General features: G+C 51.8%; 4 protein-coding genes and 1 pseudogene across 7 annotated transcripts in view; 2 read left to right on the top strand and 3 right to left on the bottom strand.

Moving 5' to 3' along the window:
* Positions 1–2651: 2651 nt before the first annotated feature.
* Positions 2652–11523, bottom strand: Ung (uracil DNA glycosylase). Of its 2 annotated transcripts, XM_021186987.2 has the most exons (7): positions 11383–11523; positions 10480–10674; positions 9798–9893; positions 6084–6181; positions 5653–5741; positions 4551–4729; positions 2681–3702 (listed from the first exon to the last, which is right to left on the bottom strand). In XM_021186987.2, the coding sequence occupies exons 1-7, from the start codon at positions 11503–11505 to the stop codon at positions 3562–3564; spliced, it is 921 nt and encodes a 306-aa protein (XP_021042646.1). In that variant the 5' UTR covers positions 11506–11523; the 3' UTR covers positions 2681–3561. The 2 variants fall into 2 exon arrangements, with proteins under 2 accessions (XP_021042647.1, XP_021042646.1); XM_021186988.2 differs by lacking the exon at positions 11383–11523 and having other exon boundaries at positions 2652–3702; positions 10480–10803.
* Positions 11524–13597: 2074 nt separating this feature from the next.
* Alkbh2 (alkB homolog 2, alpha-ketoglutarate dependent dioxygenase) lies at positions 13598–18125 on the top strand. Its single transcript, XM_021187212.2, has 4 exons — positions 13598–13732; positions 14033–14276; positions 16373–16571; positions 17795–18125. The coding sequence occupies exons 2-4, from the start codon at positions 14063–14065 to the stop codon at positions 18099–18101; spliced, it is 720 nt and encodes a 239-aa protein (XP_021042871.1). The 5' UTR covers positions 13598–13732; positions 14033–14062; the 3' UTR covers positions 18102–18125.
* Positions 18126–18485: 360 nt separating this feature from the next.
* Positions 18486–42515, bottom strand: Usp30 (ubiquitin specific peptidase 30). Of its 3 annotated transcripts, none has more exons than XM_021186808.2 (13): positions 42341–42515; positions 39959–40068; positions 38613–38795; positions 36677–36780; positions 31220–31318; positions 30412–30457; positions 29294–29388; positions 23812–23871; positions 23090–23176; positions 21980–22060; positions 21653–21869; positions 20885–21005; positions 18486–20476 (listed from the first exon to the last, which is right to left on the bottom strand). In XM_021186808.2, the coding sequence occupies exons 1-13, from the start codon at positions 42421–42423 to the stop codon at positions 20212–20214; spliced, it is 1551 nt and encodes a 516-aa protein (XP_021042467.1). In that variant the 5' UTR covers positions 42424–42515; the 3' UTR covers positions 18486–20211. The 3 variants fall into 3 exon arrangements, with proteins under 3 accessions (XP_021042467.1, XP_029389663.1, XP_029389662.1); XM_029533803.1 differs by having other exon boundaries at positions 21653–21839; XM_029533802.1 differs by having other exon boundaries at positions 30412–30454.
* On the bottom strand, positions 32452–36574 carry LOC110313107 (annotated as a pseudogene).
* An 8097-nt stretch (positions 42516–50612) lies between the features above and the next one.
* Positions 50613–62435, top strand: part of Svop (SV2 related protein) — a 59917-nt gene continuing 48094 nt past the window's right edge. Inside the window, exon 1 of the mRNA XM_021222704.2 lies at positions 50613–50855. Within this exon, the coding sequence (XP_021078363.1) occupies positions 50821–50855 (35 nt within the window). The 5' untranslated portion in view covers positions 50613–50820. The remainder of the gene's footprint in view (positions 50856–62435) is intronic.

The following is a 62435-nucleotide window of genomic DNA, read 5'->3' as shown; positions in this document are numbered from 1 at the left end:
AAAAAAAAAAAAAAAAATTCAATCAAGCATGGTGGCTCACATCTATAATTCCTAAACTTGGAAAGCTGAGGCTAGATTGCCATGAGTTCAAAGCCAGTGTGGTCTCTAAAGCATTATTTTCACATCTTTACATTGACTTTTTAACTTCTGAGACAGTCCTGCTATGGAGACCACGCCAGCCTCAAACTCCCTATCTTCAGGTTTCGGCTGCAAAGTGGTGGGAGTGACATGACAGGTGTTGTGCCACACCAGTTTGAACTTGCTTGGTTTGCTTTGCAAATGATACTGGGTTTGTGTGTGTGTGTGTAGCCATGACTGTCCTAGAACTCTCTAGACCAGACTGGGCAAACTGCCTGCCTCCTGAGTGCTAGGGCGTATACAACCACATCTGACTTCACCTTGGTTTTGTTGAGACAGGGTTTCTCTATGTAGCCAGCCCTGGCTGTCCTGGAACTTAGTGTGTAGACCAGGCTGACCTCAAACTCACATCTGTAGGCCCCTGCCTCCCAAGTGATGAGATAAAGGCATTCATCACCACACCCTTATAAACTTAACTCATTTTGTGGTGGTGTAGTTGCAGTTGTGTGCACATGCCACAGCACACACGGAGGCCTGAGGGGCTCAGTAGTCTTCCTACCTTAAGGGTCCAATGCCTGGAACTCAGGTCAGGCCTGGCAGGAACCTTCTACCTACCTGCTGGTCTCCAGTCCGTCCATCTTTTCTTGGCACTGCATTCATGGCCAGTCCCCCGCCCCCAACAAACCCATTTCACTTTAACTATTATTCTAAGCTGTGCGTGGGTGCTTGTGTCCACACAAGACAGGTGAATCCAGGTGTTGTCTTCTCTGGCACGACATATAGCTGTGAACCACACGCTATGGATGCTGGGATGGAACCCAGGTCCTCTTTCGCCGAGTCCTCTCCAGCCACTTCCATATGAACCATCTACTTTATGTGTGCACTTGTAAGACAACACACTAGTTCTGTTTCCATTATGCGGATTTGGAGACCAACTCAAGTCCTCAGCACCCCCTCAGTGAGCCATCCACCCACCAGTCCTTCAGTGTTCTTGTGTGTGCCTGAACACAGGTACCATCTCCCCGGGAGCTCGAGTGTGAGCGGTTACGAGTCACCTGACCTGAGTGCTGGGAACTGAGTCCCTGAAGATCAGCAGGCGCTTTGAAACCACTGAACCACCTCTCCTGTTTGTCCATGGGTGCGCTGGCTAGCTTTTATTTCACATCAACCTGCCAGCATCAAGGGTCACCTGTGAGGAAAACTTCACCTGAGAAAGGCTTCCACAAGATCAGGCTGCAGGCAAGCCTGTTGTCCACACATTTTCTGATTGCTGTGGGAGGCTCTGCCTGCAAGGGGCAAGTTCCTGCCTCCCGGTTCCTGTCCCCACTTCCTGAAGTGTCAGATGACAGGACACTTTTCTCCCAAGTTGCTTCTGGCAGTTATCACAGCTTGGAAATCCAAAGGCTGGGTGCTTTGCCTGTATGGGTATCTGTGCACCACAGGTGTAGCTGGTACCCAAGGAGGTCAGAGACAGGCAGTCAGTGGATCCCCTGGAACTGGAGTTGCAGATGGTGATGTGACACCAGGTAGGTGCTGGGAATGGAGCCCAAGGGCAGTCAGTGTGTTCATCACTGAGCCGCAGCCCTTCAGGGGTTGCTCCATTCCTTGTGTCTTTTAGGGGGGCTCTCCTCTGTAGACAGGGTAGCTGGGAAGGAAGCAGTCTGAGTCAAACCCTGGTGTGTACATAGCTGCTCTGCACAACCTGGTGGCCTGCTGGTGTGTACACATCGCACCGAGCCACACCCTGCCCCTTGGTGCACTTTGCTCTTTTCACCAAACACCAGGAGATGCAGTGTTGAGGGTCTGTCTTAGTGTCTATTGTAATGTTCAGTATGGTCCCCAAGACCTGGAGTCTGCGCTTAGCCCCTGGGACCCTGTCCCCCCAAGCTAATTCTGACTGGTGAATGAAGATGCCTACAGGACCATAAACGCTCCTGACTCAACCCATGGAAGCTTCTCCCCCCCCCCCCCAAGCCCGTGAAACCTGAGTTTCTTCTGTTCAGCGTGCACGGCCCTGGGGGCTGGCCAATTGGAGTTAAGAGCAGCCCAGATGAAACATAGTAAGTAATAACTTAGGGTTATTGGTAGGAAAGTAGAGCCTCACAGCACAGAGGGTAGGCAGCTGCCCAGCTCTTGTGCTGCTTAAGGTTCAATAAAAATGTAAAAGTCGCGTGTGTTTTCTATGCAGGAACTCAGCAACCCGGGGCCTAGATTTTAATAATTCTTTAACACTCACTGTTAACAAAGTCGCACTTGAACCCCATATTCCCAGGAAGAATCTGGAAGCTCACAGGACAGCAGAGGTTGGCAAGGATGGATGGGAAAGCCAACACCCCCAAAGATGTTACTTTCCCCGCCAGGAAGCTGTCCCTTTGGGTCCCAGCAGACCTCCTACTCTGGCCAACCAGCCCTTGGCAACAGTGCAGCAAGCTGCTGGCAGGCAGTGGGTGGAGCCTCGGAGAGCTACAAGCAGGGCGCAAGGACAGGGTTGCCCTTCCTGCAATCAGTGGTAGCCATGGTGACAGCAGAAGCACGGGCTTGTGAAACAAACACTGAAGAATAGTCAAACCGCCAAGTGTCAACCAACTTTTATTATCCTAGTCAGGCAGGCCACAGCTCTAACCGGCTGGACCCACGGAATCCAGCTTGTAAACTCAGTGAAGATTGTTTTTCAAAAATAAAAAAAATAGAAAAAATAACTGTACCTGCCTACCTTGTAAAATAATAATATTCTCCAGTGTTGCAAAAAACAATCTGTGTGAACTCAGCCCGTAAGAAACAGCACCTTCTAGTTGTATCCCCAGTACCACACACACCACGTGCGCCAGTCTGCTGTCTGCAGCGAGGAGGCAACAAGAGCTCCACGGGCACAGGAAAACCCACCCACCCTCACGTAAAAACAAATCAAACCCATTCCTGCTTCGCTCAACTTCAGAGCCTGCCAATGCGAAGGCAAGACACAGGATGGAGAGTGGCCACTGTGAGAACCCACGCCCTTTGTGACCAGGAAGCACATTCAATTGTAAGCCAGATTTCTCAGGACTCACCAAACACCCAAGGGTTCCTTTCGAGACAAAAGGGCCTTTTGAAGCACACACACGGACACTGTAATCTCTAACTCTAAAGGATAAAGCAGGCAGCAGCAGGCACCAAACTGCTGAGCAAAAGGTGAAGATCTCTCCTCCCACCCCAGCGCGGCCCACCGGATGAGGGTGTGTCCCCTGGTCTCTGAGAAGTAGGCGTGTTGACAGTCACCTGGCCGGTCCTGGAGAACTCAAACCTAGTGCCAGGCAAGAGGTTCTGCCTGACAGAGCTGCAGTTTCTGTGTCCTGGTTGGCTCATGATGGTTCTATAGAGATCCGTTTCATTTCTCCACTCACACAAGGAACTTAGAACTTAACTGGCAAAAGCTTCGGCAGCAGCAGTTGAAAGCACCGCCGCGGACAGACAGACAGACACTGCCCCTTGGGCAGGTGGGTGGGGTCACAGCTCCTTCCAGTCGATGGGCTTCTTGCCAGACTTCTGGAGCAGTTCATTGGCTTTAGAAAAATGTCTACATCCAAAGAACCCTCTGTACACTGACAGTGGGGAAGGGTGAGCCGTCTGCAGAACGTGGTGACGCTTCTGTAGAAGGACAGAGGGCAAAGTAGGCGGTCACCGCACCTCCAGTCAGCTGTGCATTCCCCGCCCTGCCCACCTAAGGTGTGTTTATGCCCAGTATTCACAAAATCCAGTGCTCACATTACACTGAGGGAGTGTTCTCATCCTCAAAGCCAGAGACGTGTGTGGCACACCAGGTTCAGTCTCACTGCATGGCTCTCAGGAGCCTGGGCCCTGGAAGCCCTTTCTTTAACTGGGAGTCTTCCCTTCCCCTCTCCTTCCCACACCCATGCTCCCACCTCTGCCCTGTCTACACCCACCCACGGTCATCACTACAGACAAATGCTGGCGGCCAGCCCGGGAATGAGGGCAGTCTCTCTGGAGTCAGGACATTTTCAGCCACGCGGCTGGCTCGGGTCCTCACTTCAGTGACAGGCTTTGTCAGTGAGTGCCCATTGTGAAGCAGAGCCAGGGAGAAGATGAAGTGCTCTGCCCTAAGGGTTCCCTGCCTATGCAATCGGGGGAAACTGTATCCAAGTTTCTCAGAAGCAGGACACTGGACTCACAAACAAGGGGTGCCAGGGACGTGGTACCCCCACTGCAGGGCAGGCCGACACTTCTGTTGCTGACTGCTAACCACACTGAGCATCCGTCCCCGCTGAGTCTGAACTCAGTCAGCCGTCAGTGAAAACCCAACTGTGACTATAATGGACGGTGCACGCACGGTCTCATTCCATAGCCCAGGCTTGCCCACGGGGCACTTCCCCACCACACCCTCCTAGGTCCTGGGATCACATGAGCCACAGGTAGACTCTATGCTGTGCACATGAGCGGGCACCCCGGGCTCTCTGTAAAGGAGCTAGAAGACACACCCTGTCGATGGCACTGCCCTTCTTCTGAGCATAAGAGCCCCAGAGGAGGAAGACGAGGCCGCTCAGGTTCTGATTCAGCCAGGACACGACCGCATCCGTGAACTGCTCCCAGCCCCTCTCCTTATGGGAATTGGCTTGGTGGGCGCGGACAGTGAGGACGGCATTGAGGAGGAGGACACCTGTGAGCACAGTGGGGAGGAAGGTTAGAGACGGCTCAGCCAAACAGACCGTCGGTTACAGACGACCACAGTACTCACAACAGACCCAGGGCAGAACTGAACTCAGGCCACACACACACACACACACACACACACACACACACACACACACACTGTTCCAACAGGAGCAGCATGGAGGGACCTGTGAGCAGCACCCAGGGTGTTATGTTCCATGGCATCTTCCAGTTTGGGGTATTAAAAAACAAAGTGTTCGCCGGGTGTGGTGGTGCACACCTTTAATCCCAGCACTCGGGAGGCAGAGGCAGGCGGATTTCTGAGTTCGAGGCCAGCCTGGTCTACAGAGTGAGTTCCAGGACAGCCAGGGCTACACAGAGAAACCCTGTCTCGAAAAACCAAATAATAAAAAAAACAAAAAACAAAGTGTTCAAAAAATACAAATCCTAATTGACATTAAAGAACCAGAAGAGAATGGATCCCAAATAGTTGATGGCAACAAAATCCATCTGTTAGATGCTAAGAATAGCCGGCCAGGAGCAGCTGAGGACAACAGGTGTAACAGGCCTCCCGGGCCTCATCAGAGCCCCCCCCCCCCCCCGCAGTGTGGCCATCATTTACAAGTAAGCAACGGGGCACGGAGGTGGCTGAGCAGTTGAGCACACTCTTGTAATCACAGAGGACCGGAGGTCAATCCCCAGCACCCACGATGGATACTGGATACACCGCCTGGAACCTCAGCTCCAGGGAAAGCGCTGTCTCTGCCTCCCTTCCACCAAAACCAGCACTCGTGCACACACACCCGTGCGCACACACGCCCGTGAGCACACACGCCCGTGAGCACGCACACGCGCGCACACACACACACACCCCAGGGCAGGGTGGGAGGCCAGCATTGTTCTCAGACAAGCCCAGCCAGGGTTGGTTACCTTGACGGGCCCACCCTGACAGATCCCCATGGCCAGGATGAACAAAACCATCGATGTCTGTAGACAGCTCTTTAAAAATGTTTTCCAAACTGAAAATGAGACCGAGAAAAGCACAGTCAACCAGAATCCCCAGCAGTTTGTAAATCTGAGTTTCCAAGATGGGCTTGAAAAGGTTAGTGACATAACGCCAGCCTGGGAGGGACCAGCAACCGTAGCATTGGCTAATACTGCCCTGTCAGGTCACCCGGTCACAGACCTCCACCCACATGCAGGCTGGAAACCAGGTGAGCCCTGCAGTCACAACCCACTTCCTAAGTGTACATACAAAAGCCCAGAGCAGTGCCAGTCCTCAGTGACCCAGTCCATACCAACAATGCCACCTAGGGCCTGCCAGAACAGCCTGCCGGAAGCCATCTGCAGTGGGGGTGTACCTGGGCGGGGGTGGAACTGGTCTTTGGACGCTGAAGCAGAGCCCATGAGCTTGATTAGGTCCATGATAGGGATCCTGTCCCAGAATGACAACCTTCACCTGTGAATGCGATCAGACAATACCAGGTTCAGTTCAAAGCAGCACATGGCAGAAACACAGACACCGTAGCCCTGCAGCTGCTCGGCAGAGGACTTAAAACGGAGCAGCGGGGGTCACACCAGCACCCCCAGTGACAACCCCGCCCCTCGACCCTCATCCGGCCTCTGTGCAGTGTGGTGTTTCTCTTCACTTCCCACACAACAAAACCCGTAACAAGTGGTACCCCTAGGAAACACATCCTAGCCCACGCCACCTCTCGGGGTGGGGTGGGGAGAGGCAGTGCTGTAAGCTAACAGTTCTGTTACCTATGCAATAGAGTCCCTGCAGCCTGTGGACTGCATGAGTGCAGACTGTCTCCCTCATAGGTGACACTCCTGTGCCTACGTTCTGTATGCCCGCTACCACTTCCTATATTGTCACAGTAAGCTTGTCTAGGCTGTCCCCTCGTCTCTTCTCATGGGAAACCACAGCTGGGCAAAGTGCCACCTAAGCCCCCCCCCCCCCCAGATCTGCACCTGGACTCCGGTACCCCACAGCACCAAGACAATGAGGCCAGGTCACAGGTGTGGGAGTGCCTGGCAGGCCATGCGGATAGGTGCCTTTCTAAGGCGTTGAAAGGTCGATCTCTGGACACCGTCCCTGTCCTTTCTAGAATTTTCAGTCTAGCACCCTTAAAGTCAGCTGCAGGCGCTTTCCCCTTCCTGTTCTAGGACTCCAGTGGCAGGTCAAGGACAAGTGGGGACAGAACACCTGGTTTCCCTGAGCCCGTGTGCTCTTTAACAGAAATCCTTGCCAGACACTTTGGTGTCTAAGAACTAAGAAAAAGGACCCCGGGTTCCACTTTCTGAGGTGTGAGCTGTGGGGTTCGCTGAGGGTCAGGCGTGGCAAAGCATGGCGGCCCACTCTCCTGCTTCATGGCTCCTGCAGTCAGCTGCTGACTGACTGACTGACCCGTGAGATCTCCAGGGCCGCTGACAATGACAGAGGAAAGAACCAAAAGCCTCAAGATGCCCCGGGCAAGCAGAGATCACCTGCCTATAGTATCAGGGGAGATGAGGGCCATAACAGGTAGGGGCAAGGGACACAGCCAGGCATGGTGGCACACGCCTTTAATCCCCGTAACTCGGGAGGCAGAGGCAGGCGAATTTCTGAGTTCGAGGCCAGCCTGGTCTACAAAGTGAGTTCTAGGACAGCCAGGGCTACACTGAGAAACTCTTATCTTGAGAAAAAAAAAAAAAAGAGCGCCCGCAGACTGCACTTCCACAGTTCACGTGGCCTAGACACATACTGAAGTGACAGTGGATGACATACGGGAAAGCTGGCAAAGGCGGGCAATAGTTAAGAGCCTACAGGCACCCCTCAGGCCTCCTGACCAACTGAAACAGAAGCAAGCAGAGAACAGCCACTAGCAGAACCTGGGAAGGAGGGAAAGGGCCAGCGGGCAGGAGGAACAACTTCCAGTCCTCCTCAGCACACTGGGTAACCTGCAGTGGTAACCGCAGCTGATAACAATGAGATATTCCAAAAATAGTCGAGGACTGGAAGGCTCCAAGTACAGAGTAAAGATAAAGGCTGCAGAGACGGTGTGGCAGTTAGGAGCACTGGGCGCGCTTGCACAAGACCTGGGCTCACCTCCCAGCACCCATGGGCCCTCTTCTGGCCTCCGCAGGCACTGCATACATGCGCAAATCTATTATAAACAAAGACAGGAGCTGGAGGGATGGCTCAGAGGTTAAGTGTCCTGGCTGCTGGGGGGGGGGGGGGGGGCAGAGCTGGGTTCAATTCCCAGCAACCACATGGGAACTCACAACTGTGAACTCCTGTTCCAGGGATCCTTATGTCCTTACACAGACAGATGCACGCCATCAAATCAGCAATGTACATTAAAAATAAAAAATGAAGAGCCTGAGGTAATGGATGTGTGTCAAATGGACTGCAATGTCACCACACCCTGTACAACAACCACTAAGTGTTGCTCACAAACATAAACTCCAGGGTTGAGATGGTTCAGTGGGTAAAGCTGCTTTACTCCCCCATACTGAGTTCAATCCCAGAGGGAAAGAACCAACTCCTTTAAGCTGTTCTGAACACACACACACACACACACATACACACACACACACTTTCTCTGTGTGTGTTGTTGTATCACTCGGCGCTCTAGAGCAGTCCAGGAACAACTCTGCCTGCACCGTGTGACATGACCAGGGCTGCCTGCTCAGGCTCCAATCTCAGGTACTTGTGGGATGAGGGTGGGGCATCAAAACCCCAAGACTACAGGTGTGTGGCTCAATGGCGAAGCACAACAACCAAGACCATGAATTTGACCCCCAGCACTGCAATAAGGAAAAAAAAAAAATCAAAACAGAAAAAAACCAAACTAGAGAGTTGGAAGGGTTTGTGTTTGTTTGAGACCCTACTATACTCTTTTTTTTTTTTTTTAAAGATTTTATTTATTTATTATATGTAAGTACACTGTAGCTGTCTTCAGACACTCCAGAAGAGGGAGTCAGATCTCGTTAAGGATGGTTGTGAGCCACCATGTGGTTGCTGGGATTTGAACTCTGCACCTTTGGAAGAGCAGTCGGGTGCTCTTATCTGCTGAGCCATCTCACCAGCCCACTATACTCTTTTAAGACAGGGTTTTTCTCTGTATGGTCCTGGAACTCAACTCTTGTAGACCAAGCTGTCCTCTAACTATAGATCTATATTTGCCTCTGCCTCGCAAGTGGTGGGATCAAAGGTGTGCATCACCACTACCCAGCTGGGCCAGAAATTTAAGGTAGGCCTGAACTAGAGTATGTTCAAAGCCAGTCTTGGTGACGTAGATCTTTCTACAAATAAAAAAGGCACAGCTCAGAGGTCCTGGCTCAATCCTATCCACAAAGGCCGTGGCAGGTAAGAGGAACAGTTACAGAGTGGTGTGGCCCTCTAAGCCTGAGGCCATGCCATCTCTGCTGAAGGTTGTTGGAAGCTGACTTATTCAGCTTGTGAGAGATCTACTCATTCGAGGTATCTCTTTATCAGTTCTGAGAAAGGGTGGATGAGGAAGACAAAGAAGCCATGACCGGGAAGATAAGAGCTAACCAAGGACCATTCGGTTGGATGGTCATTCATGCAGGGTTGTCGCACTAGCTAGGCAGGCAACCTGAATATAATACCCGCAGGCCAGCCCTCCTCGTCTGTGGAAGATACAACCGCCCTTGTTTTTGCCTTCTGTTTTGTTGAATCAGGGTCTTAAATGGCCCAGGCTGGGCTCCAACCCTCAGGTGCTTAGTATATGGGACCACAAGGCTTCTCTCTGCCTTTCCCCCACACACCTTGTGAGCAGAAATAAACTCACTTCTACAGCCCCATTGCCTACGCTCAATAGACTGAAATAAACTAGTGCTAACATATAACAAAGGGATAATAATAATAATAAAGCAAGCACACAAGCAAATATGTATGTGCATTTTTTTTTGTTCTGGTTAAAAGAATAAACAGCTGGAGACACACACAACTTTCCACCCCCGAATACAACCTTCCACTTCTACCATCAAATATTCACTATGAAACAGCCCGTGGCTTCACCAAAACACTTAAGATTCCTCCCTAACCAGACCCCAGCTTTACTCACATCTCGGATGTCACACATCTGGGTCCACGTGAACACCTGCTCCGGGGGCGGATAGACCCTGTGGTGTTTCCTTTCTTCAGCAACAAATCCCATTAGCTAGTTTAAAAGATAAAAGGAGGCTTAAAAGCACAGTCTCACCAGAAACTAAAAACTAGGGTTGAAAACCATATTTATAAAGGGTGTTTGAAACCTCGTCTGTTTGTGTGTGTGTGCATGATTTAAACCCAAACTTTAGCACAGAATCTGAGGCTGGCCTTCACCCCCAGCCCCTCCGACCCCCCAGCTAACAAGAGTTGGGATTACGGTCTGTGGCCTCGATCGTCTTTCCGGACTTTTAATAAAAGACCAAAGGTCATTTCATTCACTCTGGTTGATGGTTCACTACCCAGGGTTTGCTGGATTTGGGGTAAACCAGATAAGTGACTTACTACAAAAAGCCACGAAGGCAGCTGGCGCCCAGCCCGCCAACCCGACTTAACCCGCGGACCCACGTGATAGTGAGATTCTTTTTTTCCCCCCCAAGTTGTCCTGTGACTTCTACGCGCCCTCCTCCACGTAAAAACGAAGCCACGACGCCACCTTCCCGCCCTTACTGTAACCCAGACAGCCCGGCATCGTTGTCAAGTGTGGCACGGAAAGGGAGGGAGACAGGGGGAGGCTGGCTGGACCCGCGCCCACCGACCTTGACGAAGTACGGCTTCCCGAACTCCCCGCACAGCTGCTGCTTCCAGCTCTCGCCGAGGCCGGCGGGCACGTTGCGGGCGGCGAGTCTGAGCAGCGCCGCGGCCTTGTTCCTCTGGATGCGGACGAGCTGCTCGGCGCTGAGCGGTGAGCCTGGCTCGCTCTGCTCCACCCGAGCCTTCTTGGCGGAGCTGGCCTGCCGGGAGTCGGGATCGGGAGTCAGGCTCCGGAGCCTCGCTCCCCGCGTCGCGCGCAGGCTCCGCGCCCACCGCAAAGACCGCCGCCCCAAGACGCCCATGGTCCCGCCGAGCAGGGGACCCCGCTGCGCCCGCCTCCGCGCCCACGCAGGCTTTTCGCGGCAAAACAGCTCCCGCCCCTGCCGATTCTGATTGGACCGTACAGGGGGCGGGGCGGGCACGCTGCGCACCCATCGGCTCTGCGGCGGCCGAGCTCCGTCCCCATTGGTAGAAGTCTCGGCATGGCGGCCGTGGACGCGCGCGGTTGTTTCGGACCCCTAAGGTGTCCCAGTCTGGCCGGTAAGCGGCGCGCACCGCTCTCCTGCCCGGGACCCCGCGGCACCGCAGTCCCGCGCTACCGGGTGCTGCCCCGCGCGCCAAACCCAAGACCCTCCACGTGGGCTTTTCGCGGCAAAAACAGCTCCCGCCCCTTGCCGCTTTTGATTGGACCACGCGAGGAGCGGGGCGGGCACGCTGCACACCGATTGGCTCTGCGGCGACCGGGCCCCATCCCCATTGGCTAGTGCCTCGGCATGGCGGCGACCAACAGCGCCCGGCTGTTTTGAACCTCTAGGGTGTCCCAGTCTGCCCGAGCAGCGGCGTGCGCGGCGCTCCTGCCCGGGACCCCGCCGTTTCCCCCGCGACCCGCGCTACCCTGCTCATCTCACCACCGCATCGCCGCCGATCTCGGCCACCACTCCGCTCCCCGGGGCCGGCTCGGGGCTGCGCGTGGTCCGCTTCCCGGTGGGGGTCGGGGAGAAGAAAGAGTATAGGGTCTTCTGGCCGATCATGCCTGCGCCGAGCACGGAGCTCCGGGACTGTCGCAGCCGTGCTCACGGTTGGCACGCCGCCACCCGCGCGGGCTCCTGCTGGAGACGGGGAGGCTGGCTGGGCAGGGGGCGGTGGGGAATCCAGCGCGCATGTGTGGGGAGGGGCTGCGGCCCCGCCCCTGGGTGGGTGGGGCTTACGAGGTCGGGCGAGCCTGCCCTTGCTCTAAAGTGGCTTTTCTCCAGGTCTTCCTGATGTAAAGGTTGGTGGCCTCCGAGTTTTAGCCCCGAAATGTCCCACCTCCCCAGATACACTTCCCTCCCTTCCTCCTCCTTTTCAGTCCCCTTCGGGGATTGAACTCAGGGCCTTTGTGCGTGCTGAGCACCCGCTTGACCACCGAGCCATACACACCCCCCTTGTACTTTACCTCTCCCGCACTCACCTTAGACTAACGTTCAGTTGTGCAGCTCTCAGTTATATCCTTCCCTCTAGTACAACAATCCCAGCTACTCTTTTTCTACTGAGCGATCTTTTGCAGGTGTAAATTCAACCTCGACCGCTGCCCAGGAAAAACCCTCCTGTGGCGCACCCTGTAAGCCCAGCATCAGGGAGGTGGAGGCAGGAGGATCAGGGACACAAGGCCCACCTTGGCGACACAGGCTGTTAGGGGCTAGCCTGGGTTACAGCCTCCCAATCTGAATTGACTAGACTCCCAACTTCTTAGCAGTTCTCCAGGCGGCTTGCCTCTCCGCAGCTGGCCCTCTAAAATCTTCGCATGCTATGTTATTTTGTCCCTTACCTGGAAAGCTTCAATGCTGGTTTAGGATTCTTCCCTGTAAGGTTCTCTTCCCCACCCCTCTACTCCCTAGCCTGTCACCCTGCTCACAACTTCCATATTGTACAAAGTAATCTTGTTTATCACATCGCCCCTTTTGTTGTTTCCAGCTCCAAAAATACAACGTGGGTGAGACAGGACCTGTGCCCTGCTGGTGTGTGACAGTGTCCAGCGCTTTTAGGAGAGAGCTGCTCGTGTGCTCCCATGGGCAGCAGTTCATAGAGACATAACACGTTCCCTCTGGTTGAGCCCCAGGGCGTTTTCTCAATGAACTAAACTCAGCATTCACAGAAAAGTTTGAGCTTGAATATCTATGGTGATTTTTTTTTTCTGTGCCACCGGGAACAAGAAATGACTGTGACAAGTCTTTCCATACTAGCAATGAAAGGAGAAAAACGGTGCAAATGTCCTCTATGTTTATATATAGTTTATACATAAAATGGCTGTACTTGAAGCTAAAGATTAAAAAACACAGCAGGGCAATGGTGGCTCACACCTTTAATCCCAGCACTTGGGAGGCAGAGGCAGGCGGATTTCTGAGTTCAAGGCCAGCCTGGTCTACAGAGTGAGTTCCAGGACAGCTGGGACTACACAGAGAAACCCTGTCTCGAACCCCCCCACAAACAAAAGAAAAACAAACAAAAACAACCCCCCCAAAAGATTAAAAAACACAGGGGGCAGGGGCTGCAGAGATGGCTCAGGGGTTAAGAGCACTGACTGCTCTTCCAGAGGTTCCGAGTTCAATTCCCAGCAACCACATGGTGGCTAAAACCATCTGTAATGGAATCTAATGCTCTCTTCTGGTGTGTCTGAAGAGAGCAATAGTGTACTCATATATATAAAATAACAAAATAAAGATTAAAAAACACGGTTATATCTAAAAGCAGCGTGCTTACAGAAAGAAGCCAAACGACTATGCAGCATCTAATCCATCACACTTAGGTGGAATTGTGGAGAAGAGCGAGCAGGAACAGCTGACTCAGCAGGCAGGGCCATTAAGTGGGTACCTAAGGGAGGATTCTGTGGGATGGTATAACTGTTCTCCATGTCGACTGTAGTGGTCAGACAATGCTGTGGCTTTGTCGGGAGTGCAGGTTCATACACTGCCCCCCTACCCGGACAGTATGCTATAGCACACTAGGCTCCTGGACCCCAGAACTGGTCCAGCGGCCTAACCTTCCTTGCCGAGCCATCAGGTGAAGGCAGCATCCTGCGGTGCGCAGGGAGGCCGGCAGGGGGCGCTGTGCCCGGAAGTCCCGCGCAGGCGGGAGGGGCGGGGTGAGGGTTCCCGGGGCTGCGGAGCTGCGTGTGTCCTTGCAGAGACCTGACCCACGCTCTCCCGTGGAACCCGGCTGCTCGCCCGTGCCAGTCCCTACCCCGCGGGGGCGCAGGGCAGAGGCACCCTGCTTTTCCGGGTAACTGGGCGAGCCTCGTGCCTCTCTGCGCTTGCGTCTTCCCATGTGTAGCCAAAGCTCTGGAATTCCGATGAGGACGGACGGGTCTTTAAAAGCACTCTGTTCCAGGGCGGGCCCGGGGATGCGCGCCCGGGATCCCCGCCGATGGGTGCCTGGGTCGTGAGGATGACGTGGTTCGGGCCAGCTTGTGCTAGGAAGACTGGAGCTGCAGAGCAGGCGCGAGGGGTTTGCAAGCTCCCGGCCGCTGATGCCCGCCAGGCACCTCCTAGGAGGTTAAATGCGCTCTTGTTTCCTTTGTAGGACGTGTCTGAGCTGTGAGGGGGCGGCGGGATGGACAAGTTCCTGGTGAGGCCAGACCTCGGCGACCTCCGAGGGGGAGGGGAGGAGCCCGCCCCGACGGGAGGAGCCTCGGGCGACCTGCGGAGCCCCGGCTGGCGACACCTCCGCGCGGAAGGTCTGAGCTGCGATTACACCGTCTTGTTCGGCAAAGCCGAGGCAGACAAGATTTTCCGAGAGTTGGAGCAAGAAGTGGAGTATTTTACGGGTAGGCGGAGGTCTTACGTGCGTTAGGCTTGTGCGATGGCAGGATGCGCCTTCGTTGGAAGAAGCGTAAACTCGGGCTGTGTCGAATTAGGTCACGGTCTGGGCAACTCCGGTTAGGTTAGGCTATGGTTTGGGATACGAACTGTCTACGAGGTCTAGAACGAAATTATCTGGCCACTGATTGGAATTACCTGGGAAGTTAAACAGCTAAACAAAAAAGCAAAACAAACCCCAAACCGAACCGTTCTAGGTTCTTCATGATACTGAGTCAGAACAGCTGAAGGCGAAGTTTAGGCTTCAGTGGTTTTTTTTTTTTTTTTTGGTTTTTCGAGACAGGGTTTCTCTGTATAGCCATGGCTGTCCTGGAACTCACTCTGTAGACCAGGCTGGCCTCGAACTCAGTGCCTCAGTGCGACACCACTGCCTGGCAAGACCCTGGTTTTTTAAAGTCCATAATTAAATAAATGTATGAGGGGACTCAGCAGTGAAGACCAGTTGCTGTCCCAGAGGACCCAAGTTTGGGTCTGAGCACCCACATGGCAGCCCACAATCCTCTGTAACTCCAGTTCCAGGCACGGTGGTGTCCTCGTCCAGCCTTCGAGGGCACAGACATCACAAGAGGGCAAAATGAAATAAAATACTTAAAAACATAAAATAAAACACATTTTTTAAAAGGAAGGGGAAGCTGGGCGGTGGTGGCGCACATCTTTCATCCCAGCACTCGGGAGGCAGAGGCAGGCTGATTTCTGAGTTCGAGGCCAGGACAGCCAGGGCTACACAGAGAAACCCTGTCTCGGAAAAAAAAAAAAAAAAAAAAACAACAACAAAAAACAAAAAACAAAAAAGGAAGGGGAGAAAGATGGTCTCAGGTGCCTTCTCATAGACAAGTTGGTTCTGGACCAGGGACAAAGGGAGGGAGGTGCGTATTCTGCATATCAAAGCAGACCTGGCCTCCAGGTTCTCCCAGCATCCCTCAGTCCCTCCCTGGCAGACCCTGCCCCCAACAGTGTTCCCGCCCAGGGGCTGGGCTGCCCTTCCCCAGAGGCTCTCCCCTATAGAATCCACACATTTTGGTCTCTCCTTTCTCTTTGTGCACTCAAGGGCTCTTCTATTTCTCTCTCCCACTCCCTTATGGTGAATTCACTGGCCGGTGAACTCGCCCCAAGAAGCCTGCATTTAGCCGGGCATGGTGGCACACACCTTTAATCCCAGCACTCGGGAGGTAGAGGCAGGCAGATTTCTGAGTTCGAGGCCAGCCTGGTCTACAAAGTGAGTTCCAGGACAGCCAAGGCTACACAGAGAAACCCTGTCTCGGGGAAAAAAAAAAAAAAAGCCTGCATTTAGTATAATCTAATCTGTCTTGATTTCTCTGCCATTTCACCAGTGTTCTGTTTTGTTTTTAGCAATTTCATGCATGTATATGACGCATTTGGCTTGTTTTCACACACACCCCCCATTTGTCACCCCGACTCCTGCAGAACCCTTTTGCCCCAAGCCCCTGTGGTGCTCTCATGTTAGTTTGTTTTTTGTGGCCTGCTGGTTTTAATCCACATGTGTCTGCACATAGTGTGTCTCCATGTCTCATGTGTCTGCATGAGGAGGTCACAGAGCCACGTCCAGGGGATTCTCAGTATACTCATGTGCATTCCTTCTGCCCCTCGTGATAGAAAGCCCAGCTGGAGAACTTCCTCACTCTCTGAGGCATGGTCTCTCCTGAGTCTGGAACTTGCAGATCCGGCAAGGCCAACTGGCCAGTGAGCCCCCAGCAGTGGGATTCGAGGCATATTGAGCAATACCTTGTGGTGGGCACTTTACCAACTGAGTCATCTCTGAGACTCTTTCGTTATTTGAGGCACGCTAGCTTGGAACTTGTGTTCTGTCTACTTCAGCACCAGAGCGATGAGGTCACAGGGGTGTGCCCTCATACCCTTTTCATGAATACTTGGAACAAGCCACAGTGATTTAGGGTAAGAAGTCCCCCAACGTGGCGTTATACGACATGAGCAGAGGGAATGTTGTTTCTGCTTCTCCCCCTTTGAATGTGCACAGCTGTCTGCACCCAAGCGTCACGGCTGGAACTCCCATTCATCTATGCAGGTGCACTCGCCAAGGTCCAGGTGTTCGGAAAGTGGCACAGTGTTCCCAGGAAGCAGGCGACCTATGGAGACGCTGGCCTCACGTACACATTTTCTGGTCTCACCCTGACACCCAAGCCCTGGATTCCAGTTCTAGCGCGTGTTCGAGATCGAGTCTGCGAGGTGACGGGACAGACCTTCAACTTTGTACTCGTGAACAGGTAACACTTCCTTCGAGGGAGCCGTGCTTCTTTGTGACAACCTTCCAGGCTAGACAGATGGCCGTGCCACTCTTGCAGAGAACCCAAGTTCAGTTCCCAGTCCTGGCTCCGGCAGATCCAACACCTCTGGCCTCTGTGAATACCTGTACTCGTAAAAGTGAATTCCCAAGAGTACCTCTGCTCACGTACATTAACCCACATACACACGAGTGTCTGTGCCGACATGTGTGAACCACCATTCTCCCAATTATCTTCTTTTTAAAGAGAGGAGTCTCCACAGAGCTTGTATGTAGATGTGAGAGGGGTTGGATCTGTTCCTGGTAAAGTTAAACATGCTGACTGGATTGGGGATGGGACAGGATTTGGGGTCCAAAGTACTTTGCTGTACAGGGTTGACCTGTGTGCCAGGATGCTCAACACGCCCCCAGCCCCGACCCTGTAGCACCTAGAATGGGTTTCAGTATAGCAGCCCACAGTGCGTCTTGATGGTTGGTTTAGCCTGGCTCCGAGGCCTGAACTAAAGGGGAAGCCGTTTCGCTTTAGGTGGTGAGAGGGAGGCTCCCAGAGGCTGGGACGGTTGCCCCGATAACCAGCTAGAGAGCTGGAGATACCCAGTGTTCAGAGTAGAGCAGAGGGGGCTCACGGTGCCACTGGAGATCAGAGATGGAGAGGGAGGGGTGTGGAGGAAAGGGCCAGACTTCACAGGGGGGTGGTGAGCGTATGTGGGGAGGCGTCTGTGACAGGCTTTCCACCTGTGAACCTGGAAGGCGTGGCTATGTGCTGGGTGAGGCCTGAAGGTATTTTAAGAAGCAACTTATTAAGTGTTCTATGGCTGTGGGGAACGCCACTGTTCTAAAAGAAAGCATTGTGTGGAGGCTTTATTGAGCTTGCTTGTCTTAACAGACTGGCATGGCACTGGCACAGACAGACAGGGTCTGGTGAGACCTCTTGAAACCTCAAAGCCCCACCACAATGACACCTACTCCAACAAGGCCACAGCTCCTGCTTGGTCCCACGTAGTTCCACTAACTGGGGACCAAGGGTGCAAACAGGACCCTGTAGGGGCCGTTCTCATTCTAAGCAGCACACGCACCCGAGGCTGGGCTACCAGGCTATGAGGGTGCGGAGCCAGCACTGCTTCAGGCTGCGAGAGGGTGAGGCAGCTCCGCCATTAGCAGCTGAGGGAGAGAGGTGATTCCAAATTGATTGCATACCCACTGTAGGTACAAAGATGGCTGCGACCACATCGGGGAACACAGAGATGATGAGAGAGAGCTGGCCCCGGGGAGCCCCATCGCATCTGTCTCCTTTGGCGCTTGCAGAGACTTTCTCTTCCGGCACAGAGACTCTCGAGGGAAGAGGCCCCGGAGGACAGTGGAGACGGTCAGGCTGCAGCTGGCACATGGAAGCCTGCTGATGATGAACCCCCCCACCAACACCCACTGGTACCACAGTCTCCCCATCCGCAAGAGGGTCCTGGCTCCGCGGGTCAACTTGACCTTTCGGAAAATTTTACCTACTAAGAAATAAAATATGTCTTTATTTATTAATGTATTTGTGTGTGTGTGTGTGTGTGTGTGTGTGTGTGTGTGCATGCACAGGGAGGCCAGAGGTGCCAGAGTACCTGGTACTATAGTTATGGGTGGTTGTGAACTGCTCAACACGGGTACTAATTGCGGAGATGAATCTGCCCAGCCCCTAAGAGCCATTGTTAATAGTGCTTTGTTCTGCTGGAAGGAGTTGGTGTTTGCTTACCACAGAGAACACTGAAGGTTATAAAAACCTAGGCAGTACCCACAATGAAGACCACCATCAGGCCTGGCGTGGCAGCACCCAGGAGGCAGAGGCAGGCCATTGTCATAGGTTGACGGGTAGCCTGCTGTACATAAAGGACTAAACCAGCGCACTCGGATGTTTCTTAACAAAACCATCTTTATTGCAATAGTACACAGCAGATACAAAGGCTTTAGCAAATCCATACTCGGCAGCCTACCTACTAGCTTAACTTAATCTCCAGGAAGAAGATGCCTACTGTGAATAACTTAAACTAGGAGCCATCATTGGTCATTACCTAATGTAATAATTTACAAAATGAGGAAGGACATTAGCACTCGGTCAGGGTGACACATCTACAGCCTTGGCTCACGCGGGGTCACTGAGCAGCTTCACCGCACAACTGTCCTCTCGGCCACCTCAGGAGCGGCAGGACTGGTGCCTGGGACCCACAGCCCTGCTCGGTGCTCTGAGGTCACAAGTGACTGCCAGTTTTTGTGTTCATCTCAGCCCGGAAGCTAGGTCTGTGGGGCTGCTATGTCGTGGAGTCCAGCACAGCACAGTCTCAGAGTCCTGAGTCCTTAGGGTGCACAGTGAGGCCTGATCTCAGCTGAAGCCTAGGCACATCTGGAATGTCTGACAGCTTACCCCCAGCAGAGAAAGCACATCCTTGGCTTTACCTCAGTGACCTTTGGATAGGTCTGGTTCCAAATCTTAGACCAGAAGAGTCAGTTTGAATTTGGTATCATTTCTTAAAATTACACACTTAGCTAACACCTAGGTACTTCCATGCCATCACAATTCTCGTCCCTGGCTGTTCACGAGGTTTGTCTGGAAAGGGGAGAGGCCCAGTGTACCTTTTGCTTAATGAGGCCACGAGAGTCACACTTAGAGCAGGGCCCTAAAGCCAAACTACAAGATGCATCTGCTCCACCTCTGCTCAGACATGACGCTGTTTCCATCCTCACCATGGGCTGACTGAGAAAGCAAGGTCCAGAGAGACGGTGGCCCTGGGTTAGGGCCCGCTCTTCCTAGCCCAGCTGTCAGGTCAACCTGCCCAGGCTCTGGCCTGTAAACCCTGTCATGGGCAACTAACAACAGAAAGAGAGCTATCTTCCATAGCGGATCAGAGGTGCAGATACACAGCTCAAGTCCTGGGCTTCGCAAGTGACCTTGACAACACAGGGAACTCAAGATTACAAAAGGCATTCCCAAAGGTGGGGAGATGTTCTTGAGGCTTTGGGAGGAGATAAGGTTTTAATGATGGAGCCCAAGCTGGCCTAGAACTTGCAGTGATCCTCCTGCCTCAGTCTCCATGTGCTAGGATGCTGGTTGGGCCACCACGCTGTTTTAGGCATTATGAGCTCTTCTTTTGGCCTCTGAGGAGCCTGGAAGGGCAGAGCTTTCCCGGCGTCTCAGCTGTGGCTCTCAGGTCAGGCTCGGTCTCACAACAGTGGGTAACAAAGGCACTTTTTCTTCTCAATTGTTGCCTTTAACAATTTCACTAATTCTTGTCAATAATATTTACGGGCCTCCTTATTAAAAATAAAGATCTATGGTGAAATGTCAGGGGTTAGCCAAAGGCGGCCCTCTGAACACCTAGCATATTACAGCAGAGGAAAGGTGGCTTCTGGAATCTGCTGCTTTCATTGCCTGTGTCAGGAAAACCTCTCTAGACACACAAGGACATCTTCCAGTCACCCTGGCAGCTCTGTGTGGGACTGGCTCCCTTGTGGAGCCTGCTCTCAGAATACACAGAAGGCTGAGGGCTCTAGAGGGCTGGCTTGCACGTGTACACGTGGCATGCCTTTGCTTTTATCCTGGACAGTGTGGACCTCACCGTGGGCCCTGGCTCTGGGCTGGCCTGTCACTCCTCAGACCTATACTCTCGCCCCTGCTGCTGCACCCTGGACATAACTCGCTCATAGAACAGCAGGTAGGCGCTAGAGGACAGGACCTCCTGCAGGCTGGCCTTGCGGACAGTGTCATCGGAAATCCACAGCCATTGGTTGCTGGTTGAGAGAGGGTTCTTGGCAGAAGGTGGTGACCGTCTGTAGGTGACAAAGTGTCCAGAGTGCATGTCTCCATGGTGGACGACAACTGCCATCAAGCGGAAGAGGTATGTGGAGGAGCTGATGGGTGGGAAAAACACCAATTGTTTATGACAGACCCAGGGTTTGTAGGCAAAGCCAAAGCTTAAAGAGCCCTGTGTGTTACACTACAGGAGGTGAGTGTGAGCGTGTACAGGCACACCTAACTAACTGTTAACTACAGCTCTATGTTTCAAGGGCGTGTGGCTAGTGCAACATGCATCCAAGTGCTAAGTGTAAGTGCTAAGGTCTGCGCTGATCGCCTAGCTGGAGCCCCAGGAGACAGTTCTCTGCACGCTTTATACACGTGCACACACACATGTCTTGGAAATAATTAGGTAACAAACAATGTCAAAATGAAAGAGGTAGGACTCCCCACACTGTGTGTTCAGGGCCCTGAGAACGCAGAGCCCCAGTGCGTGGCTGGGCTCCTTGGCAGCCCCTCCTCACCTGTAGTCAGGAACCACCGGCAGAGGAAAGGCCACCGGGGAAGGTAGGGCTGGCAACAGAGACGGGGAGCAGGCGCCATTCAGAAAAATCTGTGTCTTGGGGACCCCTGGCTGACTCAGACCTGTGGGAGAAAAGGGCCTGAGTTATAGAGATGGCCACTGACCTGTGTGAACAGTTGGTCTGGGTTTCTGTTTAGCTGTGGACAGGATTATATAATGCAGTCCAACCTGGCTCTGAAATGCTGCGTAAGGCCAAAGCAAGATGGTAGCCCCGCACCATCTCCCCGCAGCGTCTCCCCACAGCATCTCCCTGTGCCTTTCTGTCTTTGATAGCTTTTATTTATGTCTTCATACTTTTGAAATGTACTATCATTACTGCATGCACACTGTGTGGAGGTCAGGGGACAACTCTGTGCAGTCTGTCCCCTCCTTCCACCTCCACGTGGGCTCCAAGGCTCCAACTGAGGTTGCTTTGACCTATAAGCCAACCAGATGGCCTGTGGTACTTAACACTCCCTGTCCCATCTCTATGCAGTTTGGCTCTCTAGGAAATGCTGGCTGGATGCAGCGCAGGAGAACACTTTCCTAGAAGTGAGGTGTTTAGTGCTGACCCTAGCGCCACTAAGAATAACAAGGAAGCCCTGCCCTTCCACCCCATCCTGCTATTGGACGCATACATGTCAAGAGAGCCAGAGTAGGGATGCCAGCTCTTCTCTGTGCAGACACACAACACACACACACACACACACACACACACACACACACACACCTGGCTTTGGGGCCTGTGAGTCCTGTACTTCCAGGGCAGACCCTGGGTTCTCGGTGGCTTTGGGGCCTTGCTGGCTGGGTCTGTGTCCCAGGAGGCGGTACTTGTAGAAGTCCATCATCAGGAACTCGTTAAACTGCACGTGCTCATGCCGCTTCAAGGGCGTGCCGTGGCTGGACCAGCTGAGCCGCTGCAGGTGGATGCAGAGGCACTGTGGCAGCTGAGGGGCGGGCGGGCAGAGGGGGAAGGAAGTGCTCAGACAGGGCAGGGGCAGACAGAGCCCCTTCCCTACCCCGGGGTGGGGGGGAGCACAAGCGCAGGACAACCCACCTTTCCTAGTTTTAACTGTTTAACAAAGGTGGTCCTCTGGTGCTCCACCTTCTCCCCGTTCAGTGTCCCCTTCGCTTCAATCTGCAAAAAAGCAACAGCGTGTCTGCAGGAGCCCAGGAGTGACAGCTAGCAGGGCTGTGAGCTCTGTGAGCTCCACCCTCAAAGGACAGAGAAGACACAGGAAACACAGCACTGAAATGGGAACTTTTTTTTTTTTTTTTTTTTGGTTTTTTTGAGACAGGGTTTCTCTGTATAGCCCTGGCTGTCCTGGAACTCACTCTGTAGACTAGGCTGGTCTCGAACTCAGAAATCCACCTGCCACTGCCTCCCGAGTGCTGGGATTAGAAATGGGAACTTTTTAAATGCTAAAATATTCCACGGAGCGAGGGCTGGAGAAGTCTGTCTTGCAGCTTCTGCAGAGGACCCAGGTTTGCTTCCAAACACCCACATGATGACAACCAGTGATAGCTCCAGCTCCAGCTCCAGGAGATCTAATTCCCCTTCTGATTCCGTGGCACCAGGCACTCCCACGGTGCACACAGATGCATGCAGGCAAAGCACTCTACCTTATTTATAAAGTAAATAAATGCCCCAGGCCCGCCTCTTCCTCCCAGCCCTGTATGCTTCACTCTGAAGTCTTGTGTGTATAGCTTCTGGGGACAATTCTAGACATCTTGTCCCCCCTGCTCCAGAGAGTCTCAGTATCCCCAGATATCCTTGGATTTCAGCCCCTATGTCCCTGCCTGAAGGTCCTGGAGGTGGAGCGGCGGTCAGATCTGTACATGCAGTAGGGGGCGCCTGTGAGCAGTGTATCAGACCCTGCTACTGCTCAGTAACTTCCCGGGTTCCACTTCCTGCAGACCCAGCTGCCAGCCCAGAGCTGTGCAGGGAGGCTCCTGAGGCCCTGGAAGTTCACAAGGATGTGCGGGGCTCAGGAAGGTCCCTGGACATCCACCACTCGTGAGCCACTGTCTGCACCTCACAAGGTCATTTAGAGGAGTCTTCAATGGAGCCGCCTGCAGGCTGAGCAGGAAGCTCCATCTAAAGTTTCGGGAGCCATCACCTGGCTGCAGAGGTGTCAGGTGGGAGGTGACACTGCAGAATGCATACCTTGGTACAGTTGTCACACACAACGTCTCTCACGGACTCGGATGAAATGAAGTGGTGAAGGCAGTGATCCAGTGTCAGTGGGTGCCCCTAGAGCAGGAGCAGGCAGTTACAACAGCTCAGAGGGCTGCGCTGGGCACATGCAGCCCGCAGGCAGCCTCCCAGGGCTGGGTCTGCAGTGGACAGGCACTGGGCTTCAGACACACCCAGAAACACTCAGCCCCTGCTCTGCTACTGTGGACAGGCTCAGGATGGGAGGGGCAGTGGGAACAGGGCACCCACACAGGCTCAGGATGGGAGGGGCAGTGGGAACAGGGCACCCACATAGGCTCAGGNCAGGCTCAGGATGGGAGGGGCAGTGGGAACAGGGCACCCACACAGGCTCAGGATGGGAGGGGCAGTGGGAACAGGGCACCCACACAGGCTCAGGAGGGGAGCAGAGCTGAGGGGACCTGCATTTGTACACGGAGCTACAATCTTAAGAGTTTGAGATGTGTACCCAACACACATGTGTCCAAATGCCAAGAGACTTCCATGAGATAAACTGTCACCTTCTCTTTCCCTTAGATTAGAGTGGAAATGGCTTAGCCAGCAGCACATCTGAATGACAATTAGCACCTAGGCCACACCAAATCACCCAAAGCCCTTTGGACTGAAGGCGACTGGGATAGATTCAGATCAGCCACGGGAACAGCCACGGGAGCAGCCACGGGAGCAGTACATACCCAAGTGGCAGCTGGGATACTGAGGGAAAGGCTGTCAAAGGTGTCAAACCGGACAGGACTCTGAAAGACATATCGCAGAAATCAAAGGACAGACGGAGCAGGTTAGTGTTTGAAGTCAAATGGTAAGGGACACAGTGCACAGCAGTCACAGATAGTGACACAATGAGGGGACACAGTGCACAACAGTCACAGATGGTGACACAGAGACACAGTGCCCATCAGTCAGACAGTGATACAGTGAGGGGACACAGTGAAGGGACACAGTGCATAGCAGTCACAGATGGTGACACAGTGAAGGGACACAGTGAGGGGACACAGTGAAGGGACAAGGTGCACAGCAGTCAGACAGTGACACAGTGAGGGGACACAGTGCACAGCAGTCAGACAGGGACACAGTGAGGGGACACAGTGAAGGGACATAGTACAAAGCAGTCACAGATGGTGACACAGGGACACAGTGCACAGCAGTCAGACAGGGACACAGTGAGGGGACACAGTGCACAGCAGTCAGACGGGGACACAGTGAGGGGACACAGTGGACAGCAGTAAGACGTGAGGGGACACAGTGAGGGGACACAGTGCACAGCAGTCAGACGTGAGGGGACACAGTGAGGGGACATGTGCACGGCATCATTAAGCAGTAGCATGAGGTCACCCTAGAATATGCACCTGGCCCAGAAGCTTGGGAATTTTTTTTTAATATCTAAGGGACTGGTACCAACCACCAGGACGCCCATCAATTCCACTGATAGCACCAAACCAGGAGTAGTTGAAGCCTAGGGAGTCATCAGTCACTTGTGGACGTCCATGGAGAGAAACTGCATTGACAACAGTAGCGCAGTGGCACGTGTGCGTCTGCATGGATGGCCCTGCTGTGTTAGGAGGCATCCCTGTGTAAGGTGACAGGGTAACTCAGACCTGCAACCCCTGGAAAAGCTCTAAAAGCAGAGCGCCTTGGATGGCTAGACATGGGCAGAAACAGGCTCCCGCGTGAGGTCTGCCCACCTGTGCTGCACGGTGCTAGAGAAACAACAGCCGCAGTTGAGGACAGAGACGGCAGAAGACAGAGCCAGGGCTGGCAGGCAGACAGGGCTGTCAGAGGATAACCCCTGAATCATGCACACCCGCCTATGCCACAGCTGCCCACAGAGCCACACAGGTGCAGGAGGACCCTGAGGGCCCTGGCACACACAACAGCGGAAGTCAGAACAGAACAGGGCATTTGCTGTCTAAGGAAAAAAAAGAGTTTGGGATTTGGGCCAATTAACTGCCTGTCAGAACAAAACCCATCCCCTCTCGCCTCCTCTTTTGGTGCGTGTGGGTCTGTGGGTCGGGTTAGCCCTGGTGCAGCCTCGTGACTCCCAAGCCCATCTCCTTACAGCTGGGAGAGGTGTGTGCCCCACCTGAAAGCTCATTTTCTCAGGGACCAGGAATCTAGAGTCTACTATATTGAATATGCAATAAAAACACCTAGTGCCACAGGGGGAGAGGGGAACTAACTAGCCAGTGAGAGCCAGCCTGGCATGAAACTGGCACCCATAGACCTCACACCCATGCTACAAGTGTGATCCAGGGCAGAGGAATCGTGAGAAGGCAACAGAGAGTCTCAGCAGAGAAGTTAACAGGAGAAAAGGAAGGAAGGCTTTCTACCGTGTGTGTGTGTGTGTGTGTGTGTGTCCACGCGTGCGCACGCACACACACATGCGTGCACCTAAGAACAAAGTACGCACATGCACTGGTAAGAAGAGTGCAAGTCGTCTTCTTCCATCATGTAAGTCCCAGAGTCACACTCAGGCTATCAGGCTCGGTGACAGTGCTTTCCCCCGGGTGTGGCAGGCACGCCTGGGATCCCAGCAGAGGAGCTGGAGAGATGATCCCTGTGGTTTGCTAATGGCCAAGTTAAGCCAAAGAACAAGTTCCAGGTTCTGAGAAAGACCCTGTCTCAAAGCCCAGGCAGCAAGAAGGACGGCCAACTTGGGCCTCAGGCTGCACACGCATATGCACACCCATGTACAGCACATCCCATCAGGGACTTGAAAGGAACGCTCTGTGCAACACAGGGGTGAGAACTCTAAGCTGTATCACCTTGGGAACACCTGTCACGTGTCTCCCAGAATACAAAAAGAAGACACAGTGGCCGTCACCGCCTTACTCAGCCTCGTGCTGGTGGCCTTGCCAGAGACAGGTGGAGAGAAGACGTAAAGGGCAGAGAGCTGTGGGGGAGATAGAGACAACTCCCATCTAGACAGATCAGCTACTGCAAAGACTCCACAAGGGGTCCAGAACCGAGTGTGGCTCGGGGACAGTGTTGGCCTTGTACTTGCAAGGGCAAACCCTGGGTTCAGTCCCCACACAGTGAAAAACAAAATAAAATAAAAAATAAAATTTGTAAGATCTCAAGATATAACACAGATCAACAACCAACCTCAACTCCATGAAGTGGAGAAAATACAACATTCCTAATTCCACTCGCAACAGCTTCAAGATGTAAATAAACTCAGGGGAAAATCAGAGATGTGTAGCCAGGACATATCAAGGGTTACAATATACGAATCTACTTCTCAAAAGGATGAACGTGTGAGTCCCAAGTGATGTCAATCAACACAGGACCGTGAAGACAGTACACGGTGCCTACCGAGCACGAGAAAGCCTCTGCCAACCATGCGCCTGACGGGGTGAGAGCCAAAGCAGATGAGGAACCCATACTTCAGCAGCACCCATCCCCCAAACACTACGGTGAGGAACATTTAAAAGCACGAGCGGCCAGGGGTGGTGACAGCTGGGACACTCTCACCTGGAAGGGCCCCAGAGGCAGGCGCAGCAGTTCTGAGCTAGCCTGGGCTACATGATACCCTGCTCCAAAGACAACCAAAAAGGAAAAGAAAGAAGGGAGGGGAGAGAGAAAGGAAAGAAAAGGGGGAGGGAGGGAGGGAGGAAGAGAGGGAAAGAGGGAGGAGAGAAGAGAGGGGGAGGGAGGAACTGAAAGCAGACAAGCAGATAAGCAAAGGACACAAAACACCACTTTCCCAGGAAGCCCGGCCATGGCCGAAGGCACAATAAAGGACAAGTGCCTGCCAGGACGGCTCAGGGGTCAAGTGCTTCCCTTGTAAGCATAAGGGACCTGAGTTTGATCCCCAGAACCTACATTTTTTTAACAAAAAGAGAGAGGGGGGAGGGGGCCTGGAGAGATGGCTCAGCGGTTAAGAGCACTGCCTGCTCTTCCAGAGGCCCTGAGTTCAATTCCCAGCAACCACATGGTGGCTCACAACCATCTGTAATGGGATCCGATCCCCTCTTCTGGTGTATCTGAAGACAGCTACAGTGTGCTCGCATAAAAGAAAAAAGAAAAAACAAACAAACAAAAAACTCAAAAAACAAAGCCAGGAATGCCTGTAACGCTAGAAGGTGGAAGGTGGGGACAGGCAGGAGCCAGCACTCACTGCTGGGCCAGCCTAGCTGACTTAGTAAATTTCAGATCAGTGAGAGACCATGTCTCCAGAAACAAGTAGCCCTCAGGCTTCCGTCTGGCCTCCACACACACAGGCACGGGCACACAAGGACAAGGCATGTTGGCAAAGGCTGGAGAAAAGCAACTCTGCTACACTGTGGCAGGAACTGGGCAGTCACTGCGGAAATCAAAGTGCAGATTCTTCAAAAACATTACAGACAATCAGACGTGTCTGGTAACCTGCAGTCCCTGTCCGTGGGACACTGAAGGATTGAGTCTCAGGACAGCCTGGGCTACAACAGTGACCACCTGTTTCGTGTCAACCAACCAACCAACAGAATTAGCATATGATCGATCCAATCTCTTTCTGGTATGAAGGAAGAGTATCTGACACCCGTGGCTCCCCGCCCACAGCAGCACTGGCCCAGCACCCAGGACACAGAAGCAAGCTCCGCCCCCCGGAGGGGAGGGTAAGGAAACCCTGTAGACTCACACCCCTGTCCATGAGGGAGACTGTTCTCCCAAGAGAAGGCAGGCAACACTGTGCTTCCTGACTACACAGATGGACCTGGGGGCATCCCCTAAATACTAGCTCCCACAGGACCTCGCTCCATGACAAACTCACAGAGACGCAGACTAACTGTCCAGGTGGAAGGTAGGATGGGGACATACCTTCAGGGATCTAGTGCCCAGCATGGTGACTGCTGTTAACTAAGCACACGTGAAACTCACTGAAGGGGGATCCTGATGAATTGTCACCAAACACACCCACACACACACACACACACACACACACACACACTCACGAACACACACACATGCATGCTAAGGCCATGAATCCAGAGGACACTGGCTTGACTGTGGCAGTCACTAGAGCACGTCTCATACCATCACTTGGCACTCTGCATATCTGTGTAAACGCTGCTTGTTGGTTATTCCCAGGGGAGCGGGTGAACCCTCACTGAGAGGTAAAGTATCCATCTGCAGGGAAGGCTAGCGTCAGGAGTCAGACAGCACAGTGCACCAGGCCCTGGGCACCTGCAGCTGCTCTGCAGAAGGGAGTTTGAATCAGGGTCCCCACACGTGGCGGCTGCCAGATCCTAGATGTATTTGTTCATTTAAGAACACAAGCACTTGGGAGGCAGAGGCGGGCGGATTTCTGAGTTCGAGGCCAGCCTGGTCTACAGAGTGAGTTCCAGGACAGCCAGGGCTACACAGAGAAACCCTGTCTCGAAAAGCAAAAACAAAAACAAAAAAGAACACAACCACACAAAGACCCCAGAGTGGAAACACTATAAACAGACTGATGGCAGACAAGGACACTTGTCAAGGCCATGTGGCACAGCAGCATTGAGTTCTAAACAGCAGGAGGCGCTATCCATGCACTCCAAAAGAGAAGGCCATCCAGACCATGTAACCAGCAGGTCAGAAACTAGAAGAGTGGTTGTGTCGAGTTCAGGAGAGAACACTCACATGTGTGCGGTGTCAAATGTCCTAAGACTGACTAACAGTTGTAAAACTCTCTTTGCACTTTTGAGATTTTTCCATAAAAAAGATTAGAACCTTCAAATGCAAAGCAAAGCCCCCCCCACTCCTCGAATCTGCCTTGTATGCCAAGAGCAGACAGACACACAGACCTAGGACCTGCAATCTGTCAACTGATAGCAGCTCTGCTGTTTCTGGGGCAGATGCTGCCTGAGCATCAGGTGACACCCGCACTGAAGGGGTGCCTCCCACCCCTACACATGCGCGCATGCGCACACACACACATACACACACTGACACGCGCGCACACCCACACACAGACACACACACACAGACACACGCACATGCACACACACGCACACACAGACACACGCAAGACGCACATGCACACACACACACACACACACACACACACGTGCGCGCGCACACAGATGCATGCACACGCACGCACACCCATGGCCAGCCCACACCACGGGCCCTGTCCTGCATCCTGACTGAAGCAGTCCTTCTTGGAGCTGGGAGCATCAGGACGGGCAGTCGCTTGCTTACCTGGTGTTCACAGTGTTTGCACACCATGTTACTGGTGAGTCTCCCGTGGAAAGGGTGCTGAGACTTCCAGTGATTGGTCGTGGGGTGAGGGGACCCTAGAATGCAAAGCACCTGTGACACACCGAGTCACCCCAGGCTCACCCTAACGCCACCCTCCTGTGCACAGAGCAGGTGCTCCTCCTCTAGGGAACCGTTCCTGTGATGCGCAGCGAGAGCCTCCCTCGGGCACTGACAGTCTCCATCCTTACAGACAAGCCTTACGGCCTCTGCGTTTGGCCGTGCATGGGAGCAGACCTAAGGTCCACAGACACGTGCCCACTGTTAGAGAGGGCAGGAGGAGGCACAGGCATTGCAGAGAGCGAGGGAAGCTCTGGGAATGACCTGGATAAACAAGTTCTAAAGAACGGGGCTTTCTCCTTGCTTAGGATGGGCTGGTGGACAAAGCGTTCGTGGAATTAGGCCGCCCTGAGTGATGTCCTGACCCTGCTCACTACTCATGTGACCAGGAAAGTCACTTCATCTCTCCAGTCTCTCTGAGACACAAAAATATCATCTTATGCTGTAGTCCAGGCTGACCTAGAACTATGTAGTCTAGGCTAGCCTTAAAGACACAGCGAATCCCCCTGCCTCAGCCACTGGCTAGCCTTAAGGACACAGCGAATCCTCCTGCCTCAGCCACTGGCTAGCCTTAAGGACACAGCGAATCCTCCTGCCTCAGCCACTGGCTAGCCTTAAAGACACAGTGAATCCTCCTGCCTCAGCCACTCAGCTGGGGTTACAGGTGTTAGCCTGCCCACACTTGGTCTGTAAACGTAACTGTGGAAATGGATGAGTGCCCCCGGTTCCACTGAGGCCCAGATGAGAGGCTGTGCTTGCTGCCTGGGACCGACTACCAGCAGGGCCATGGCTGCTGCCCAGAGGCTGCGTCCCTCAAGTGTGCAGAAAATGCAGATTTCTCAAGAAAGCTATGGCATTCTGAAGCAAAAGCATGGTGGTGCAGCACAGCCACAGCTGGCACAGCTGGCAGAACACAGGCGCAGTGCCGACCTATCTAAAAGGCACACATTTTGCTTTCATTCATTTCTTTAAACACACATTTTATCGATGGAAAGGCCTACCTCTCGTGTGGCAGGTGACTTGTCTGGGAGCCATTTCTGACTGCTGCTGTAGGGAAAAGAAGAGACTGAGAATCTGAAGGCAGCCCTTTAACCACCCTCACCGCCCTAATCTTACAAGTCCCTGGGCCAGCAGCATGTCACAACCAACATTCCCCACAGCCCAGCATTCTGAGGGGGCGCTAACCCACCTTCTGGTTGGTGTTTGCATGAGTTCCTTTATACAAAACCATGTTTCTCCTTTCTGGGATATTTTCTCCTTATTTCCAGTCAACTCCTATCACTGCCCTAAATGTTACATTGTTACAGAGAGATGAACACTCACTCAGAGCCCAGCACCCTATTCCCCTCTATTAACAAGGAAAACCAAACCACTCCTCTTCAAACACAACCCAGGCTGCAGCGACCAATCCTCCTAGAGCCTGTGGCCTCCAGCAACCACAACAGCAGGAGCGTGCAGCTCAGGCTCTGCAGCCTCTGCCTCCCAGCTCCTGGGTCTTATTGTCTTACTCCCTAAACTCGGCCTTACAAAGACTGTGCCCTGTGCTTACTGAGTGCACACTGTGTGCCCTGTGCTTACTGAGTGTGAACACTAACAGACTGTGTGCCCTGTGCTTACTGAGTGTGAACTCTGACAGACTGTGTGCCCTGTCCTTACTGAGTGTGAACACTGACACAGACTGTGTGCCCTGTGCTTACTGAGTGTGAACACTGACAGACTGTGTGCCCTGTCCTTACTGAGTGTGAACACTGACACAGACTGCGTGCCCTGTGCTTACTGAGCATGTACAGACTAACACTGAGATGTTACCTCCAGGGAATGCACATCAAACAAGTGGGTGACTCGAGGCTGGCGGTCCCTCTCGTCCTCCAGCGATGAGGTGATGACATGAAACAGCTCGTGAGCATCCTATCAAGGGACAAAGCTTTCTGAAGGCAGGTTCACGAGGCCAAGCCAGGGTCAGAACCCAGGCCGGCACAGCTGACAGACCCAACCCTTACGGGGCAGGCTGCTTTCTGCTTTCTCTGAGTCCCAATAACTGAAGGAGAGTGGCCCCCAACTCCAGAAGGGGCTTGCTTTAAAAGCACAGGCAAGCCGCATGCAGCACAAAACCAAACGCCTCCACCTGCTCAGGTGTGCGGCAGCAGCACTGAGAATACTCAGATCCTTGTGTGACCAGAACCGCCATCAATCCCTGACTGAGCCTCCAGCCAGTAACCGCCCGCACTGCTCCTGACCCCTGCATCCTACCTGCTGCTCTTGGTACCTTGGCAGCTCCCGTGAAGGGAAGCAGAGTCACTGCCACTGTGCTTCTGAGGCACTACACACAGAACAAGCATCCTCGGGCAACGGTCCTCAAGGCTCACCCACACACAACGCGGCATGATGAAGAACCCCTTCCTGTTAAGGTGTGGCTGGATTGGCCTGGCTAAAAATTTTCTAATTTTTTTTTCTTTTTTTTTTCAAGACAGGGTTTCTCTGTGTAGCCCTGGCTGTCCTGGAACTCACTCTGTAGACCAGCCTGGCCTCGAACTCAGAAATCCTCCTGCCTCTGCCTCCCGAGTGCTGGGATTAAAGGCGTGCGCCACCACACCCGGCTCTAAAAATTTTGTCTGTAGGCTGGAGAGACGGCTCGGTGGATGAGAGCACTGGCTGCTCTTTGGGAAGATCTGGGTTTGGTTCCCAGCACCCACACGGTGGCTCACAGCTGCTATAACCACAGCTTCACAGGATCCGAGGCCCTCTAGTGGTCACCAGGGCCACCACTGCGGTGGGCATCAGGCAGAACACCAAACACATAAAACAGAAGTAATTCTTTTTTTTTTTTTTTTTTTTTTTTTTTTTTTTTTTTTTTTTTTTTTTAATGGTTTTTTGAGACAGGGTTTCTCTGTGTAGCCCTGGCTGTCCTGGANCGCCTGCCTCTGCCTCCCGAGTGCTGGGATTAAAAGCATGCGCCACCACGCCCAGCTCGACAAAAATAATTCTTAACAAACAATTGTTGTTGTTCTTCTTCTTTGGGTTGAAGATGCAGCTTAACGGTTGCACAGCTGAAGCCCCGGCTTGCCGCCATGGGCAGCGTCTGCCCTCATCTCTTTGCCCACTGGTGAGGTTTACGGTGCTCTGCCTATTGGCTCCTGTGGTGTTTTGAATATGGTTGACCCACGGGAACTTCAGAGGTGTGTCCTAATTGCAGCGTCCTGTGAGCATAGAGCTCTTCCTGACACAGTCTCTCAGCAGGATCCCCAAATCCTGCTAGCAAGGAGAGAATCTTGTGCACACAGCTCAGTGATGTGCTGGGCACCCAGAGGCCTCTGGATCGTCCCTGGGATTCTGGGATTGCTTCAAGTTGCTGGCGCTAGGCACGTCCTTTCCTGGGTGCCAGGAGCACTCTGGGCTGGGGGTGAGGTCAAGCCATGTCTAGAGGCAGAGACGGGAAACCGGGTCTCTGCCTCACACCTTGAAACTGTTCACCTTCACGGTAGAGACAGATTTGTTCCCACATTGCATGACGGGGCTGGGGCTGGGGTGGGACTTGACCAGGTGGTACTGCTTATGGAGCGAGCACCTCTCTGGTCAGATCCTCCATGTTGGACTCTTCCATCCAGCTGATGCTGTACCAATCACCCAGGTGTATATTCCTGTCCTCCTCGTAGCAGCAGGGTTGGCGGCGGCATCTACAGAAACACTGACGTCACTGGGCAGGTAGTTTATCACGGAACCAGACCCATATGTACAATGTACAACACCATCTTCTGGTACAGTCTGTGTTCACGCATGTAGCAAATAGTCTTCATCAGGTCGTTGACATGAAGATCATCACTAGGAAACACCAGGATGCCAGTGGCTCCGTGGTAAGTGAAGTACAAGAACACACGAGCCTGGGTACGGCGTCTCGCTTTTCCAGACCCTTTACCCTTCACAGCTTCTGCGCTGCCGCTCAGCACGGTGAAGAAGTTCTCTGAGCTGCATCCTCTCCAGTGCATCCCTCCAGGACTCCCCGGCCACATCTGTGCTGCTGGGCTGCTTCATTACATCCTGCAGTGGGACTTTCTTCAGAGCTGGCAATGTCACCATCAGCACTGCATCTGTTCGGCAGGAATCCTTTTCAGTGGGTGATCGAGTGGGCACGGCACGCAACTACCTGGTGCTGGTAATTACGCCAGACATTGGAACAGGCTGTAAGCTAAAGTTGCCTTGGATACCCCACTCCTGGTACCAATTTCTGTCTTAGGGTTTCATTGCTGTGAAGAGACACTGTGATCAAGGCAACTCTTATAAAAGAAAACATTCAATTGGAGCTGGCTTACAGTTCAGTCCATTACCATAACAGTGGGAAGCATGGCAGCATGCAGGCAGATATGGTGCTGGGGGAGCTCTACATCTTGATCCAAAGGCAGCAACAGGAGACTCTCACTTCTGCACTGGGTGGAGCTGGAGCACTAGGAGACCCCCACAGTGACCTCAGAGCCACCTCCACAGTGACACACTTCCTCATATAAGGCTACACCTAACAGTGCCACTTCCCATGGGCCAGGCATATTCAGACCACTGTGAGGGATTCTAAGAATGTGAACCTACAAATGCCTGCTTGAGACTCTGCCTGCAGTTCCTGGAACATCCACAAGTGTCCGTGCAGTATGGACTTCAAAGACCTCCTCTAAGAAGATGCAGCATGCTCGGCCGCTCTGCGGCTCCTTCGCTCCCTTGCTCAGGCTGGACCTTGCGGCCTTGGATCCCATCTCACATGGGCGCCAGAGTGACTTATAAACTGGGAAGAGTGGGTCCAATGCTTGAGCTCGGCTTCAGGCCACAGGAATCAGATCTGCCAGTTTTCACTTATTTGTGTCTATCTAGTGCTGGTGAGGAAAGCCGGGCCATGTGCACACCAGGCAAGCACTGGACGCGGAGCTAACCCAGCTTCTGAGCTTCTGCAAGGTCCACAGCCAACCTCTGATGGTCAGCTCTGCCAGAGTGAAGGAGCCCCACCCCACCTGTGCACAAGGCTTTCTAGAGCAGACTGAGGGCCCCACATGTTCCCAAGAATCCCAGGCTTGCCCTCCTCCCCCAGGCTCCAGATCCTAAACACACCCCAAACTCCAAACCTCTTCAGCCCCTGCCTAGGTCAGACTTGAGCTATGCCATTCTGGGCTGGGACTCTGCAGCAGCCCCTTCCCCTTTCCTTAGCTGCCAATCATGCCGACAATGCGTCCCTGAAGTGCTGGCTCCTTTTATGTCAACTGGACTCAACCTCAATTGAGAAAGCATCTCCAGCTGGACAGTGGTGGCCACGCCTTTCATCCCAGCACTCAGGATGAAATCTGCAGAGGCAGGCAGATTTCTGAGTTCAAGGCCAGCCTGGTCTACAGAGTGAGTTCCAGGACAGCCAGGGCTACACAGAGAAACCCTGTCTCAAAACAAAACAAAACAAAACAAAGAAGAAAAAGAAAAAGAAAAAAAGAAAGAAAATGTCTCCAGAAGATCCAACTGTAAGGCATTTTCTTATTTAGAGACTGATGTGGGTGGGCCCAGCCATTTTGGGTGGGGCCATCCCTGGGCTGGCGGTCCTGGGTTAAGAAAGCAGGTTGAGCAAGTCATGGAGAGCAAGCCAGTAAGCAGCACCCCTCCATGGCCTCTGCATCAGCTCCCTGCCTCCAGGTTCCTGCCCAACCCCACCCCCACTATGGGGACTAGATCATGCACTCAGGTGATCTCACTGAATCCTCTCTCCCCATTCTGACTGGTCACATAAAGGCTGAGCTGATGACTGCACAGTGGAAGGGTAAGGTGGGACTGGAGGTCTCAGAGAGAGAGAAGGGAGAGAGGATGGAGGAAGAGGAGGGGAAAGGAAGATGGAGCGGATCTAAGTGGCCTGGAGAAGCCACAGATAACAAGGGATCTCACAGCTGGGGAATAGATTAGTATAGTGATAGATTTGCCCAATCTAGGTGTATGGCTTATAAATATAGTAACTGGTTGTGTGTTTTTATGCCGGATTATTGGGGTAAGAAATTACCGCAACAGCTGCGTGTACGCTTCAGTGCCGCCAACACAGCAGGTGACAGGGAAGTCACTCTGCTTCTTTGAGCCTTACAGACTGTCATGGGGGTGCACCATGACACCATGTAGCCAGTGTATCTCCTACAGCTCCTGGTTTATACACAGAGGGGACTGCCCATCAGCGTGAGCTGCTCAGGACCGACTAGATGGTGAGGTGGTAGGCAAAGCCAAGGGCAGGCACTCTGCCTGCTGAGGAGCAAGAGAACCACACAGTCGCCCCCTCCTCTCCTCCACTCTACCTGGCAGCTGCACTGCTGCTGCCCACACACTGCTGGGCACTGACCCGAGGGTCATTTGGCTTAAGTCATCCTCGACACAAGGTGGGACTTAGAAAAAGTCACAGTGTCCTTGGAGCCAGTCTCTCAGCTGAGACACAGGAAAGATGGCTGAGTCAGAGCAGTAGCTGAGGGTCATTTCCAAATGGAGATAGAAACACATTCTAGCTCGCAAGTGCAGCCAGCGAGATAAACCTTCAGAGAGACACTCGTCACAGAGAGAGACACTCGTCACACACTTTGTGCTGGAAGCATGCCCAGGGCTACAGATCAGCAAGAACAAGGAATGATCCCTCCCATTCCAGCCTCCTGTACAGAGCCGCGGAGGGGCTGCCTCCCTGCCTCAGTCCAGCGTCGGGATGCGGGCAGCAGACACAGGACGAGCCGCTGGGGAAGATGCGTGGGAACTGGAGCAGCTCACCCCAGGGCCCCAGTCTGCTGGCCTGGGCCTCGGAGGGTGGCACACCAGACTCCAAAGACCACAGTGGAGTTGCAAAAGGGAGGGTAGAGGATCCTGAATGAAGCCCGTGGCTGTGAGGGACACCTGCTGGAGGTCTGGGGACAGTTTAAGCCTCCTCTAAAGCACAGGAGAGGGCTGAAAGAGCGTCTCCCAGTAACCTGGTTCTCTCACGACCTGAGGGCAGTGAAAGTCAGAAGCTTTTCCCTTTTGGCCACTGTTTAATGCCCCAGTGCCAGCGTCTACCCAGAGTGACATGGAGGGCTGTGTCCTCTCTAATTGGGACAGCAGTGAGACACTGGCGCTCTGCTCACACCACAAGATATAACAAGACGACTTGCCTAGCATGTTCAGGGCCCTGGGCTTGATCCCCATGGCGTGGGCACACCCCCATGCACGCGTGTGTGTGTGCACACACCCCTCGTCCCTAGGTTGAAGGCATCTGTCACCCAGCTCGCCTGCTGTCGGAGCGCTCACCTGCTCCTCAAAGGACGAGATCTGCCATCGGTACATTCTCAAGACGTCCAGCAGACAGCTGGCGTCCAAGACCTCGTCCTCGGTGACTTCTTGGCAGGACAGAGCTGGGTACAAGAGAGGAAGACAACTGAGTCAGAGTGTAAGAAAGTGCCGCACATGCGTGCGGAGGTGACAGCGTGCCCGGTGACACTGCAGCTCTCTCACACACAGTGCAGAGTCAGCAAGTCATGTTCGTTGCATGAATCTAAGATTTCAGAATGTTACAAATTACCATCTGACAAAGAGGGACGTTGTAAGTTGGCTGAGTATGGTCTCAACTCATAGTTCTCACGGTTGGAAGGCACTCACTACCAGGGCGACCAAGGGCCGCATGCAGTGCCTCCCCTGGGGCTCACAGGGCTTCTCGGCCTTTGCTCCTGCTTGTGCGCTCCTGACCGCCAGGTGCTGAAGGGGCAGCTGAATGCTTTGCTTTTTAGTCACAAGTAAATAAAGCCCAACCAACGGAGAGGTCTGTGTGGCACAGTGCACAGGCCACGCACCGTCCCCGCTACTGAGGATGCTGGGGTGGAAAGCTTTCCTGAGTGTGGGCCAGTCCTGGCAACAGCACAAGATCCCTTCCCAAGTAACAACAACAACAACGATGACAACAACAATGAAAAACGGAAACAACAGGAAGATACAGGCGAGTCCGCTAAGGATTCACAGTTCTGTGGACAGCAGCGGTCAGGGTCAGCTCCTTTCCCTGAGGACAGTGTGCTCTGTGGATGAAGCACAGAAGCAGCCACAGGCTAAACACACACAGCCTGGATGCTGAGAAAACATCACTAGCGAGACAGGCAGCTTGAGGCAGGAGGGATCTGCAGTGTTTGTCACAAGGCCTGGAGTTCAGAACCCAGCACCAACATCAGGGGGGCTCGCCACCTCTGACTCCAGCTAAGGACCCGGTGTCCTCTCGGGGCCACGGACACCCAGAGATGCACACAGACACATGAACAGTAAAGCTCATCTATGCAGGGTGTGGTGATGCACGGTTCAAATCCCAGCTTCAGGAGGCAGAGGCAGGGGGATCCCTGTGAGTTTGAGGCCAACCTGGTCTACAGAGTGAACTCCAGGATAGCCAGGGCTACATAGTGAGACTTGTCTCAAAACAACAACAACAAAACAAAAACAAACAAACAATAGGGAAACCCACTGGCCACACACTCCGAATGCCATTCTGAGCACAGTGCAGGAGCACAGTGCTGTGTTGCCCAAGTGGGAGATAAAGGAAGGGTCACACAGACACTCACATACACATAAATAAAAAATAAATCCCGGCACTAGGGAGATGGCTCAGTGGTTAAGAGCACCGACTGCTCTTCCAGAGCTATCTGTTATGGGATCCGATGCCCTCTTTTGATGTGTGTGCTACAGTGTACTCACACAGATAAACTAAATAAATAACTCTTAAAAAAAAAAATTAAAAAAAAATAAGTCCACATCTTTTCCTGGACACTAACTGTGGCCGTGAGATTAGCAGGCCTGGCGGTCCTGGCCACATTGCACGGGCTCACTGAATGCTGCTAAAGCACACTCAGGAGAGGTCAAGCCAGTCCCCTCTCCTCCCCTCCCCGCATTAAACTGAAAGTTTTTTTTTTTAAATAGATGGTTCCATTTTTAATTTTTTAAAAAAGAGGGGCTGGCGAGAAGGCCCTGCAAGTAAGGGCAGCCCCGAAACCTCGCAGCCCAAGTTCAATCCCCAGGACCAGACGGCAGAGGAGACCCAAAGCTGTCCAGACCTCCCTATGTGTGCCGCGTTTTTCCAATCTGATGGTTGTCTCTTAGGTTCTCAGCGCGCACCCCTCTCCACAACATCTTTTCCTACAAAGTGGCTCCTAAGCCTCTCTTCTTCTGTCAGCTAGACACTGAAGATGGTCGCCCCTCAGGTCCCCAGTACCTTTCAGAAGGTGCAGCAGTGTTAAGGACAGGCACTGGTGAGTGTGTGGTCCCTGCTGGTCCCTGGAGTACTGGGCGGTAAACCCTTCCAGCCACTTGACAAACGCGGGGCAGGCAGACAGGCCCTGCAGCAGCGAGTTCATGAAGCAGGTGTTCCCCGAGTTGACAAGGCCAGGCACGAGCCCTAGGGAGAGCCGGGGAGGAAGAGGACAATGCATCACCCGGGGAGACCTTCTTTCCTCTCCCTTCTGGGGCCCGGCATCTCTGCATGGGAGCCTCAGTCGGGATTCCACCTTGAGTGAGCCTATGCTGCAGACTGAGCCGCAGTGTGGGCCTCTGTCCTGTGTTCTCTCTGAAACCCTTCCAGGTGCCCTGCAGATACGAAACGGACAAAAGCGGTTGCCATGCCTTCCCCCTCGCCCTCACACTCTCCTGAACTCTCTCTCCTTTAGTTAGCAGTGCCCTACAATAGCTGGCAACTGTACCGCCCTCTGGGACAAAGCTTTTGTTCTCCCCACAGCCATGGAGAAAGACACTGGTCAGTTGGCCTGCAGAGACAGCAGCACTGACTGGATAACAGGGCGCCCTCATTTCCTCTTCTGCCAAAACTCATGAGCTCAGTACACAGAGCCCAGGCTGACCTCCATCTTGGAGGACTGGCATACCTGTGTGCCACCAGGCCTTGTTTAGAAACTCTTTAACATGAGAGTGCTCGTGAAAACATGCAGTGAACTTCTCCAGGACCATCTCCTCGGTTCCCCTCTCCCCTTTCCTCCTTCCCTCCTGTCCCTCAGAGAAACCACTGCTGTGATGTAATCAGTCAGCTGCAGGGCTGAAACACAATCACACACTAATAACAATTGAGCCACTTGAAACACAATGACAAGGCCTGCCTTTTTTCACCCCCCTCCTTGGGATGGGGTCTTGCCTATGTCATCCTCTGGCCTGGTACTTGCTACATAAAGCACAGGGTGGATTCAAATTCATAGCATCCTCTTATTCCAGCATCCCAAGTGCTGGAGTTACAGGCATAAGTCACCGGGCCAGCACAAAGCATGTCTTAAACTCAAATGTAAGCTGGGCAGTGGTGGCGCACGCCTTTAATCCCAGCACTTAGGAGGCAGAAGCAGGTGGATTTCTGAGTTCGAGGCCAGCCTGGTCTACAGAGTGAGTTCCAGGACAGCCAAGGCTACACAGAGAAACCCTGTCTCGAAAAACCAAACAACAGAGCCTTCTCACCAGTGTGGGGAGTTCCACTTCATGGACCACGGCCCTCGCTTTAGAGCTGAGAGGGCCAACCACTCAATAGGACAAACCCAAGGCCTCGATGCAGGGCCCCGTCCCTACCTTTTCTCCGCTTCTTCCTCTCTGTAATGGGACCCCAAATAACATAGATCCCTGCTGCCAGGGCAGCGGCAATCCCACCGATCACTCCCCAGTTCTTCATGACTTTGTATCTGAAAAGGAAAAGACATGGACCGTCAGTCACTCTGTCTCCCAACAGCATGTGGGTACAGACAGAGGCAGGGAGGTGACCCGTTTCATCAAAATAACCCCACCAACCAGCAAGCTTGAAATCTAAGGTAATACACACCAATAAGACCTTGCCTTGGAATTTGGGGTACTTGAGCACTTAGCTCGAAAATGGGGGGGGGGGGACACTGGGAGTCCGTGTCACCACTCTCTACCTTGTTCATTCAGGCGGGGAACCCAGAGCTCACTGGCACAGCTAATCACTCTCTCATGCTCCTTCCCTCCCGGAGCAAGAAATAGGCCAGGCCAGATGGTGCTCGCATGGATTCTGGTGACCTCAACTCTGGTCTTCACATTTGTTGCTTATGCAACAGGCAAACCAACACCTGAACCATTTCTCCAGGCTCTCCCTATTTATTTACTTAGGTTTTTTTGCTGGCCAGGTTGGCTCTGAACTGAAGAGTCCTCCTGGCTCCTGAGCAATTCGCCACAGAGCAGTGGCACCAGGCCTGGCTTTAGAAATGAATTTCTCTTTGAGACTATTAAACAGTACCACAAGGGGTCATCTATATGTTCATACAAGTAAAGATTTCTTCATTCCAGGCTCGACTTGAACGCGGGAACTATTCTTTTTCCCATAAGTAAGAAAACTACAGCAGTCATTCAAAACACAATTTTATACAAAGTTCTGTATCTCCAAGTAAGGCAACCCACACATACGTGCAACGTGTGTGTACTGGCTGGTTTTGTGTCAACTTGACATAGCTGGAGTTACCACAGAGAAAGGAACTTTAGGTGGGGAAATGCCTCCATGAGATCCAGCTGTAAGGCATTTTCTCAATTAGTGATCAAGGGGGTAGGTCCCCTTATGGGTGGTGCCATCTCTGAGCTGGTAGTCTTGGGTTCTATAAGAGAGCAGGCTGAGCAAGCCAGGGGAAGCAAGCCAGTAAAGAATTCCCTCCATGGCCTCTGCATCAGCTCCTACTTCCTGCCCTGCTTGAGTTCCAGTCCTGACTTCCTTTGGTGATGAACAGTAGTGTGGAAGTGTAAGCCAAATAAACCCTTTCCTGCCCAACTGCTTCTTGGTCATGATGTTTGTGCAGGAATAGAAACCCTGACTAAGACAGTGTGTGTAACATGTACACACATATATGTTGCATGTGGACATGTGTGTAATACATTCTTACCTAATGCTTGGACTATATGAAGTTGACCCCCTCCCCTGGTACCAGGGACTGACCCTAGGGCCTTATGCAGGATAGACAAATGCTCTACCACTAAGATCTGTCCCCCAACCCCAACTGCATGAATATGAGTCTCAGCCCAAAAAACACTCCCTGAAAAGGGTCCCTCGTGACAACAGCAATCGTCAGACACCAGCCAGCATTCTCCGATATCACAGCTAATCACCAACTTCAAATCATTTTTTTTCTTCCAGGTTGAGTCCATAGAATATGCACAGACTTTGGCTTAACAAGCAGTCGGTGGGAGAAGGAGGGGGCCAGTTACAGCACACCTGCCCGGCACATACTCAACGAGGGAAACCGAGGCAAGGTGTTGATCGACTAGTTCTTCTGCAGAATGGTACCCTGAAGACGGTACGTGAGCCTGGGGGTGACACTAAGCTGGCCAGCCCTGCTCTCAGGTCAGCTGTTAGGCCGCAAGGCCCAGTCAACCCTTCTTTCTCACCTGGTAAAACAGGGGCGCTGGACGGGATAAACACGGGGTGGGGGACCTCCGAGCCAGATAAGATGCTGTTAGACCTGCCCCGGTATCCAAGGTAGCCAACCCAAGCAACAGGTCCCAGCAGTCAGGGTGAGCAACGGGGGTGTGGCCCCAGGCCTTGGGAAGATCAACCGGGCTGGGGTGCAGGCGGGGGTGGGGGTGTCCTAGAAGGAACGAAGAGCCTGGAATGGTCGCAGCCTGGGCAGCTCAGCGGCTGGGACCCTTCGGTAGCCTGGGACCCAGCGCGGTTGGGGATGCAGAAGTGAGAATCCCCCAGCAGGGCAGAGGTGGGAGACGGGCGTGTGACAAACTGCGGCAGGGGAGCAGCGGCGTGCAGACCTGGGGGAGACTCTTGGCCCGGATCCAGGGTCTGGGGTCACCGCGAGGGGCTGCGGGGTCTCCTCGCCGGCCGCGGCCACTGCAGGGATGAGAGGAGGCGACGCCGGGCCGCGGCCACCGCCTCGGCCGGGTCCGCGCAGGCCTGGAGGCCCAGCGGCCGCCACCGCCACCCCGCACCCCCAACCCGCTCACCTGACGGCCGCCCCGGTGCGCAGGAAGCGCTGCAGGGCCTTGTCGGCCGCCGTCCTCGCCGCCTGCGCCCGGGAACTCAGCATCGCGCCCGCTGCCGCCGCCCGCCGTCCGCCCGACCGCCCGCCCGCCGCGGCGGAATGAGGAGCCCAGGGCGCGAGGCTCGTCAAGTGGAGGAACCCGCGGTGGCGTCCCCGCTTCGGCGGCGGAGCTGGGGGGAAGAAGCCAGGACGACGGACCGGAAGTTAGTCACACCGGACTGAAATAGTGCACGGACGACCTCCCCCAGGTTCCTTTGCCCTTAGCAACCGCAGCCTGATTCGTTGCTAAGGGACCTTCGGGGGGGGCCCGGGGACCACTTCGGAAGCTAGGAGCCTTCGCGTTTGCCCCGCCTCCAGGACGGAGCTTGGTTCCTGAGTTCGCGTGGAAAGATTGTTATTAAACTGGGATTTTTTTTTTTTTTTTTTTTTTAGAACGTGGGGCTAGCAAGATGGCTCTGTAGGTTAAAACAACTGCCCCCACATCTCACACCCTGAGTTCAGTCCCCAGGACCATACAGTAGAAGAGAACCAAAGTTATCAAGGACCTTCCTGTGTGTGCTGTGGTGCACAACGCACACGTACACGAACAAACATACAGGCACACATACACATGCATATGCCCGCACATACACACGTATATGCACACTCATACACCTGCGCACACACACACGCACACATGTACACACATGCACACTTCGCACACATATATATACACATACGCACACATATGCACAATATATACACACATACACGTATACACATGCATGCATTCACATGCACACGGCACACACAGACACGCGCACACATACACACACATGCCATATATATACAGATACACACAAAGACATGCAAACACATGCACATACACTTGCATGCACACATGCACAGATATATATACACATGCACACACAAGTGCACAGACACACAAATGCAGTAAATTAAAATGCAGTGTCATAGAAATCTGTTTCTATTAGGTTTACTCTGCACAGTCCCACACAAATGTTTGTGAAATCACTCTTTAAAACAGCAAAACATGGAAACAAACTAGATATTTATCAGCTACAAATCTCCCTCTGTCATACATATAATAAAAAGAGTGTTAGAATTTTTAGATTCCTCTCTTGTGTGGGCACGTTGCTGTGCAACAGATCTTTATATCGTTTCTCTTCTCAAAGCCGCACTGTGTGTGTTGAATAAGTCCCCCTTCCTGTCTTCCATAACTTCCGTTCTATTTCCTATCCTGCGGGGTTGAGGTTGGCTGTCTGCAGCACTCTTGGGACAGGAGTTGCTCAGAGCTCTTTGGTGATTGGCTTAGCTCACTTGGCATAAAGTCTTTTTTACAGGAAAGTAATATTCCATTGTAAGTACTAGTTTCTCTCCCCTGTCCACATCTTGGTGGACATTCAGGTTGTTTCCTTCTTGGCAATAAACTCAGGCACATAACCCCTCTCTTTCTGGTCTTGTTTTCAGTCCTTCCAGATATATATCAAGTAATGAGATTATAGATTTATATGCTAATTCGTTTTACTTTTTAGACACTTCTAGATTGTTTTCCACAGCAACACAATCATCTTACAATCTTTAGCCAATTTAAAAAATTATTGGGGAGGCATGTGTTGTGACTTGCATGTGGAGGTCAGTAGCCAGCCTCAGGGATTCTGTTCTCTCGGTCCACCATGTGTGTTCAAACCCAGGTTTTCATGTTTGGCAGCAAGCACCACTCCCTGCTGACCCATCTCACTGGCCCAGTTTATAAGTACGAAGCTCAGTGGTGTGAGCAACATACTGCCATTCTCTATATATAGAACCTTTAAATTTCCCAGTCAGGAACCACACATATTAAACAGGGATTTTTCCATTTCTCTCTCTCCCTGGTGTCTATTTCATCTTCTACCCTTATGGATTCAACATCTGTGCTGTGTGAATTCACTAGCATCTGGCTCTCGGGCCTGGCTTTTTTTCACTTAGCATAATGTTTTCAGGGTGGATCTGAAGTGCGGTTCCTATCAGACTTCATTCTTTGTTGATGGCCACAGTCTGACATTCCGATTCTCCTGCCTCCGCCTCCTGAATACTGGGATTTCAGGTGTGTGCCACCAAGGCCACTCTTCATGCGGTACTGGGAACCAAACCTAGGGGCTTCCAGAATGCTAGATGCTCACTGTCCCAGCTGAGCTCCACTGCAGGTCCCGCTTCTCGGTTTCTGTGACTAGGGTTGCTTTGAAGCATCGGCACACAAGTATCTGCTCAGGCTCTTGCTTCTGGTGACACTGAGAATACACACGGGGGTACAGTGGAAATCTGTCTTGGTGTCCGTTCTGTTGCTGGGATAAAGGATCCGGGCAAATCCACTGAGGAAACAAAGGGGTTTCTTTTAGCTCACAATTCCTGGTTATAGTCTACTGTTGTCAGGGAGCCACAGTGGCAGGAACTTGAGGGAGTGAATCACACCACACCAACAGTCGAGAGTAGAGTGATGATAAATGATTAATTATAATAATATAAAGATAATATTAATAAGAATAGTAATAATAATAACAATAATAATTTGAATGCACGCAGGCTCCCTTGCTTGCTTGGTGTGCAGGTTGATTTTTCTGCTCTGACACAGTTCAGGTGCCCCTGCCTACAGTATGGTAACGCCCACAGTGGGCTTGGTCTCCCATATCAATTAAGTTAATTGATAAACGTCACGGCACACGATCTCTGCTCTCGGGAGGCAGAGTCAGGTGGATCTCTAAGCTTGAAACCAGCCTGGTCTACAGAGGGAGTCCCAGGAGAGCCAGGACCGCTCAGAGAAACCCTGTCTCAAACACCAGAAAATAAAAATAAAGACACACAGAGCCAGCTGATATAGACAGTTCCTAGTGAGAATCTTTGAGGTTGTTTCCAGTTGGCCAAGATAATTATCATATAATAAAACTCAACAGCATTTGAATCCATGACTGAGAAGTTACTAACAAGTGTTTGCATATCATGTCATACATGTGATATCATATATGCATATACATTCACATATATGATTTTCTGAGACGGTGCCTTAAACTCAAGGATGACTTGGATTCCTGGTCTTCCTGACTGCTGGGATTATAGGCACACACCACCATAGCCAGTGTTATTCAGTGCTGGGAATGGAAGCCAGAATTTCATGCATGCCAGGCAAGCCTCTGCTGTTAGAGCCCCAGCCCCAGCCCGCAATGGATGCCTTGAGGACAGAAGTGTATCTCCTCAACCACTCAGCTGTGGCTAGGAGTCACACTGCCAAAGGTGCTGCAGCACAGGGGTGAGGGGAATTAGTGTAAAGCAGGGGTGAGGGGATCTGGTGTAGGGCAAAGGTGAGGGGAATTAGTGTAGAGCAGGGGTGAGGGGATCTGGTGTAGGGCAGGGGTGAGGGAATCTGGTGTAGGGCAGGGGTGAGGAAATCTGGTGTAGGGCAGGGGTGAGGAAATCTGGTGTTGGGCAGGGGTGAGGGGACCTGGGTAGTGCATTGGTGAGGGGATCTGGTGTAAAGCAAAGGTGAGGGGAATTAGTGTAGAGCAGAGGTGAGGGGATCTAGTGTAGCGCATGGGTGAGGGGATCTGGTGTAGGACAGGGGTGAGGCAGACTTGAGTATGGGTGGGACAAGCTGTGACAAACAAATGTGAGGTAAAGGGAAGCCGTGACAAGGTAGGGAGATGGCTCAGTGTGTACAACACTGGCTTGCAATCATAAAGGCCACAGTTTGACTCCCCAGAACCCATACACGATGCCAGGCAGTAGTAGGGACATCCCCGAAGTCCTAGTGTGCAGGAGGCGGGTGCAAGTGTCCGAGTTAGGGTTTCCATTGCTGTGAACAGACTCCATGGCCAAGGCAACTCTATTTAAAAAAAAAAAAAAAGATTTATTTATTGTTATATGTAAGTACATTGTAGCTGTCTTCAGATGCACCAGAAGAGGGAGTCAGACCTCATTATGGATGGTTGTGAGTCACCGTGTGGTTACTCAGGACCTTTGTCAGAAGAGAAATCAGTGATCTTAACTGCTGAGCTGAGCCATCTCTCCAGCCCAAGGCAACTCTTTTTTGTTGTTGTTGTGGTTTTGTTTTTGTTTTTCGAGACAGGGTTTCTCTGTATAGCTCTGGCTGTCCTGGAACTCACTTTATAGACCAGTCTGGCCTCGAACTCAAAAATCCAAGGCAACTCTTATAAGGACAACATTTATTTGAGGCTGGCTTACACGTTCAGCTGTTCAATCCATTGTCATCGCGGTGGGAAACACGACAGCATCCAGGCAGACATGGTGCTGGAGGAGCTGAGAGTTCTACATCCTGTTTGGAAGACAAATAGAGGACTGCCTTCCAGGCAGCTAGAAGGAAGCTCTCAAAGCCCAGTGACATACATCCTCCAACGAGGCCACACCTCCTAATAGTGTCACTATTAGGGGCCAAGCATATTCAAACCATCACAGCAAGGAATCCCAAAACAAAGAGAGTAGACAGACTGGCTAGAAGAGCTAGCTCTGGATTCAAGTAAAAAATGTTAGTAAATGGGTCAGGTAAGAGTTAGTAAATGGGTCAAGTAAGGATTAGTTACCTTAAAGGGAACCATCAAGGAAATGGAGTGTCACATACACAAATGCAGGCCCCTGCGTGCACACGTGAACCACCACATATGTGAACACGGCACACACACACATACACACACACACACACACACACACACACACACACACACAAGCAGGTCAGTGCCTGAGGAGGTCAGAAGAGGGTGTCAGATCCCGTGGTGCTCCAGTTACACGTAGTTGTGAGCCACTTGATGTGGGCGCTGGGAACTGAACTGGGGTCCTGGTCTCCAGGCCCCAGTATTTTGCTTTTGAGAGTCCATGTGGCTTTCAGCCCCTCCCTGCTTCCTGGTTGTGTCCCTTCAGGCTGCCTTTCTTTGTTACTGGCTTCTGCAACACTGCTGTCATCTCACTGTTGTTCTGCAACAATGTTGTCATCTCATCAGGGACTGGATGAGCATGGACTGACATCTCTGGAAATTCAGGGTATTGAAAGAAAGAGAGAGAGAGAGACAGACAGAGAGACAGACAGACAGAGAGAGAGAGAGAGAGACAGACAGACAGATAGACAGAAGCAAAGCTCACCTTTCTACCTTTTAAGTGTTTGTTCATCTGTCATCTGGGCATTTTCCCACAGCAACGCAAGCTACCACACTATACTTACTTTCTGTCTTCAACTTATTTTAGTTGTCCCACGTTTCAGTAACTTGGGATTTTCGATTAACCCCACAAAGGATGATTTTGCTTGGGAATCTCAAAGAAAGCCTGGAACCTGAGGGTGCGGTCCCCACAAACAAAGCTGTAGCTTCAGATCTACCCCTACCTGGCCTGAGTGGCTCTGTGCGAGTTAGTGCCTGTTCTGAGACCCGTTCCCTCATCTGACACGTGGGGCCGGAGAGGGACCTGTCCCACGGGAATGTTTGGGAAGCGTCTTGCGAACGAGGGAGGCAAAGAACACCCTGGGTGTTTGGGATGCCGCTCTGGACGGTCAAGGTTTTTGTTTGGTTGTTTTTAGTTTTTGTTGTTTCCACTTCATCTAACTTAATTTTTTCATTGTCTGTGTGCCTGTGAGTCGGTGTATCTGTGCAGATGCCTGTAGGAGAGCATCAGATCCCCTGGAACTGGAGTTATAGGCAGTTGTGAGCCACCTAAAGTTGGTACCAGGAACTGAACTTCAGTCCTCTGGAAGAGCAGCAAGGGCTCTTAACCACGGAACCACCTCTCTCGCCCCCCTGGCTTTTATGTTTTTGAGACAAGGTCTCACTCTGTTGACCTAGCTGGCCTCAAACTCATGGCTAACCTCCTGCCTCAGTCTATCAAGGCTGAGGACTGCAGGACTGGTCCGGTTCTTAAGTGTGTGCTGTCATTCTGTCTGTATGTATCTATGTCCGTCTGTCTGGGACTCTCAGATTGGTGACCTTGTACTATATACCAACTCCTTTCCCACTTTGTTAATACTAAAAAAATAAATAAAAAAAATAAAAGAATAAGATGGTTGTGGGGAAGGGACTGTTGCAGGATATTTGATGACACTGTGAACCCTGAACTTAGTTGATTACTAGAAAAACCTTTCTCTAGTTGTGGTGTGGCTCAGCCTTAATACACACCTTTAATCCCTCTGTCTGGAATTCAGACACACTCTTAGTGCATACCCAAACAATCAAGGTAAATTTAGGTTGAGAAGGAAGCAGATATGCTTGAAAGTGAAGTCTAATTGAGTGGCAGACAAAGTGACAAATCAAAGAAAGAATTGACAGAATAGGATGTGCCCGACTCTCAGAAGAGATGGAAATACAGGTGACTTAAGAGAGAGCAGCTCAGCTGGGCGTGGTGGCCACGCCTTTAATTCCAGCACATGGGAGGCAGAGGCAGGAGGATTTCTGAGTTTGAGGCCAGCCTGGTCTACAAAGTGAGTTCCAGAACAGCCAGGGCTATAGAGAGAAACCCTGTCTCGAAGAGAGAGAGAGAGAGAGAGAGAGAGAGAGAGAGAGAGAGAGAGAGAGAGAGAGANAGAGAGAGAGAGAGAGAGAGAGAGAGAGAGAGAGAGAGAGAGAGAGGAGAGAGAGAGACAGAGACAGAGACAGAGACAGAGACAGAGAGAGGGAGAGCGCGCTCAGAGAAAAAGGAGAAGAGGCAGTTGTACAGAGACAGGTTGCAGAGAGAGAACAAGCTAGACACAGGTGAAGACAGAATGAGCCAGGGAATAAGAAGGAGCCAGAAGATTGGGGAAAAAATCTCTTCCAAAGTCAGTATGAAGCCAAATTGAGTGTTTCCGGAGAAACTGAAAGAAACCAGATGGAATCAATCAGCTTGGAGAGGTGCTTGAGCCAGAACTGCTGAGTGGGCCACCCAGTCAGAGCTCAGAAAGAGCTAGGAAGGGTGAGCTTATTCAGCAGCACGTCTCAGAGACTGAAAACATTCTAGGCCTATATGAGATTGAACAGAGACTAGAAGCTTCCAGGACCAGGCCTAGGTTAGCAGACGGGCACTAAACCTCAGAGACAACAATTAGTTCTGGCAAATACTAGTTCCTTTTACAGGGGACTAGAGAGATGGTTGAGAGTGCTGGCTGCTTTTCCAGAGGACCTAAATCTGGCTCCCAGCATCCACATGGTTGCTCATCACCAGCTGTATCTTCAGCTCTAGAGGATCTAATGCCCTCTTCTGGTCTCTGTAAGTATATGCATGTGCATCTTGGTAGGTGAATATTTTTCTCCTTTCTCCACTTATTCACACCAGAACCGGGAGTTCTCTAGGCTTCTGAGGAGATATGTCCAGACAGCACACCCAGGAGGCTTCATGGTCTTGGATGGAGTCAACTGATTATGGGCAACTTGAATGGAGAATCGACCTCTCTCTTCTCCCCCCCCCCCTTTCTTCCCCCCTCCCCAATGGCATCTCACCCTGTAACCCTAGCTGGCCTGGAACCTACAGAGATTCACCTGCCTCTGTCTCCAACTGCTGGGTTGTGCACCACCATGCCTGGCCTGTTTAACTTTTGAGATGTGGTTTGGTAGGTACCCCATCTGCCCTCGAGCTTTCTGGTAACCCAGGCAGGCTTTGAACTCACGATCTTCCTGCTTTGCCCTTCCCTGTGCCACCACGCCCAGCCATGATGGATGTTCACTGAGCATGCTCTATGTGTCAGGCACACGCCTCTAGGCACTTGGGGATGCATCTGAGAAAAATTCAAGGAGCTCAAGCAGGAGGAAACGGGGAGGGTGGAGAATCTGAATTCAAAGGGAAGGGCATCAAGGCAGGGACTGTTTACCTCTGATTCTCGTCTGGCAGCAAAGATCACAACACTGGCTGAGTAACTGAGTTACCCTTCCACCTTCTAGCCTTCAGTACCCATCAGGATCCTACCCTAGGTCTGTTTCATTGGGCCCTCAGCTCTGTGATAACAATCTTTTCAAACTGTTCTGCCATCAGCGTGCTATGGTGCCTGGTGGCGCCTAGTAAGTGCTCAACACGCAGCAGTGTAATACATGGAGCATATTTCCAAAAAATCCATACTCCGTTCTAGAGCTTAAGCTTCCGGAACACCATACCGACATTAATCAATTCCTACAAATAAATACTCAGGGAGAGAGGCTTCTTCTGGACGGTCGGGGTGCCCCCAGACACCCCAATCAGAGGACTGTGGGCTCCTGGGAGCATCAGGGATCGCCCCGCCCCCTCCACCACGCAGCCCTCCCCTCGTCCTCCGCCCACTCCTGTCGGTCTCCGGGCGGTGGCGGCCGACTGGCTTTGTCTCCCGGGCAGGGCTCCCTCCCCCAGCAGCTAGCTGCCCAGCGAGGAAGCGGCAGAGCTGTCCAGCATCCCGGTGCTGAAAGCCGGAGCGCCGGCCCTTGCTCCACCATGTAAGGGTCATGCCCAGGCTCGCCCTGGCGCACCGCGGACATGGAGGAGGACCTGTTCCAGCTCAGGCAGTTGCCGTGAGTACCGCGGGGGCGAAGGGAGGCCGGCAGGGCGCCCTTTAGAAGAGCAAAGCCTGCAGGGGTGCATCCCCGCACGCACGGCCTCTTGGATTGGAAAATGCTGTTACAGACGGAAGAAATGGGCCTGGAGGAGACAAGCCATTTTCTCAGCCCAGCTTCTGTTTCTCATCCATTTCCCTCCCCCCAAGATCTGTCAGGACCTTGTGGGAATCCTTAGTTTCTGTGTTTTCCCTTGGAAATCGCTCTCAACCCCGAAGGGGGTTTGAGGTCTATGCTGTGAGAATGCGTTGGATGCTGTTTGGAAATGTGGGCTGAATTGACGAGGGCTGACATCTGTCCCCTTTCCAGCCTTTCTCCCATACTGTGCAATTCCTGATTTTTTTCCCCCTACAAGGTCTTTTAGAAAGGAATGGTGTGAGGTTGCAAACTGCTTTCTAAACAGCACGGATGCCTTCCTAGAGGAGAGGCTGTTTGCAAAGCACGTGAATGAAAAGGCTTGTGAGTCCTGGCTTGAGACTCTTGTCTTCTGAATGAAAGGTTTGGGGGGGGGGGAGCTAGCTGGAGTATGCTTTGGCTTGGACACACCAGGAATGCATTCCTTTGAGGTTGAGGTTGGGAATTTTCCGGGCATACCTACTTCACTGAGAATCTTGTGGGAATCACAGAGGCAATGGAGAAGACAGAGAGACCTTCAGGGGTATTTACAGACAGCATTCCTGCCACAGCAATGGTGTTTTGTTAAAGCAAATTCCAAGAGTCTGAACGGGGTCAGTATGAAGAATATTTCCAGGATTTCCATTTTAATTTTTAACTGGCATGTGGAAGTCGATTCTACTTGGGTCTGTTGAGAAGGACTGGGTATTGTTAGCATGTGTGACTTTAAATATGGTGTGCTCCCCCCACTCCCCAAACCTCAAGCCACCGAGGAATCCTCCCAAGTGACTTTTAGTGTGACTGGTCTGGCTCTCTGAGACTCTTGAGTGTTTGTGGGGGTTGCCATATTTACTCAATTCGGTCAAATTATTTTTCATTACACAGTTTTCAGTAATTAAAATTGTACTTTTACGCTTCTGTTAATAGATCCATAAATAACCCCCCCAACAACTGACAGCTTCATTTTACGATGCTAAAGGGTACCCGCTTCTAATGCCCCAAAGCAAAAATATAAATGTCAGAAAAGAGTCCCTCCTCAAGGAAACCATGCCACTCTCTCTGAGCTTAATCACTGTTTTCACAGAGCCCAATGATCACCCGGAATACAAAGGCAACCCACAAATTGAAACAATGTTGCACAGAATAAGATGCTCAGAATAAGAACAGGTACTGGAATGTCAGCTTTTAGTGGAATTAATTTTCACACCCCCGCAGACCATGTGAACATGGCAAAAGACATATGTGCCTTTAGCTTTCTAGAATATAGGCATGACATTACATACTAATTTTTTTTCCATAGCTAAAAGAATGAAAACTGGAAAACCAGGGTATGTCTCATGAATACTCTGAATGAGCACTTGCCTACCATCCACAGGACCTTGGGTCCCATCCGTGGCACAAAATATACAGAAAGAAAGAATGAGACTAGGGAAACTTATATATGTAATTAGTTGAAGCTAGGTTGAGATACAGGCCTGTCCTGTAATCCCAGCACTTGGGGGACCGAGTCTGGATACTTATAGCTTCTAGGCCAGCTTGGGCCACATGCTGTCTCAAAAAAATTCATCATCATCATCATCACCACCACCACCACCACCATCATCATCATCACCACCATCATCATCTGGGGAGGGGAGTACACACTGTTAGTTTCAGCACTCAGGAGGCAGAGGCAGGCAGATCTCTGTGAGTTCAAAGCCAGCTCTACAAGAACATGTTCCAGGACACCCAAGGGTATACAAAGAGAAATCTTGTCTGGACCCACCTCCCTCAGTTCTCTCAATGTTTTATAGATAGAAGAACACGTAGTATCCTTTGGAGAGGTTAAATGGCTTACTGTCAGAGCAGACTGGCTCTGAGCCAGGCAGTCTTGGGTTCAAAGCTTGACCTCAAGTCAATTAACCTTTCTAAGACTCAGTTTCCCTAGCTATGAAGAGACAGGGACAGAAGGGGTCAGGTGGCCAGGAGGTCAGTATGTGGTCAGCACACTTGGGCTCAATTCCTGAAAGAATAACTGTCATAATACTTGGTTCATATGTTTATCTTGGAGATGAAAGGAAACATGTTCTGAATGTTTAACAATATAAAGTGATAGTATCTATTTCCTATTGTCATTACACTTGAGACATTTGTAAAAGGTAACTGTGTAGATTACTGTTGCCGAACTGTCAAAACTTGCTGCTCGAAAACCCCAAGGGCTGGAAAGACGGTTCCGCTGTCAAGAACTCTAGCTGTTCTTCCAGGGGACCCAGTTTGGTCTTCAGCACCCATGCTAGGCAGCTCACAAACACCATTAACTCCAGTTCCAGGACATCTGACACCCCCTTCTGTCCTCTGATGGGACCTGCACACAGGTGGCATACAGGCACACATATGTATAAATGAAATGAAAAACAAACACCCTTTTAAAAAGAAAGCCCCCGGCTACCTTTGACTGGTCAGAATCAGCCTGTAAGTGTTCTGACCTCCCGTTTGTAAAAAAAAAAAAAAAAAAGGAAGCTAAAAAGAAAACAGACAGCCGTGTGAACCTGAGTGGGTTACACATCACGACTTAGATGTTTCTCAGACCATACCCTGCATATATCATATGCAGATGGCAGGCAACAGATTTCCTGAGAGCAATGTGGTTTAAAAATTATCCAGAGTGCTGGCAGGAGTGGACTCTGGAACAGACGCGGTCCTGCGGGAGGTTGGGTGCTAATCGACCATAAGCCTGTAAGCAGATTGCAGGGCTGGGGAGGGAGCAGGGTGAGCATTGTTAAGAAGGCAGGCTGTCTGGAGGCCCTGTCACAGAGCTCAGGGATGGCCCAGCTGAGACCACGGGTGGCTCTTGTTGTTCCCTGCTGACTGTAGGTGACACGCATGTGGGGTATGGAGTAGCCACAAGTTTGTATGTCGCTCTTCCTTATTGTGCGAGGCAGACTTGTGAAATTTCTCTTTTCCAGGTTAGTAATTTTTCTTTTTAGGGATGATGGAGCCCAGGGCCTTATACATGCCAAGCAAGAGCTCTGCCACCGATCCCCAGACATAAGATGATTCACCATGTAGACCAGGTTGTCCCAAAGCTCACAGAGACCTCCCTGCCTCTGCCTCCAGAGTGCTGGGATGAAAAAAATGTGTGCCACCAGACCTGGGTCCTCAATAATTTAACTTTGATACTATTCTTGGTAGAAAGGATTGGATGGATGGCTAAAATAAAATGGTCCATGCCTTGAAGAAGATGCCATCGTACAGTCACATGTGCTTAATATAAGTTATGTAATTTACATGTGAAATAATTTACGTGGTAAATTACATTTCTGCAGATGTAACAAGACACCCTGCATTACAGAGGAGAAAAGGGGTTTGGGGGGACTCAGCTCCGCATCGTAGTCCATCCCCAAAGGAAGTCAGGGCAGGAACTTGAAGCAGCTCATTTGTTGTCCAGGAAGAATTACTTCCACTCAGGGAATTCACTGCACAACCAAAGTACAGCAGGAAGCATGCAGGTTGCTCTGTGGGCTTGCTGACCAGCCTATACTGGGCTGCCTAGGGAATGGTGCCTCTGCACACAGTGGGCTGGACCTTCCTACATCAATTAACAATCAAGATGGTTCCCCCACAGGAAGGCACACAGGCCAACTTGATCTGGACAACTTCTTAACCGAGGCCTTCCTCTTAGGCTGTGTCCAGTTGATAGTTAAACTAATCACTATAATTTTGTAAATAAATATACAAAAATCTGCCCCTTCGATTTCAAATGCGCACCAAACTGCGATAGCTACCTGTAGCTAGGGGCTACCTCGGCATGGGGCACGCGTGTAGACTTTTCCTGTAATGACACTTGTCTGCCAGGTTCTGCCTTGCAGCGTTGGCCTGGGAGGAGAGACAGGCATTGAGCATGTCGAATTCCTAGCTGTGACAGCTGTTTCAGATGCTTGTACAGCCCAGGGCTGCTCGGGGGGGGGGGGGGGTCCTGATTCTCCACAGCAAAGAGATCAAGAAGAGCTTCCAGGCGTGGGTAGGAGCCATTCAGAAACAATACCTGTGTGGAGCGTTCCAGAAAGAGAGACTTTGTGAGGAACGGCCCTGAGTGAGAAGAGCATGGTGTGTCTCGCAAAAGACCACGGGTCCAGGGCACTACAGGCGTTAAAGGATGCTGTGAAGTTAGGTCTCCATGCTCTACTGACATCTCACTCTTATGGGGGATCTGAGTCGGACAGGGCTTCATTTAAATCCTGCCTCTTACACTTACCACCGGGGTGGATTTGGGCCTCTGTCTTCATCTTTGAGAGGCTAGATGCTCATCTGTGACACTGGGAGCCTGCTTGCCCCTGCGTGGCTGACATGTTGTAGGAGCAGGGAAAGACACTGGGCAGTGGGGCTCTGACAAGTGCTTCTGGCATTTCTTGCCCCCCCCAACTCCCCCCCTACTCCCCCCACCAGCTTTGGTTTGAGTCGCTGAACTTCATTCTGGTCCAGAAATAAAGCAAGCGGCAGCTACAATCTCCTTTGCAGAATGCCCGCCTGCAGTGTGGTGACGGCACGTGTCTGAACTTGAACTCTTTAAAAATATTTATACATTTTTAAATGTATGTGTGTATATAATCATATGTGTGCCTGCATGAGTTCTGTGTGTTCCATGCGTGCGGAGCAGAGATCAGAAAAGGGCTTTGGAGCCCGGAGACGTGGAGGGCCCGGAGGTTATGACCCTCTCAACAACACAATGCTGAGAAGGGACCCATAGTTCTTTCCAAGATCAGCAAGTGACCGTAGCCACCAAGCTCAGCTCTAGCCCGTGAACTTGAACTCGGGACCTCTCCTCTTTACAGTGGTTCCCATGATGGCCACATCCCCCTCAACATGTAGCCCAAACTCGTCTTCAGGAAACCTCGCTGCTTGCATGCCTTAGTATCAGCGGTGCTCCAGCCCATGGCTGTCTTCAGTCACCAGATCCCACAGGCGCTGTCCCATCTGTTCTCCTCGGCAGGATGCCTCTCCTTGCTGATCTCTCACTCATGCCCTTGCCTCCCGACAGCCTGTCCTCCTCCCAGCAGCTGAAGGGCTTTGGTTTTCCATTCAATTTTCAAACAAGTTTCTATGGGTGTGCCTACGTGTGAGGATGTGCGCATGCGCGTGTGCATAGGGACCCACAGAGGACACGGGGGGGGGGGGGACAGGGGATTGCGCTGGGAATGGCTTCGCCATCGCGCTATCCCCAGAGGGACTTCGTTAGATGTCCAATCATGCTGTCACCTGCTCAAAAGCTTCCTGTGGCTTCTGTGCACACTCCCCAGAACAACTGCGGTCCTCTCTCACGTACACCCGCTGGCGACCATAAGCCCTAAACAGACAAAACCCAATCCGGAAGACGCAGGCAGTGAGACCCTGGACAGGTGACAATTACGCCCTGTGCCTCTTAGAACCGGAAGTAGCTGGGCTACCTTGAAATGGTGCGGTGGGGCCTCAGAAACTCAAAAATAAGGGTCTACCCTCACTAGCAGTTCCACCCGCTCGGGGCCTGTATCCACAGGGCCAACCAACTGTGGGGTCGAGACAGAGAAGAGCATTGCCTTCCGGTCAGCACTCGCAGGCTGGTTCTGTTGCCTTAGCAACACAGCCTGTGATGCTGACCAGGGACAGGGACTGTAAGTAATTTACCGATACACTAGAGTACACAGGAGGATGTCTGAGGCCGTGCGCAAACCCCATACCATTTCATATCGCGTAGCCACAGACTATGGTTTCCATGGAAGGTTCTGGAACCAGTTCCTGTAGATACTGAGATTACTGCATATCCCCAAAGAAATGGATACATGATCTCGAGGAGGTGTTTGCACACCCAAGTGCATCGTGATGTCATCCATAGTTGCCAAACCATAGAGACAGCTCTTAACCATCAACACATCGAGAGAGTGTGGTATATGTATGTAAATGGAATACTATTCAGCCTTCAAAAGGAAAAGCATTCCAGTCCAGGTTGCAGCATCTTCATGGGTCACAGGTGCTTTGTGAAGTTGCTTGGATGAGTCCAGAGTAGGCATGTTTTTGGAGACACTGAGTAGAATGGAAGTTGCCAGAGAGTTGGTGGGAAACAGGGATAGGAAGCAGTGGGTGTTGTTGTTGTTGTTTTTGTTTTTTGTTTGGTTTTCGGTTTTTGGTTTTTCGAGACAGGGTTTCTCTGTGTAGCCCTGGCTGTCCTGGAACTCACTTTGTAGACCAGGCTGGCCTCGAACTCAGAAATCCGCCTGCCTCTGCCTCCCGAGTGCTGGGAGGAAGCACCGTTTAATGGACACAGACTTGGGGATTTTAAAAGATCAGTGCAGCAGGGCAGGCGCTGGCAGCAGCTGTGTCACGTGACTGCACTGCAAAACTCAGCACTGAAAATGGCAAAAATGGGAATTATTCACATTGCCTTTTAAATGCAGAGTCTCCTACAGGCCAAGCTAGCCTTGAACTCACTATGTAGCCAAGGCTGGCCTGGCTTGTCAGCCTCCCCCACCTCCTATAATCATAGATTCAGAGATTGCAGGTGTGCGCTATCATAAGCAGCAAGATTGCATATATTTTGCCATGAATAAAGAATATAAGCAGTTCCCGTTCATCCTCCAAGGATGACATCAAGCTAACCTTTGTCATTTTGTAGCATTTAATCATTTAAAAGTTTTATTATTAGCCAGGCGTGGTGGCGCACGCCTTTAATCCCAGCACTCGGGAGGCAGAGGCAGGCGGATCTCTGAGTTCGAGGTCACCTGGTCTACAGAGTGAGTTCCTGGACAGCCAGGGCTACACAGAGAAACCCTGTCTCGGAAAAAAAAAAAAGTTTTATTACTGTATTATTATTATTGGCAGAACGTGTGTTAGGTATGTACACCACAGCACACACGTGGAGATCAGAGGACAACTTTGCAGAATCAGTTCTTTCCTTCCACCTTCATACGGGCTCTAGAGATTGAATCTGCATCTGTAGGCTTGTGCCACAAGCCTCCTTACCCACTGAGCCATCTTGCTTTTCTTCCACTATATGGATTCATTTATTTTGCTGTTGGAATTGAACCCAGGGGCTTGGCCTTGTTAGGTCTGGGCTGCGTCCTGAACCACACCCTGCTCCTGGGCCAGTGTCCTTCCAGAGAAAGGTTCACAGGGAAGGGAACCCACAGGCTTTCCAAGTGTGGTGGCAGGGCTGCATAACACAGTTACGCAGAACTGCCAGACTCCAGCCACCCAGAGAGGGAAACCAGACACAGATTCCTTATTTATCTCTCTCATGTATTACTTTTTTAAATTATTATTTATTTTATTAAGATAATTATTTAATAGGTAATTTAATAGTTTAATTATTAGTTTCATTGTTTAATAAACAGTTTCCTTAATGAATAATTTAATTATTTAATAATTTATTAAAAATAATTTTATTAAAAACCATTATTTACTTTATACGTAGTGCTCAGGCATGCACCTGTGTGTGCCCGTGCACGTGGGGGCCACAGAACTGCTTTTGGAAGTTAGTTCTCTCCTTCCACCCTTCGGGGCCGAGGGGATAAAGCTCAGGTCACCAGGTTTGGCAGCAAGCTCCTTTACCCACTAAGCCATCCCACTGGCCCAGATTCCTTTCCTCACCCTGGCTCTCCTGTTCCTTCCTCCCTTCCCATTTCCTTTGACTAAGTCAAGGAAATTTACTTACTGACAGAATAACCATCTTTAAAGATGTTGACATCTGCCCACATTTATAGCACCCATGTAGATAGAACACACTGTTCTAAACGGATACATTGTTACTCAGAGACGGAGCTTGACCTGTTCACAGTACTTCATTTACTTTCTTTTTTTTTTTCTTCTTCTATATTCTTGTGGTGATAACAAAATCTACTTTTAACCATCTTCAAGCTCCCTTGAGTTTATTTCCCATGTCTAAGAGATCCTCCCCCCCCAACCCTTCCTTTCTCCCAGCCCTGGGTACCCAGTGGTACATTCTTTTTCCCAAGTTCACTTTCAGATTCCCCCGTGTCTCTTGGCCTTTCTGTGCCTGGCTTGTTTCCCTTAAAACAGTGCCTGCTGGTTCCATCAGCAAGCTTGGCTGCAAGCACCTTTACCCACAGTGCTGGCCCCTGGGTCTATCCTCTCTAGCTGGGTGCACCTGGCACATTCTGCATTAGGTCAGCATTCTTGTGTTTTGTTTTGTTTTGTTTGGTTTGGTTTTTTGAGACAGGGTTTCTCTGTGTAGCCTTGACTGTCCTGGAACTCACTTTGTAGACCAGGCTGGCCTCGAACTCAGAAATCTGCCTGCCTCTGAATCCCAAGTGCTGGGATTAAAGGCGTGTGCCACCACCGCCGGGCTCACATTCTTGTGTTATTGTTAGCCATTCCCCTTTTGCCTTTATTTGCTTGTTTGGTTGGTTGGTTGGTTTTTGGTTTCTCGAGACAGTTTCTCTGTATAGCCCTGGCTGCCCTGGAACTCACTTTGTAGATCAGGACGGCCTTGAACTCACAGAGATCCGCCTGCCTCTGCTTCTTGAGTGCGGGGACTAAAGGCGTGCGTCACTGCTATGCTCTCTTTTACTCCTTAATCCAGACAGGTTAAAAAGATTTCCGTAATTCTAACAAAATTACCTAAGAAAAACAACCTAAAAAGTAGGGGAGATGGTTGGTTGGCTTATGGTTACAGAGGTCTTAGCCCATGGCTAGTTGGCTCCACTGACTTAGGATAGCTCATAGCCAATTAGCTTCACTGTCTTGAGATAGCTCATAGCCAATTAGCTTCACTGTCTTGAGATAGCTCATAGCTAGCTGGCTCCATTGGCTTGAGATAGCCCATGGCCAATTGGTCCCTTTGCCTTGGGATAGCCCATGGCTGGTTCATTGTTTTGGGACTGTGGTACAAACACATCCTTGCAGCAGGGCTGTGTGACAGAGGCTTCTCACCTCAGTGAATCAAACAAGCAGAGAGAGAAGACAGGAAGGTGGCCAAGAGCCTGGATCCCCTTGAGGGGTCTGCCTCCAATGAATGACCCAACTTCCTCCCGCCTGCCCGCCACCTCTCAGAGGCTGGCGAGACTTTACCACAGGCTTTACAGTGATACTCCCTGACACATAACAGGAGCATTTCTTGACGTGATTGACATTTTAGACCTGATGTCATAGTCAGGTACTTAGCCATGTCTCCACCCACTAAATGCCACAACCTATCTCATGCCAGCTTCAATTACGATTCTTGAAACTGTCTCCCAACATTGTCCATGTCCCCAGGAGGGTGCCCCTTAGACAACAAGTTACATAGTCATGGCCTCCAGAACACCTTCCAATCTCGCCTGGAACCCCACTCCTGAATTCCATCCCACCAAACCCCTCATACCTGCTTCCTCAGCAGCCCCAGCACCGTCCCCCACCCCCAGTGTGCCTTTAGCAAGAGTTTCTGAGAGCCAACCGGGCAAGAACTCAGCCTTACAACGAGAACATCCTTGTTCCGGGATCATTGTGTAGACACAAGAAGAAAACCTTCCAGCTGGGTATGGTGGGGCATGCCTTTAATCCTAGGAATGGGGAGGGCAGAGGCAGGAGGATCTCTGTGAGTGCCAGGTCAGCCAGGGAGAGCTTGTGTCAAGAAATAAACAATAAAACTTGCCACCGTGAACCACCTTGGAAGCTGTCTACCCCACCCTCCACCCCTCCCCTCTCCTCTGATGACCTAGCTGGGAGCCGATACTGGTTCTCAGGTTCAAGCAGCCCTGGGTTCAAACCTAACTTTCCTGCTGACTTTGTACGGTGGTTGGGCAGGTTTCGATCCTCCCAGGCCTCAGATTCAGCATCTGTGAGGTGGGGACAGGAAGGAGACCCAGCTTTGGGGCCCGGTGCTTCCTAGAGTGGACACTCGTGCGAGAGCACAGAGAACATGGTACAGATCTCCTGGATGCCCAATCTCTGTGATCATTTGGTTTGGATGTGAAATGTCCTGACCGGCTCATCCGTTTGAACATTTGGTTTCAGGATGGTGGCTTGGACTTGGGGATCTGTGGCACCTTCCGGATGTGGGGGCTTAGCTACAGGATGTGGTCACTGCGGCAGTTGGCCCTACTTCTGGTCTTCTCTGCCCTTCCTGATCCCTGCAGATGTGAGTGAGCTCTCCCTGGCACGGGGACAGTATACCCTCAGACCGTAACCCAAAGTAAACCCTTTCTCACCTAAGTCACTTTCCCTCCGTGTTTCACCACAGCGGTGAGAAATGTCACTGACACAGGAAACTGGCTCCCGGAAGTGACTCACTGCTATGCTCAGCCTGACCAGAGGGCTCCCAGGCTTCAGAGCTGGTTTGCGGTAGAAAATGGGGAAGACTTTTAAGTCCTGGGTTAGGTAGGTGATGCCATAGAATACACAGGCAGAGGACGGTGGCAGGTTCTCCTGGGAACCCTGGAAGATCAGACGGCAAGGGAAGCTCGCCTGCTGCAGGGCCAGGCTCAGGTCGAAGCCTCTGGTCTCCAAGTCCTGGACTGTGCAGCTCTTAGGAGGCGAGGCCTGACTGGAGGACCTGAGTCACCTGGGGTGGGCCTTGACCCTGCTTCTGACCCATTTCCTGCTCCTGCCCACGTACCTCCCCCCCAGCTATCACAGACTGTGTCCCCTCAGACCGTGAGCCAGAGTTCATCGCTCCTCCCTAAGCTGTTTGCCTCAGGTGTGTCGCAGTCAGGAAGGTCATGAGAACAATCCTAAGTCAGTCACCTGTTTTCCAGATGTAGGATCAGTGCCCCTCAGGCGATGCGGGGCGATGGGAAGACACCACAAGTAAAACCCACAGAAAGCTAAAAGTTCCATGGGTGACAAACTTAGAATTCAGGAGTGGGAGGGACCTGCAAGGGCGTAGCGTCTAACTAACATCAACAGTGAGTTTCTGTCTTCCATGGACATTCTCGGGATCTTACTGAACTCGGGGGCCTTGAGCTGCCCTGCTGGGGCGCTGAGCATCTCGCCCAGCCCAGATGCAGAGCCAGTGATTGACTGACTCTCTCCATGCTCCTGGCCTCTGAAGGGAAACACTTGCCTATGGGCTAAGAACACGTATGCTGGAATCTAGCACAACAGTGCACACCTGTAAGCCCAGCATTTGGGAAGCTGAGGCAGAAGGATGATGAGTTTGAGCCCTGGCTGTCTTTTAAGGAAGTCATAGGGCTGGAGGGTGTTAGGAGTACCTGCTGGTCTCATGGAGGGCAAGTTCAGTTCCCAGTGCCCAGGTTGTGAGGCTGGAGCTGGAGCTCTCGGAGAGCCAGCATTCTCTTAAGGCCTCTGCTCATACACAGACACACACAGACACAAACCTACACAGACACACACACATACACACACACACACACACACATAAATAAAAGTAAAATAAATCTTTTTTATTTTTTGGTTTGAGTCAGGGTGTCTCTGTGTAGTCTGAGCTGTCCCATAGCTCACTCTGTAGCCCAAGAT

Source organism: Mus pahari, chromosome 23 (genome assembly GCF_900095145.1).
Source record: "Mus pahari chromosome 23, PAHARI_EIJ_v1.1, whole genome shotgun sequence".
In the NCBI taxonomy this organism is placed as follows: domain Eukaryota; kingdom Metazoa; phylum Chordata; class Mammalia; order Rodentia; family Muridae; genus Mus; species Mus pahari.
Note: the sequence above shows the minus strand (reverse complement) of the source record. Positions and strands in the feature narration are given on the sequence as shown.

What these genes read in the sequence shown, in the direction of transcription:
- Ung (XM_021186987.2), bottom strand. Translation starts at nt 11,505, where the DNA reads ATGATCGGCCAGAAGACCCTATACTCTTTCTTCTCCCCGACCCCCACC. An exon ending in AGATGTGTGACATCCGAGAT is followed by an intron (nt 6,182 to 9,797) that starts GTGAGTAAAGCT and finishes TCGCATTCACAG; the next exon opens with GTGAAGGTTGTCATTCTGGG. An exon ending in AGGGCAGTGCCATCGACAGG is followed by an intron (nt 3,703 to 4,550) that starts GTGTGTCTTCTA and finishes GTCCTTCTACAG; the next exon opens with AAGCGTCACCACGTTCTGCA.
- Alkbh2 (XM_021187212.2), top strand. Translation starts at nt 14,063, where the DNA reads ATGGACAAGTTCCTGGTGAGGCCAGACCTCGGCGACCTCCGAGGGGGA. An exon ending in AGAAGTGGAGTATTTTACGG is followed by an intron (nt 14,277 to 16,372) that starts GTAGGCGGAGGT and finishes TCATCTATGCAG; the next exon opens with GTGCACTCGCCAAGGTCCAG. An exon ending in AACTTTGTACTCGTGAACAG is followed by an intron (nt 16,572 to 17,794) that starts GTAACACTTCCT and finishes TACCCACTGTAG; the next exon opens with GTACAAAGATGGCTGCGACC.
- Usp30 (XM_021186808.2), bottom strand. Translation starts at nt 42,423, where the DNA reads ATGCTGAGTTCCCGGGCGCAGGCGGCGAGGACGGCGGCCGACAAGGCC. An exon ending in TTGATGTGCATTCCCTGGAG is followed by an intron (nt 30,458 to 31,219) that starts GTAACATCTCAG and finishes TTTTCCCTACAG; the next exon opens with CAGCAGTCAGAAATGGCTCC. An exon ending in CTCACAGGCCCCAAAGCCAG is followed by an intron (nt 21,006 to 21,652) that starts GTGTGTGTGTGT and finishes TTTCTCCCACAG; the next exon opens with GTCTGAGTCAGCCAGGGGTC.